This window comes from Elaeis guineensis, chromosome 4 (genome assembly GCF_000442705.2).
Source record: "Elaeis guineensis isolate ETL-2024a chromosome 4, EG11, whole genome shotgun sequence".
Lineage (NCBI taxonomy): Eukaryota > Viridiplantae > Streptophyta > Magnoliopsida > Arecales > Arecaceae > Elaeis > Elaeis guineensis.
The window spans coordinates 14456275-14521123 of record NC_025996.2 but is presented as its reverse complement, the minus strand read 5'-3'; the positions used below and the strand labels follow the sequence as shown (position 1 = coordinate 14521123).

The 64849-nt window shown below is 44.3% G+C and overlaps 2 protein-coding genes across 5 annotated transcripts; one reads left to right on the top strand and one right to left on the bottom strand.

Moving 5' to 3' along the window:
• Window positions 1-8846: 8846 nt before the first annotated feature.
• LOC105043764 (uncharacterized) lies at window positions 8847-23535 on the top strand. Of its 4 annotated transcripts, none has more exons than XM_029264160.2 (10): window positions 8847-9201; window positions 9290-9523; window positions 12342-12451; window positions 16398-16466; window positions 18651-18766; window positions 18847-18925; window positions 21361-21481; window positions 21556-21603; window positions 23073-23167; window positions 23254-23535. In XM_029264160.2, the coding sequence occupies exons 2-10, from the start codon at window positions 9451-9453 to the stop codon at window positions 23353-23355; spliced, it is 813 nt and encodes a 270-aa protein (XP_029119993.1). In that variant the 5' UTR covers window positions 8847-9201; window positions 9290-9450; the 3' UTR covers window positions 23356-23535. The 4 variants fall into 4 exon arrangements, with proteins under 4 accessions (XP_029119993.1, XP_073111726.1, XP_010919755.1 ...); XM_010921453.4 differs by having other exon boundaries at window positions 8848-9201; window positions 9357-9523; XM_073255625.1 differs by having other exon boundaries at window positions 8847-9523.
• Window positions 23536-24372: 837 nt separating this feature from the next.
• On the bottom strand, window positions 24373-28659 carry LOC105043765 (nucleoside diphosphate kinase B). The gene is made up of 4 exons (XM_010921456.3): window positions 28507-28659; window positions 28281-28329; window positions 27946-28177; window positions 24373-24740 (listed from the first exon to the last, which is right to left on the bottom strand). The coding sequence occupies exons 1-4, from the start codon at window positions 28555-28557 to the stop codon at window positions 24626-24628; spliced, it is 447 nt and encodes a 148-aa protein (XP_010919758.1). The 5' UTR covers window positions 28558-28659; the 3' UTR covers window positions 24373-24625.
• Between the last annotated feature and the right edge of the window lie 36190 nt (window positions 28660-64849).

The window sequence follows — 64849 nt, the reverse complement described above, 5'->3', positions numbered from 1 at the left end:
ATTTTTATAAATTTTTAATGATAAAAATATATTTTTTTTATTTTATAATTTTAAAAAATAAAATTATAACATTCTATTCTATAATTTGATAAAGTATCATAATAACATATCATAATTTTTTTAAATAAAAATATTTTTATTATTTAAAATTTTAAATAAAAAAATAAAATTATGGGCGTTAGATACGCGTTGAAAAGGGATAGTTAAGTGATCCAATCAGATAAGACGGTTGTATTTATCTGCACCGGAGGCGGTGTATAAAGAATTTCTCTTCCTATCCCACCGAGCTCATTCCATTGAAGACGCTGGGACCATCTACACCACGGGCGATGGATAAAGAAGATGAGGAATGAAACCAAGGGGGGAGGGCTTGGAGAGGGGGTCGGGGCGGGGAGGCGAGGAGGAGAGGCAGGGGGAGAGATTTGAGGGGTCGAAGGGGTGATGGGAGAGGAATTGCGAAAAGATTGCAGAGAGGAGATGGGCGGATGAGTGGGCGGCGCGGAGGGAGGAGATGGGAAAAAGATAAGGAAGAAAGCGATGAGGGAGGGCTTAGAGAGGAGGTCGGGACGGGAAGGGGAGGAGGGAGAGAGGTGGGGGAGGGGTTTGAGAGGGTCGAGGGGATGGTGGGAGAGGGTTTGGGATTTGGGAAAGATTGGGCAAGATGCGAGGAGTGGTGGGGTGGAGGGAGGAGATGGAAAAGATGACGAAAGGACGTGAGGATATATTTTATATTATACATTAAAAAAAAAAAAATATATATATATATATAGAGAGAGAGAGAGAGAGAGAGAGAGAGATCGGGCGTCGGATCAATGTAAATCCGAGTCTGGCTTGTTTAGTTTGCTGGCCCAATTTTCAGGGCCGACGTAATCGCTCAGGGTTAAACTTGGTCGAAGCCATTTTGGACGCGCCCGGCTTGGACGGGCTGCCCGACAATTGATTATGTCTAGCCTTAAGGCTGAATGCATGTCCATACGTTCGCAGACCCAATGCATGTCCGCACGTGACACGCATACACGCGTGAGAAATTGGGACAGTCTTCAATGTGATCTTCAAACTAGGATTTGCTACTGAAATAATCTAATAGTTGCCGGTTTCATGCACATGGAAGTTTATCAAATGTAAGTCTACCAATTTGACAGCTCCATAATCAACCTGCCTCGCTTATTTGGCAATAAATCATACAAGCTGCAACAATCCTCTCTTGCTACATAACGAGTAGATTGTTCGCTGCACATGATGGAGGCACTGTAGCATTACTCTATGCTACCTACTTCAAAGCATGGTTTTTATTAGATATCCTCTATATTATTTATTTAACAAATTTATTTATATTTTTGGGTGCTACAATTCTGTTGTTTGGAAAATGTTTGAGGATTCCCATCATGCGCACATGAAAGATTCATGAAGAATATAACTGCTAATTTGTCAATTTTGTAATCAATCAACTGCCATATTTGGCAACAAAACCTCACTGGTTGTACTGATTCCCAATTGCCACATGATAAAACAATTGTTCATGTGCATGTAAGGGGGAGCCTCGGTAGTATTTTTTCTAGGTACAACCGAGAAACTGAAGAAAATAAAATACCAACTAAATACAATTGACAGAACTATGGCTACTAGCAGTAGATTAATAAAACATTGTGGACCTTGGTAAAGTTTCCGACTGAAACCCATCCCTACCATATCATCTGTCAGAAGCTAGGTGCATTCAGGAGGAAGCACTTCTTTTGTGTGAACATAAACTCACCTTGGATAGCCCTTTTAGAAAGCCAATCAGCAGCCCTGTTTTCCTCTCTGTGAACATGAGAAACTATGCACCTTGCGCATTTGTTTCCAAACCAAAGTTATCTGTAAACACTGAAAGATTAGGAGACCTGCAAGAGAAGGTTTAGAAAGCCACTTGACAGTTGTTATAGAGTCGCCTTATAGAATAATTTCATGGCCCAGATAACAGTTTGCTACAGCAAAAAAAGCAAAAAAAAAAAAAAAAACCTTCCAAGTTATCAACTCAGCTATAGGTACAGATGATAAAGAAAAAGGCTTGCTCGCAGCATGTAGCATGTATGGTAGAGACAAGTGCAGTTGGTCTGGATCCAGGAATCTGCCCCAGTTTCAACCATATTCTGGTAAATGCTTTGACTGCAAGGTAACACTAATTGCAATCATAGCCATATAGGAGTCAAGATCATGTAGTGATTACAAGCGTAAGGCTAGAACAAAAATTTAACATGATGACCCTTGCAAGTATGTTTACTTTAGTAGACGTCAGTGTTTTAAAAAGAGGTCGTTAAGTAGGTTTGTAATGATGGAGTTTATGGAGTCCTGCCGCAGGTGACTTCATGTCTGGAAAATTTGGGAGACCACCGACCGTCATGATGGAGCACAGGCTTGCTTCTGTCTAATAGCTGCTAGTGCGCTACTTTTTACTTTTAGGGGTGCCTTTTATGTGGTCCAAAACATCAATCACACTCAACCATTTTCCTATAAGTAATCTCCAATTTTTGTTACCAGTTATACATTTCTATGAGCAGAACGATCAGGATTCCATTAACTCATGTTGAAATATATTGTGATAATAGTCGAGAAACCCTCCACAGCACTCAAACCGATTCCCTTCCGCCAGCATCAAAGGCTTTAAATTAGTTAGAGAGTGTGGATTTGATAATTGCCAGTAGCGAACCTCCTGTGGCATTTGCCAGTTTTATGATAGACAACATCAGGAGAATGTTCTGGTACAGAATAGAATTTATACCTTTACAGTCGGATTTTTCGTTCAATTCATGCAGTGGCATCGAAACCATTTGTTGCGTAAAGTAGAGATAAAGCTACTCGACATTGACCATTGGAGCCAACACTCGCACAAGTGCTGACACGACAAGCATCTTTAATTTGAAGTCATCCTTGTATGATATTGGATCAACAGAATAAAATTATTTCACATTCTTGTAATGCCAGCGATCGGTCGGACAATTACATGTAAATTGGTCATTTTATAAAGCTTGGGAATCAATGCATTCTTTCCTTTACATCGTTGTAATCACATTGGAAGTGTTATGGAGACATATGACTTCATTTATAACATGGCTACGGCTAGGATTGTCGTGCTCAAAAAATATAGGGAGAGAGTTTAGTTTTGCATGTGTTGTTTCTCAAAGATCAGAATCCTCTTACAGAAGGCTTGATCAAGGGAAGATACAATTCCTACGTTCAGAGATAGAATCTACGACTCGAGGACATTGGAACTTCCAGTTACCAAGTCTTAAAACAATTTCAGATGAGTAATTTCTCATCACAGCCCCTCCTTGTTCTCTGGGGCCCAAAGGCAGGTCAAAGGAAAAAGAGGCCGCCTTTCTAAAAAGGTAAAGTAGGATTCATCCATTCAAATGTCAAATCCTTATCCTTCCCACTCATCATTCCACATCTTGCAATTATTTTAGTGGAATACCAACCCCACACGCTTATCTCCACGCATGCCTGATTCCCATACCATCCCACCCCATTCCCAACCTGGGATGGATTTCTAGGAGCGTTGGAGAACGGTCTGCCCCTTAAAAAACTAGCAGTCTCGAACTTTAGGGATTTGGGGGTGTTATTATTGCAATTATCGATCTCCATGCCTCTGAGCAAATGGTGTGTGGCACATGGATCTAGCGTTATAAACTCCTGTCAATCAAATGAGAACGGGCTCGCTTTTGTTGATAGTCATCTGAATTTTCTAGTACATATTATGTCTCTTAACACATGTAGACTAATATTTTTAAGTAACAAATAATGGTCTGATCACAATCATCGAGGGCCATTCGACCTATATGCTGTCTCGAAGACCATGCAAGAATCTTTTGGAATGCTTGTTGGATCCTGTCTAATTTGGGTCCCCTTTCGAGAAGCCAACCGATGGTCAATTGGCCACCGGCAACATCAGAAGCCAACCAACGGTGTCCAAGCCACCGCCAAAAGAGTTTTCAAAAGGTGTGCTCGAGAAGTAACCGAGTTCATCGCAGACTCCAGAGAAATCGAGGAGCAAGCCGGCGTCAGCATTATCTGAAAGTGGAATAACAACCGTTCAAGCATTTTCTATGGCTATTAGTTCGCTGTTGGAATCTTTAGTTCAAGTACCGTGGGAGTCATAGTTCAAGTTTTCTATCCTTGGTGGCGGTGTGCTCATAGGCAGTAATTGGTGGATCTTTTGGTCTGTACTCCTTGGCTCTTAGATCTAGTTTTCCGAAGTCTTGTAGTTTTTAAAATCGGTTTCTTGCTTTTCAACTTGTAGATTTAGATCATATCCTCCTAAGAATAATTAGTTTCTTATTTGAACATTTGTAATTTTTCCTTGTTTGATTTAAGTTATATCAGACCATCCCTGCTAAAGTCACAGGCTTGCTTTGAGTCATTGAGATTATGACCTATTTACTTTATTAACTAATTTGTTATCATGAAAAGCTGATTCAAGATAGCATTATACTAATGAATGTTGTGCTAAAATGACATGGGTCCCAACTTCAAAGGGTATAAGAGCTTTCAGCCATATTTTGTGATTGTACAAATCGTAGCACTTATGAGGGATGAAAAAGTGATTTAAAATGGTATCAAACAAGTGGCCATGTGTCCTAGAAAGACTTTGGTTCCCCCAACTTCAGAGGATGCAAGAGCATTCAACTATTGATGTGTGGAACTCTTGGTCATGCCACTATCACCATATGCTGGGAAATGGCAAGGGTTCCTTCTAGTTGCACAATAATAATATCCCTAGTGGGCAAGCACATGCAATCCACATTAACTAAAGGAGAAGATCTCAAAAGAATATGGGGACTTGATCCAATCCCATTGAAGAAAAAGAATGGACGGAGTTGATGTAAGATCTCCATTTGGTGGATCAGGTAGAGATGGTAGGTCATGCGAGGGAAAAAAAAGAATGGTAGGTGAGCATATGTAGTCTCTATATGCATATACATATATCTATATTGTAACATAATATGGAGATGCTGTTTGTTCCCCAAGTGCAAAAAGGGATAGATCCAAGGTCACAACATCATGATGACAAGGATCATTATTAGTTTACTCATCTCAACACTGAAAACTACTAGCTCAAGCTTGTGAAGAGCTTTCTGTATCTTTGTCCTTGAAGGCTTGAACTGTGTCTACCATTCTAAAAGCATTGCTACATTTAGATTCTCTGCGTTGTCCATAATATTGTATTGTTTAGTGGATGGAGGAGTTGAGCATGTAGAAGGGCATTTTTTATGATGCTGAGTTGCATGTAAGGAGCACTTTTGCTTCTTACTTGAAGCATATTTATAAGCAGCTTATCCAAAAGTCATGGAAGCTTTAAGAAAAAAGAGCCTTTTTTGGAGTGATAAACTAAAATAAATAGACTACAATATTCTTTTTGCAATCCACTTCCAATAATGGATTCTTATCATTTTTTATTATACTATATCTTGAAGTACTATGTTGATCTTGATTGTGCATCCTTTTTTTAAAAAAAATTAGTATTTTTAATTTCTTTAACGAGTGTCCGAACATTTAGCAAATTTTAAACTAAATTTCCCACTATCATCAGAAATCTTTATTGTACAACTATATATTTTTCTGACATTAACTTTTAAACTTTCTTTGTTCAAACGATAAAAAAATTCACATGCATTACTAATTTAGCTTATATCACCTTGCCACCAAAAGCAAATAGAGATCTTGATTCCAGCCCACCGCCCTCTCAAACTTGTACGGCGATGTTAACAAAGAGCCACATGTGCCAATATGCAATCATGGACTTTATATACAGACACCATTCTTTTAATAGATGGCGATATTGGGATTGCATAATAACTCTAGCCAACACCATCATCTTAGTCTTTTAGCCATGTAGACTAAGTATTTGTTAACTTTAGTTAGTTTATAAACCACACCAAACCATGCTATTTATACATTATCATACCTTTTTGTTTTTTTAGGTAAAGATATGTTATCATACTTTAATCATGCTAAGTGATGCCGATATGACCTGATTCAGTGCACTCTTTTCTCTTTGCAAGATGCCTCATATCCCATCTTTGGGTGATGGCATATTATTATTATATTTTTGGAAAAATATCAGCACGGATTTCTCTGATTAGTATCCATCTTCAACCGGAATGCAGACGCTTGAGTACTGGATGGTGGCAGTTCCTCTTTATTTATCATTGCAAAAAAAAGAAAAAAGGGAAAAAAAAAATGTCATAAATAAGTATTCGAAAATTATATGGACCCCATCTTTCTGGAATCTGCACCTCCGGCTTCCAAGTAGTTGGTGCCAAACAATGAAACAAACTACCAAACGGTTGCCTGGGCCACAATAGCATCACAAATCCTCACCCGTCTGCTCCTGCTTAAGCTCATTCTCGGTGACCAGATCCCCTATCACATCAATCACTATCTAACCGGACGTTTTCTTCTCGAAGTCCCGTCACTGCCTCCACTCCACCTCAGCCGGCGTGCTCATCAAATACCGGAGAAAGCAACAGGCGATACGGTGGATGTTGGTGTATCGGAGCGGCAACGGTGGGCCCACCACCACCACCACCACCAGGAGGCCCACCGCTTAACCATGTGAGCTTTTCTCGCACCAGAAGCAATTTAGGCGAAGCCCCTCAGTTGCACGGAAAAGGGCAGAGACCCCACACTTAACCATTTATTTATCACTGGATCTGGACCTTCCAACCGGTGGACCACGTCGTCCTCCAACGTTCCTTCCTACGGCACGGAAGGATTAGGTCCCGTGCTGATCGAGATGGGCCCCGGTGATCGGACGGCCATGATTAGGGACCCAGTCGAGGTGGGAGCGCCCCTACGTGCCAGTCGCCTAAGCTGAGGGAGTCCATTCCCTCCTGGTTTGGTGGGATAAGAAGTCAACATGGCTCTTGCCAACCATTCCACAAGGTTCGGTAGCTTTTCTGCTCGCTAGCTGAAATGATTGCAACGTGACGCATGCCCCATTAGCCATTTGCCGGTTGCTCGGAGAACCGGTCCAATGGATGGACATGGAGCACACAGTAGCTTGCACTAGTGCCTTGGCTGCAGATGGTACCCTTGAGTTTAAAACCAGTATAAATATTTATAGAATTTTAAGGCTTGGCTAGAAAAGTTTTTACTGGATTGATGTTAAGTTGACGGCCAGTTGCAGTATCTACTTATGTTTTTCTATAGAAATTTCTTAGTTCACCATAATATTGCTTTGCCTCAAATTTTCATACATAAGCTTGGATAATGACGATGGTGATTATAATGATGATGATTTTGGAGTGTTGCTTCTTGGTTGCGTATCCTCTAGTATGTCTTTTTCACAAGATTTATGTTTCTTGACGGAAACAAAAGCGGAACATGATTATGACTTTAGAATTTTAATAAGGTTGTATTATAATGTCTTTGTCATAGCTACATATTTGCATCCTTATAACTTTACTTCATTAAAAACTCATTAATTATTAAATTATTATGTTGACTCCTGAAAACTTTAGTTTGGACATATGATAACTTGAATTTGTGATCTTGATACATTATGTTGGCCGGCACCTTGCGTACTTCCTTGACAAGAATAAGACATGACACACTAATTTCAAATTAGAAAGAATTCTTCAATTGTCCCTCATATAATTTATTAATTTAAAATTTTCAATGATATTAATTCAAAATAACTAATTGACATGGCAAATGTTAGATTTGAATCCAATAGAGGATCAAGAATAAATCCGATTAACAACACGAGTGGAATGATTTTGAAGTGGATATGCATGCTAAGACACCATCCACGCAAGCTCCGAGGAAGAGGTAGATTAATCTTCAAAATGCAAGTGTTGAACTATATTTTGATCCTATTTTCTTCTATTTGATAAACTATATTAGATTACAATGTTCCCATCAAATAAAGTAGCCTTGCTACATGCATTTATTCCAAGTTAATTAGGTTATGCTTCTTTTTACTTGTCCATGTGATAATGGAAGTCAAGCGTGTGTTTATATTTTATAACAAAAGAAAAAATTTCAAGGTACAAAAATTTTGAATTTTCAAAGGAAGGCAAGATGCAGTAGGTGTTCCTAACTAATATGATGTTGGATTTAGTTTTTAGGAGATCCACCATTTCCAAGGTTATTTTTGAATACTACGTTTCTCTATGTTTTAAATATCTTAAATATGAGAGGAAGATACCAAATGGTGCAGATTAATTAAGCAGATTTGCGGGAGGGATTTGAATGGGGATGTACTATTAAAAAAAAAAAAAAGGAAAGATATATGATCTTCTAAAAGTACAGATGATCTCTATTTTTTTTTTTTTTTAATTTTTTCAGGGGGTGGGGGGCTTGTTAGTGTCCTAACCCATCTAAAACACATCACTTTTGCATAAAATCCAAAGGGATATCTATAAAGGAGATTATGACATTGAGATATGACCTAATCAAGTTCCATCTTATCTAAACATCTGTACCCCACCTAGAAGAAAATTGATTTCAATGGGCATGATCCATTCATGATAAGGTTCCAAAATTAGTTCTTGTTTACCAATTCATCTCCTGCTTTCTCGAACTACAAAATTATTCAGATAAATATGCTACCTTTTTTGAAAGGTCACCATCATCCACCCTTGGACAGCGATGCGCCACCACATTCCATGCGATGCCACATCCCAGCTATTTTTAACCACTAAAACTTTTACAGTCTAACCGCCCATGGTGAAATCATGTTCTGAAGCGTGCCAACTTTGTTTCTGTTCCCGCCTCGCTGTAGTTTTAGTACATCGTAGAAACTTCTTATCTTCGTAATTAGTAAAATTCCTCAAACCCCAGGATAAAAAATTAAATAACTAAAGATCCGCCATCTCTCAAGAGCGGGGGAGGGAGGGAGAGAGAACGAAAGAACCAGAAACATAGCTATATCCGGAAAAGAGAAAGCCACCGCCAAACGGACCGACGGCGGACCTCCAACCTCTTCCCGTCTCTCTCTCCTTCTCTCGTGGAAACCCTACCTTTCCAAGAAATCCTATACCTCGCCTCCCTTGTCCCTGTCCCCGTCCGCTGTAGATCGGCGAACCCTTCGCTCGCTCCTCGATCGCTTCCCCGAACCCGAGACCGATCCGGTCGTGTTCTTTCCCCCGGATTTGGAGCCCTGGACCCTAGAGTTTCTTTTCGCGTGGTTTCTTTGGCAAACTGTTGGATTTTGAAGAGGTTTTGCTCGGTTTTCCTTACCTCGGTTTGGTTTGATCTATAGCGTGCAGCGGATGCCCTAGAATTTCATTTTCTTTGTGAATTTTAGGAGTTTATGTAATTCTGGGGTGTTGATTGGTTCTTGGTTTGGGATTATGGACATGTGCTTTCCCTAGTTTTGGTGGTTTATATGGGAGAATTGGCGAGGGTCCGGCTCCGGATGAGGGATTGCTTGGTCCGTTAGGGGAGGTGGGAGGTTGAGAGGGGGATATGGACGAGAGCAGCGGGTCGTTCGTTGCAGTGAGGAGGCTTGATCAAAGAGGAGGTTGCCATTCGTCGCCTGGTATGCAGCAAATTTCCTTTTCTCAATCTGTGAAATGATGTGGTCTATTGGTATGGGCATATGATTTACTGCATTGCGATGTTAGTGAATTTCCTGCTGTATTCTTGACTGAACGTTTGGAGATTACTATTTTGATTTCATGCTATGTGGTTAATTTGCAAGTTTAGGATGACCGGTCGCCTTCTTTCTTTCCATTTTTTTAAGAAAATATTTTTTAGCACTTATTTTTATTTGGCTCTGAACTTGTGACAATAATTTCAAGCACAGTATTGGCTTTTATTTCCATTATTTTGGTTGCGAGTTTCATCAAAGATGTCTTATGTTGCTAGAAAGCTGCTTTCTGTGCTTGATTTTATTATATTTTCTTCTAGACATGGAAAACCATGCAAATGGTAAAGTAGGGATGTAGATTCCGTTCAGTGCATATGAAGAATGAATTTATGGAAAGGTAGAGTGGATAGGCTTGAAAATTATTGGTTGAGGTATTCTAAGCACGTTGATCTTTGGAAGATTCATTTGAGGATTGATGAAAGCAGAGGAGTCTGTACCTTCTGAGTTTGTAGATGCAGGGGTGTCTTTTGAACTATATGAACACTATATTATAATGGAGCAAAATGGAATAGACTGGTTAACAAATTTATTCACTGAGATCTTGAGCGGTAGAGGGATTCTGGTTTTTGTTGGTTAATTTTCTAGAGAAAAAAAAAGATGTTTGACATTGCACTAATTATTCCAGGCCAAACTTGTGAGTGAAGATATGGAACTGTGGTAGAAGAAATGTGATGGATATTGAGAGAAGAAATAATGATTTCAAAAAACTAGTCATTGCTAGATATGGTTATTTGGTAAGACTTATGGTCAAGAATAAAAGGAGGTTGTTCAGTAAGCAAGGTGAATAGAAGGCATTGCAAACGGGCATGCTGACAATGTCAAAGGCATTTCTACATGAGGTGTTTGTGAAGATTTATAAATGAACGGGGGAAACCCCAATCATGGTAACTTTCACTATGCACTTGCCTTTATGGCCCTGATTTTTGTCATTAGATGTGCTAGTGCCTGTATCCAGTACAGCGGCCCTTTGTTGCAAGTTGTTTATTGATCGATGATGTTGGCAAAAGTTTAGTGGTATATGGGAATTAGAAAAGGAGATTTTTCTGAAAGCTAAGGTTAACAATATGGATTAAAATGAAACAAAGTACAGAAAATACAACATTAATGCCAAAATCTCAGTGATCTTGGTGGATGGCTGATACCTAGATGAACTGATATATAAGTTCTTGGCCAACATGGAAGGCTAGATAAATTCAAACAAGATCACGGCTGAGTATATTGACGGAGATATTAAAATAAGCTCATATATATATATATATATATATAGTAAAAGAAAAGATTAACAGGTTTTACAAGCCTTCATTTTAATGTTTAGTGATAATCCAATTTAATTTAGTAAAGTAAATTTGAAATGACTTTGGCTTATATCTCAATCTTGCACTGGTTGATATCTCAGCTGTGATTTTGGCCATGATGAAAACTTTGTTACAGTAGCAGCCAAAAATGGTATAAGTTGCATGAACTTTGCGTCTGTTCTCTAAAAGAATGAAGACATTGATGAGGATGTTTCCTATAGAAACCTGCTATATGGTAGATATTAATTCGCACTTCCCTGGATGGTGATAGCTCAGAAGGGCCCGTGAGCATGACAATCTGACGCTGTTTTGCTATTTTCCCATGTTAGCCCACATCCTTATACCTTGCTGATTCATGCTTACCACTGCATCCAATGCTAATCCCTGCTTCCTGAAATGGGCCCTTCTCATATAATTGGAACAACACAGTTTGGGATGAGAATTTTGTTATGCTGACACAATTCAGGCACAAACACAGTACTTCCCTCCTCGTTCAAGATGGCCCTTTTGTTGAAAGCTGTTCAACTTTCAATCATCCGTTATTTCCATAGCTTATATAAGAATTATTTTGATGGTTTCAACCAACCAGTAGAATTTACATATCTTGTGTACGTTTTGAGATATAATTTATTGCAGTAACTTTAAATCAGCATGCCTACCTTTAAATCGGGAGGCCACTTGGGACTGGAAATTGTAGATGATATTTGGGTTAGAAGAATTACAGGCAGATTCACTTACAGTAAAAACAATGAGGAATCCCCTTGCGAATTGTTCAACATGATTGATGATATCGAAGGCTTCTGTCACAGATTTACTGCAGTCAAAGTTTATTTTACCTATATAGAGCAAAACTGCATAGTAGATAAGCTCTCACTTGGAATTTGCAAGTGATGTATATAATGAACGATCACATAGGCTAGATAGTATCGATCTATTTCCAGCATGCATGAAACTCCTCCAACAGAGGAGGTTCAATTCTTATGTTCAAGAATGAATTCTTTCTAAGACAATAATCCTGTGTCCGGACTACTTGATCAAAAAATATGGAGGAAAAGGAACAGAAAGGGTTGCAGTCTCATAATTTCAGGCTTGTAATTTCTGTGTAACCTATCTTTACCTTTTACTGTTGCTTTTTGGTGGCTGTGCTTCACTGCATACTCATGATGAAAGCTTATCTGGAATTTTTGAATTGTTTGGTGTACTTTAACTGTTATTGGTTGCTAAGGAGCGATCGCTATTCATGTTGATGCCATGTTTTATTGCTAACCTTTGACATAAAAATGATGTTGTGTCTATGTAAACATGTATTGTTAGTTCAATAGGTAATAGAGGCACATGTTCATATTGAGTATGCCAAATTGGCTTTTTTATATTGTGAGAATCTTATATCCATTATCTTGCATCTTGTATAGCTGAGGTCGTCACAGGATCAACAGCATGGATTGGGAGAGGTCTTTCATGTGTTTGTGCTCAAAGAAGAGAAAGTGATGCTCGTCTATCATTTGACCTCACCCCTTCTCAGGTAATTATTGTTTGACAGCTCTTCCTTCTAGAATATATGGGCAATATAATAAAAATAACTAAACAGATATTATGTGTATATACATGCACACATTTTTCTCATTTAATTGGTGGGAGTCAGATCATTCGAGATTCGTTCATCGTGGTGCTGTTCTTATGCTGTAACCTTGTAGTGGAAGGACTTGTTATTCTCTAAGTTTAAGTATTTATTAATTAATATTCATCTTGTTATTGCTTGGAATGGATCATGAAGTAACTTGAAAGCATGAAATACTCAACCTGTTTAAAAACCACATAGGTCTTGCATACAATATGGGGAAAAGCTTCTCCAATTTGACCATTCCTCTGTAGTTGATTTGGATTAATTAGTCTTGATAGTGTCATTTAAGATGGTGTTGAATTACAATCGCACGAGCCTTATATCCCAGGTGTTGCAATTGATGTTGTTCACTTGTCTCAATGTTTGCAAGCTTTTGTTTTCCCCTACAACAAACTTTAAGCAATGCATTCAGATATATTGCCATAGATAATTCACTGAAGAGATGCTTAGACAGCCATCCATTAAGAATTTACAAACTGAAACTCGTATATTTAAAAGAAAGGATGTTATCACGGTAACTTAAGACTGAAGAGGCGGTTATGTGAAATTTTGTGAGATATTGTGAGTAGCAAGCCGAATGTTTTATATAATGTTGAATTAAAGAAAAATTTCCATGATGATAACTGTGACACTAGAAAATAATATCTAATATGGATGTGCTTAAAGAATTATAAGATACACATATTTAACATGGAGTATAGATTCTGCTATGGTATTGTCTTCTTATGTCACATGATTGTGCTTGGGAGTGATCTTGTGCAACAGTCAAAGGAATTTATGAGTAATCGACACAATCTTGCATAAAGCATTGAGGGGACATAAAACAAGCATTTTCCTGAGAATTGTTACAATAAATATTTACCAATTTAGGAACTCAACAGCTAAGCCGACCCTACTAGCTTCAGAGTTCTCAAGCAGAATATTTGCATTGCACTGAATATTTGGGTTGCATGGTTGTATTTTCATGGGATTTGGTCATAAGCCTGTGTAATTTGGATTATACTTAGGTTAGGTTGGGTAGTAAAGATATGCAGGCTGGATTTTAGGTAGGTTGGATCGGGACCTTTTTATAGAAATTCAAGTTAATTTTTGGTTGCCTAAGAATCTGAATTGACCTCAAGTTGAATTATAGTTATCAAACTCAAATTAACCCATTTTGGGTACTTACTTACCTAATCTAATCTATGGTTTGTGATGTCTTTGTTTTGGGTCAAGCTGTCCTAAGTTGCACCAAAACATACCTAGGTTGAGCACCACAAGGTTACGAGGAGAGCAAGGAATTCCAAGTCGCAAGGTAGGAAAAGTAGCTTTTCACAAGGTTATGAGGAGAGCAAGGAATTCCAAGTCGCAAGGTAGAAAAAGTAGTTTTGTTCCTTCATCCTAGACATACTTGAAGCAGGCGTCTATGGCTTTTGGGAAGGATGCCTGTAATAATCATTTAAGAATCAATGTGAAACCATTAATGGTTGCAAGTTTGTGAATAATGCATGTCACACTTTCTTCCCTCTTTGTATGAACTCTTACCAAGTCTCTATAGGAACATTTGGGGTTGTCCCCTGGTTGTGTGGGCTTAAATTGCATAACCAAATGATGGGCCTTTTGACTTGCCAAGAGGGGGGGGAGAGAGAGAGAGAGAGAGAGAGAGATAAGACTTTGCTCCTCTCAAGAGAAGAAGGTATCTGCTACTCTTGACATTAAAATCTATAATGGGCCATGCAAATTGAAGATCCAAATCATTGATCACGATCTGTACCATTGGAAATGACTAGAAACCAAAAATCAAAACCTATGCATCAAATGGATGTAAAAATTGAATGTTTAACATGATGCGATGATCTAAGCATTAAAATCTATTGATTATCATTCTATATGTGTTCTAACTTGCATAGATCATTATCAATAAGGTAGACTCTCAATTTAAATGCTTTATCTTGTATTTTATCATACTAGTACAGTGGAAATCATCCATTTTTTTCATCTCTACATGATACATATGTTAGAGAACACAAAAATACATGATATTTGGTTTCTAGGCATTCTTAGTGGTATAAATCATGATTAATGATTTGGATCTTCATTTCGAATGCCTCATTATTGATTTTGGATTTGAATTGCGTAGATATCCTTTCCTCTCGAGAGGAGCATAGTCCATCCATACATTCATGCATATATACATAGACATACATATGTGTGGATGGATGGATGGAATTTATATAAAAGAAGTATTAGCAGAAAGTTTTTATAAAAAACTCAGATATAAAATATTAAAAATGACAGAGAAAAGGACAATAATGTAATTTTGTATGCACATACATGCTAAATTAAGCATAGAGGAAGAGAAAAACAACAAGTGGGGCTACAAGGGGAGCATGAAAAACAATAGGTAACATCATTAATGTATACCATTTCATTAAATAGTCATGAATAACTTGTGGAAAAAAAAAAAAAAGAAGTTATAGATAATTTCTGTATTATTAGATTATTCAATAGTAGTTCTGAGAGCCATTTGACTGACATGATTTCTGAATAATTAAAGAAAATCTCAATAATTTGGAGAATATTGTCACTATACCATCAAGTTGCCTTTTGGGTTTAAAATGGACTATTGTAGGCAAGAATTCAGCCTGTTGGAATCTGGCACCAATTTATTGCGGGCTGATATTAGATTTAATTTGTTTGTAAAACATTTTTAAACTTAAATTAAACAGGCCTTAACTCATACAGTTGATTCCATGTTGATAGAAAGAGGCTTGTATATTGAACTTATTCTTGTATCTTGATTATGAAGATCTAAAAAACATGATCAATTGGATCAACAAGGATTAACAACGGAATTGGTGGCATTCATACCTCAAAGAATCATAATGTATCAGGGAAGGATAATGAATTTGTACTTACATTGAAACAATCAAATCAGAATGAAATTCTTCTTGATTTTGTGGGCCAATTCATTTTCCTTTGTGGGCACTTCTATACTTTATGTGAATCATGGACAAGAATAAAGACCTTTCAGCACATGAGATGCCCATCAAGAGGAGTAAATGACTTTTAGTCATTGTAATGCCTATCATCTTAGCTTAGGTGGAAGATTGTCAGTGTGTTGAATTAATCTGGATGTAGGAAGGTCCAGATTTTACTGCCACAAAAAGGGAGGGCACTAAGTGATTGTAAGCTTTAATAAAGAAGGAACAAAGGAAAGGCAAGACTGCTGGAGAAAGCAAAATGTGTACCTTAGAAAAGATCTTTTGAAAAAGATATATGCAGGTACTTAAATCAAGAAAAGAACCCTGGATAGCAATCTATTTACATATATATTGCATTATTATTGTGGCACGGATACTCTCTAAATCCCTGCCCCTCAGAATAAGTGAATATCTAAATTTTTATGTACATGAACCAGTTAGATGATGTTCTTGGCACATTGCCTAGCATTCTGCAAGATATCAGTTTGAAAGTGAGGGTCTCATATTGTGCTGAATATTTGCCACCACCATGGGAGGAGCAACAGCCCTAACATTCTACTTGCTGTAAAATTTATGAAATATACGATAGGTGATGCTGTTACCCTGATAAGTATTCTTTTTGACGATTCATATAATGAATTTACATGTTTTAAAAGTTAAAACCATCTGAATATGCATTTTTTTTTTTCAAAAAAGAATATTACTAAGGCACATTGTACTTGGAAAATCAAGAACTGATATCCAAAGTTATTACCGTCAAAAACATATGTTACAGAGAAAATAAAGTCATTTCCAGATTAGTTTTGAAGAAGTTATGTGCATACTCTATAAAACTTAATAGAAGTTGCTAACAAGGATGATGATTTCATGTGTTTGTGTTTCAGGAGGAATGCTTGCAGAGGCTACAAAGCCGCATAGAAGTTACTTATGATGGTTCAAAGAAAGAGCATCAGGTACTAGATTTAATATCAATGTTAGTTAAATTTATTTCGGGGTTCTATTTAGTTCCCTGGTAAAGGTAGTACATTGTGGCAATGAGCATGAGTTGTTGCAGTTGGTTTTTTCTTTCGGTCATGTTTCTTCAACTTTCCCAGATTGTTTACGCTTTATAATGCTTTCCTACCCAGAAGCATCTGTTAGGGCTGTGTATGGTTCATGTGACAGTGCAAACTTTATCTAATACAACATTGGGTTAAGTTGCTAGTGATGGATGTGCTTTGCAAACACAATCAGTAATTTTGCAGACATCGTATATAATTCTTTTTCCTTTTTTTTGTTTTTTTTTTCTTTGGTCCATTTTGTGAAGTGATAGAATATCAATGTCAAAATAAAAAAAGAGACCTAAGGAAAAGTATATTTGTCAGGAAACAGCTGAAAGAAAGCAAACAAATAATGTCCAAAAGTATAAGAACCTCTTTACCAAGAATTTCAAGGATAGTTCTCTGTTTAAACAAGAGTTTGCTTCTTGAGTCAAAATCAATTATTATATGTGACTAACTTGTGTAGATCCTTAAAGCATAGTTTGCCGAACTGTCCTAAACCGGACGTTTCGAAGCATGCCGAAGCATACCGGCGGCTAATCAGTGCGGTTTGGGCATTAGATTCGGAACACCTGCAAAAATGGAGTGAGGGAGAAGGAAAGAGAGGAGAGGAAGGAAAGAAAAAGAAAGATCGGTGATGGCCCGCTGAAGCTGCCGGAGGACCACCAAGGCCTTCGGGGCTCCGCAGTCCTCCACGAGATGCGAGAAGAGAGAGATAGAGAGGGAAAGGGAGAGAAGAGGAGGGAGGGGAAGGTGGTGGGGAGGCCACCAGGTGGCGGTCGGATGGCCCAAAATAGCCCGTGATGCTGTAGGTTCGAAACAGAAGCGAAGCCCCTATTTCGTTGGCTTCACTGTGTATCATGTTTTTTCAAAAACACGATGAAATAGGGCTTTTCTCCCGTTTCAAACCCACATTGGCCGCGGGGCTGTTTTCGGCCGTCTGGCAGCCATCCGATGGCCCTCCGGCAGCCTTCCCACCGTCTTCCCCTCCCTCATCTTCTTTCTCTTCCCCCTCCCTCTCTCTACTCTTATTTTTTCTCGTGGAGGATCGTGGAGCTCGAGAGGCTTTGGCGGTCCTTTGATGGCCACTGCAGATGTCTCCACAGATTTTCCTTTCGTTCCCTCCCCCTCTCTTTTTATTTTTTTTCTCAGTTCATCCCTCGTTTCAATGTTGGTTTGGGCTTGATACGAAGGCATACCGACCGTACCACTAGCTGGCCGGCATGAGGTCTGCTTCTACATCGACGATCCTTGCCTCAGAGTGCAGTTTTAGAAGATTCTTCTACCTTTGTCTGTTGCCTTACAACATAAGGGATATTGCTCCACGCTTCTTGTTACTTAGGGCTGAATAATGTATGTTTTGAAATCACAAGCATGTCCCTATTCATATAATTTAAAAATAGTGATGAAGCAAAAGATTAATAAAATCCCAGCTAGCTGAAAGCTTTTGGATGCTCTCTAGATTAAGGATATGTATATCCTTGTCCTATCAGATTGTGTTGTATTTCCACATATGTATGTCAAAAAAGATTTCCTTTTCACCAGACAGTTATATATTTGCTGTACAAGAGGAAGGAGGGAGGAAGCTGAGCTGTAACTTGTTTAATTTTTATTAGAGTGCAAGAAATTACTTTGGTTGCTGCATAGGAGTTTGCTCACCATAATTAAACCTCAGCATATCTTTGTCTACCTTTTCGGTTCCTGCTCTTCTCTCTGCCACGACACACACACACACACACACACATATGTATGTATATGTATATCCACACACACACACATGTTTTTAAAATTTTAGTATCATGAGGAAGAACTCATATTCTTAATTGCTGTGATGCGCCAATGCTGAATGGTCTGCATTATATGATGATACATACATAGCACAGCTATTCTGAAATTTTCTGCTGATTATGAATTGCAGTATTTCATCCTATAGAACTAAGAACAGTTCATATTGTATCCCATGCAAGAAACTGGAATTTATGACCATATACTGGGATGTGCTCTTGACATCCTGTGGTTAGTGCATACATGTAATTAATATTCGTCTAGAACTATTCCCTAATGTTTCATCACTTTCAATTACTGGTGTACTTGTAGGAAGCCTTAAGGGCCCTTTGGTATGCTGCTTATCCTGGAGTTGAACTCCGCGGATTGGTATCTGAACAATGGAAGGAAATGGGATGGCAAGGAAAAGATCCATCTACAGATTTCCGGTATTTATGTTACCTTTTCCTCCTTCATAAGTGTATATTAGAAGGAAATACCTACCTGAATTGGACTATGAGATTTACAGGGGGTCTTCTTTGCTGGATTGCAGGGGTGGTGGTTTTATATCCTTAGAGAACCTATTATTCTTTGCTAAGAACTATCCTGTAAGCTTTCATTATACCTTTCTTTGGTGTTGAAGTTGGTACAAGTTGTGCTGCCAAATGCTCATGGATTTAAAATTCTCAATCAAAAAAAGAAAATGATTTTAGATTTCTAAATTTTGTTGTAATTAATAATGTCAGCATAAACAAGAAGAGAAACCTAATGGACTCTGCTGAATTTACAAACAAGAGAACTGATATCTCTTTTGTTCTTGCATTTATTTTGCCCATAAAGTTGAATTTCAGACCTAAGAATTTTAGATAGAACAACTCAATTTGAAGGGATAATAAATCAAAAGACTCGTCACAAATTGAGAGGAACTTAGTCTTCTTGTGACTGTTCAGATTTTCTTCTCAAAGAAAATGTTTGCAGTGAAATTCTTGAATAAGGAAAATATGTATTGTTGTTTGAATCTTGAAGAATGTGACAAACTTAGATAACTAAGAATAATAATATCATTTAATGCTGTAGCCTAAAGAAATGAAAAGGCTTGATAACTTAAGTAGGTTGTGGTTCTTTGACAAATTTAAAGGTTTTATACTACTTTTATGTGAGTCAGTTAAAGAGTGGCATTGATGATTGTTTTGTCCAGTTTACTTGGGTTCAAGGAGAACTGTCCTGTTTGCTCTACATATAGTTGTAAATATTATTGAGTCATATTTCTCCTATGTAGTAGATAAGACGGTTATATTTTGGAATGTAGCAGAAGCTTTTGTTAAGGGTGAGAATTGTAAAGGACGCCAAGTGCTTTTGACAAATTTGACCCCAGAAATCTGTATGCACCCTAACCTTTTTTTTTTCTTTAATTGAAAGATGAGTAGAGTGGCTTTATCAATTAAATGATGTCATTACATCCTTTAGTAAAACATTGACTAGGAACATATGAGGCTCTTCCCTCAAAACCATCATGCATGCTTTGCCATGTTGTAAGCAGCTTCTTTCGCTTGTCTTCTAACATGGTTAAATTCACACTCTTTCTAATGTTTACTTAATATTCCAGTGTCCTTTACTATAAACTTGCCTTCAAGAGTACTTTCAGAATATAAGAGCTTTAATCAACTTAATAGAATGTCCTTCCAAATCATATCTCAGTCACAGTAGTTTTAAACTTGTAAAGAACGATATCAAAACTTGATTTTTTGATGAGTCTGTTGAGGCTTTACCAGCATTCCCAGCTTGTGAAGTTGAACATTACAAACTTGCTCAACAGTTTCCTGCATGCATAATGATCACTTTCCAAAGTCATATATACAGCTCTGAGTTTTTGATCTCTGTCTCAGAACTTTAGTTAGATTTTTGACCTTATTCTTTTAAATGGCATGATCAAACCTTGAAAAGGATATAAAAAACCTGTGATCTGCTTGATTCAACCATATATATCGGTCAGAATGGGCTTTCGGGATCAAGCCATGTTGCCAAGCATAGGCATAATTCATTGCCAACTGAGGAGCCAACTGTGATGTGCATGCCTTCCTAAATGGTGCTTATCTAGCTCAAAATATTAGCCATGCTGATATGGCTCTTAATCTATAAAGATTGAGTCCTCATTGTTCTATTCAATATTTCTCATAGTTAATTTTTCTTGCCTGCATATAATATGGTTATGGTGGAAGGTTACTCTCCTAATAATGATTTGAAAGGAAGCAAGAGCCCAGATTATTACTGAAAAGTTATTAGCCTGTCTAAAGACTAATTATATCAACTTTTCCTATGGAATTATGGGAATGACTTTCTAGCATACAGTTTCTGTGTTATTAGGAAACGATCTATTCTTCAGATTGTTACCTAAGCCAAGAAGCCTCAAGTAAATGTGTGGAGTTGGCTTGACAAGTTAAGCCATGACGTTAGAATTGTAGAATGTTTTATGACTGGCTTTAGTCACAACCTGATTTCAACCCTTTCATAATTCATGCATCTGATTGATATGATCATCAATTAATACACAGCTTAGCATAAACTTCTTCACACTAGTATATTTCTGTTGGAGCTGATAAACTATTTTGTCTTGTATGTTTCATCCAACTTGGAAGAGGATACCATGACACCTATTTTAAGCTTAATATCAGATTAAAATTACTCATAGAGGAAGACTTTGTGTGAAACCTATCATGATTCATGAGAAATGTGAATCATCATGTTTCAATGTACTACATGACAAGGGAGATTTATTATTTTGTCCAATCTTCATTCCATTTACATTTAAGCGTGTGTAAGATGACAACATTTTGGTTAAAGATATTATTTGTACTTTGAGGCCAAAGAATTTAAGGTCTATTGAGCATTTCTGCAACTTAACTTATTGGCATCTATGAGCACATTTTTCAGGTTAGGAGACTGATTTTATTTATTTTTAAAATACTCATATTTATAATAATATGCATCTCTTCTTGGCTTGTAATCTCCTTGTCATGAAAAGCTAACAAACCTTTCTGTGCAGAAATCTTTCCAGGATCTTCTCCAAAAGCAGGAAGGTGATCGAGCCATCTGGGAGTACCCTTTTGCTGTTGCTGGCGTGAACATAACATTCATGCTCATCCAGATGCTTGATCTTCAGGCTGGTTAGTGTCTTTTATTTGAGCTAGCATGTTGATTATCTACTGAACATCATTAACTAGCTACTTGATAACTGCAGCTAAGCCAAGGACATTGATGGGAGCAATTTTTTTAAAGCTACTCTTAGGTATGTGTCAAAACAGATTTAATTCTGGAACTGTTTATTTGCAGGTTAAAACTCAAATTATTTTACTATAATGAAAGTTGGGAGGGAGATATTGTGGCCGGGTAGATTAGTTCTTATACATGGAGTTCTGAGATATGAAGTAAAATTACCTGATCAACCAGACATGCATATTATTTGCTATTACCGTAGAGCCCCTGTTTCAAGTTAAATTGTTCAAGAAACACACGTCTGTGTTTATTAATCCCTCAATCCATATTAATGAAAGATTCTGAACCTGTGACATGATATCAGGTAGCCATAATTTAATAATTACCATTTTTTAAAATTGAAAAACTGCATGCTACCTTAATTACATCATATTAATCAGCTACTGCTAGCCTAAGGATATCCTGCATACTGGGAAGACCAGGATTCTGAAATTTTTCAGTAAGGTATATTCTATATCTTAATGATAAGGAGTGAGGAAAATGAAAAATGATAGTTTCTTAAGAACTCAATGTTTCTGCTCTGGTCTGGATATTATGACATCAGGATTCTCCTCATCTTTATCATTTTAAGGTATGATGTAGAAGAGAACCCTAATTGAGGCTAGTATCTGAGTTTCCATTGGTGCGTGGAAGGTTGTAGTGAAACAAAAAGAAAGAAGCCAATACTTGCCTAAAATGAGAATACTTCCTCCGAGGGATAATTCATGTTTCAGACATCAGATAATCTTGAGGCTGAGATTGTGGTACAATTTCCTTATATGTGCTTATTAGCTGATTCAGCAATTGTAACCTTTTGTGAACTTTTGTGACACGACTAATGGTAAGTTTGCCATGTAATTATACATATAAGTATAGGATCATGAAGTCTAGAAGGTTCTTTAATAATTTTCTTATAGGTCTTTTATTGTGTAATGGGTTGGTGGTGGTATGTTAGATGTTTCTCAGTTGATTTCCCTCTCTCTCTCTCTCTCTCTCTCATACACATACACAAGAGAGTTGTATTGGACAACTCAGGTTTTTACAAGGGGAGTTGTTGTAGGGTTGGTTTTTTTTTTTCCTTTCTAATTTATGTATTTAATTATCCATAATCATAAATCATAATCATCTAACTATTTAAGGCCGGCTCTATGTATGCTCATTTCCCATATTCATGAAATTATAATGAGTTTACGTTCACGAAATTATAATGATTTTGCATTCAAAAAATTATAAATGATTTAAGTTTACTCATGGAGCATCCATAATCATTTACATGGGGGCCTGAATCATCTGTCTTTTTCTTTTGTTCTTATGAACATAAAAGGAAACCCTCATTTTGTGCTATGATAAATGCCTAGCCATTTGTGGACGAGGAACTCACATTTCAAGATCATTCAATGAGTAGTGGTTTTGCACTGATTTCAAAATAAAAAATCTAAGCTGCCTTTTTAAATGTCCTCTTCCTCTAATAATGGTACAAAATTTTCTTCTGCTTTGATGCAGAAAATGAGCGAGCCTTTGACTTATTGTACTGCGTGACTTTCAAGCTGATGGATCAGCAATGGCTTGCTATGCATGCCTCCTACATGGACTTCAATGTACGTGGATGTCTCTCCTACAGGACTTTCTCCAAAGTTTTTTATATACTTTGTTCTAACTTGTTGTTCTCTGCTTCCCCATCCAGTCAGTTATGAAAGCGACGCGGCGACAGCTGGAACGAGAACTACTGCTAGAAGACATCCAACGCATTGAAGACATGCCCTCCTATAGGCTTCTTACCCGTTAGCCATCATCTGTATTAATGTTGGTTTTAGCAGCAGAAGACATGTTCCGTTGTTCATTTTGCATGTCCCACGATACTGTCCCTTCCCCACGTCATTGTGGAATGCAGTGATCATGTTGGTGATCCTATTTGAGCTTGCAAATGAGTCACAATCTTCAATCTCAATCCATTTAGACTGAGGAAGTGTTGCTCGCAAGCTAGCTAAACTAACGCATCTCTTTAAGCTTGCTGAAATTAGCTACTGACGTAGAAGAGCGAGAGTGATGGAGCTTTGGCCTCTCGCGGCAGTGAGCTTCCGAGTGGAAGCTGATGGCACACGAACCGCCAGCCATTATTCTTATCAAAATAGAAGTAGAAGCAAGATTTGACCAAAAAAAGGGGAACGTGGTTCGTTTATGCATCCAATTGGTACTATCGTATTTCTTTGGAATGTGTTGTTGAAGGAAAAACCATTCCTCGCAGGCAAATTTACGGCGGCGCATATACCTGAGGCATAACGGGGCAAAGCCTCCAATATCCGTCAACAAACCATCCACCGCCTACGTAGCGTGATTCATCTTGTTCGGTGGCCACACCAACATTCATCGACCCGCCATGCCTCCGCAAAATCAAAAAGTTTAAGCCTCCGACCGATAATTACATAATAATCAGATATTAACGGCTAAAATATCCTAGACCCATCGTATTGTTAAATTAGATAAATATCTAAAACCAAATACCTGGAAAATTGGCTGCTTTAAAAAAAAAAAAAAAAAAAAAAAAAAGAGTAAAGGTTATAAATTGCACATCTGCTTCACGCGATGAGGACAAATAGCCAGATGATTCATTGCTATCACTGCACGAAATCGCTCTCTAGCGCTCAAGATAGCACGACTGGCAGTCCCTGGTTTCATATTCTATACATGCAGGTAAACCAGTTTGGCAAATCGACAAATTGTTGACGTCCCTCAATTCCGTGCTTCCCATCCAGACAAAACTATCAAAGCCCCCTATTAGATGATGCATTCTTTTCGGTACCCATTTGCCGAACGCCACCAAATTCTTTAATAAAAAAGCTCAATGATAAACAAGCATAATAAAAATGTGATACAAGTCCAATAACATCTAGACTTTGAAATCCATCACCATCGCGCGTGCAACATGACCAAGCAACAAGCTCCGACCAGTAACTGAGTCTAACAAAAACTTAACGTCAAAATTTAAGTTCTATTCACTGTAAATTAATATAGACGACTCTCCTCTAAATTTTTGCAAGGAAAGCAGCAGAGGTCATCTACTCATAAATCCAGGGGTGGAGGTTGCTCTGCCAGTCTGCAATGCCTTCGGGGAACCATAGGGCAATCTCCTTCCTTGCACTCTCAATTGAGTCACTCCCATGAATAACATTCCTGTACCAAAATATAGGATTCCTATGTCAGATAATATTTATAGTCCAAGGAAAAAAAAAAAAAAAAAACGGTAAGAATGCAAATAATTAAGCATCTATGATTAAAAAGAAAACATTATATTAAGATCAAGAGTATTTGACAACAAGCATAGTTGATGGGAAACATCCTAGTTGGCATCTGACAACAAGCAATGTCACTGCTTCTAATAACATCCACGGGCAAGAAACTATTTCGAAGCTGCCTGACACATGAACCAGATGCCAATTGCAACCTATTTGCATATGCATTAATTAAACTATGAAGAGTTTCTCATACCGTCATATAGAGTTCACAACCTGCGGGCATGATTGTCAAGAATTTACAGACCCCAGAAGACTATATAAACAGCTGAAAGGTGCAGCACACACCAAATGTACCAGCAGAAAAACCAAAATGTACACCAAAACAAATAAATTTAAAAATGTGGTCAATAGCAGTGCATGGACTGTGCGGCAAAATGGATAAACACTGTAATAGCTACGCACCTAGCAGTTCAATATATCTAACATTTGGGGACTCCACTTATATTACAACTTCCACAGTCATGACTAATACGAAATGGGAAAGAAAATAAAAGACGTGGTCAGCAAATTTTGACACGTCAATCGAGATTCCTTCACTCTAGAAAATTCTGAATATAGGCATCATGAAAGCATACTTTAACACATGTTTTCTTTTTTTGAAATGAAAAATACTATAACACATTATATGTGAAGCACAGAATGGAGGAAAAGCAAGCAACTTCTCAACTGATCCAGAAACTACGATGTCCTTGTATACCATCTGTTCCTTTATTCCCTCGTTCAATCATCTAACTTCAAATCTACTGAGTACATAACAGGCTACCACGATACAGGAGGTCTAAGGGAGTGAGATCAGTAGATCACCAAAAGAGGGGATGAGAGGATCTAGATGTTCAGGGAAAAAACTTCCTACCTTCTTTTAAGCACAACTCTAGGCTTGAGAAAAAAAAGAAGCATGTTATTGGTCATTTGTATAACCAAATGCTTTAAGCAGTACCTATCAACCAACACCAACCTGGTGGTAGACAAGATGTTTAGGATACAAGATGATATGTCTGGTAAAGTCAAATGACCCTGTATATAAACAAAGAATAGATACGTGCTTCTATGACCATACAAGACAAATGGTACCACCCAGCCAAGGTAACCTGCATATGCAAATTGACTACCCACAAGCAACATGACATTTACTTGCCCAATAAAACTAACACCACAGCAATCCTAACATAGCATAACTACAAGCAAACCATCTCACAGATGAAAAGAGTAACTGGAACAGCATGGCTGCCTAACATATCAGATCAAAAATGCTTCATAAAATAAAATTAAATAATTCAAATTCATGAAATTTACAATAAATAAGCAATTGTTTAAACCAAGATGATCATATGGGCCACTTTGCCCGCTAAAGATAGAGCAATATAGGGTCCCGAAGACAAGTCTGCCACTGCAATTTTGGAAAACCATAACTTTTGATTCAGAAAAAAAAATTGGCAACATGGCAAGAGATGAAATTAAGGTTGGAGTCCAGATCTAATTTTTGCCAAAACTCAATTCTTTTAAAACAAGTATTTTTATTTTTTTTGTAATTTGTATTCTCTAGAATCCACCCCATAGCATAAAAGGAGGGAAGTTTCATCCACTTCTCGGACAGGAACTCAAACAAAAAGAGAGGACTTGAAAACATTTCTCCTTTTAGCTAGAAGAATAATCAGACTAAAATAAGGAGGACCTCACTAGTGCAACAAGCTATGCTTTTGAAGAATGGGAAGAGGAAAGAAAGAAAAGAGCATAACCATACATTTCACTTACTAGAACCCCAGCAGAGGGAGAGAAAGCAAGGATTAGGGGTGGCAATTTTCAACACGACATGCGACATGACACGAAATTTTCATGTTAGTGTTTGGCTTATACAGGTTTGTGTCGAAATCGTGTTGATCCGTTTATGACACGAAAAATTTCGTGTCGTATCATGTGTTAACCTGTGAACCTGTTTATGACGCGTTTAATCCATATATGAAAAAATATGTAATTGATAATTTTTTACAAAGTCAATGATTATTTTTGTCTTTTTATTAGAAATCTTAAAACAAAACTAAACAAACATATCAGCCCCACACACAACCACCAAACTCAACTCTCCCTCTCCTTTTAAAAATATATATTTTATATAAAATAGGTTATTCATGTTAAACATGTCATGTAAACGTGTTAACCTGACATGACACGTTTAATAATCATGTTAAACAGGTAACACGTTTAATAAACAAATTCGTGTACGTATTGGAGAATCCTGACACGTTTATTAATCATATCATGTTCGTGTTCTCCATAATCGTGTTCGTGATGAAATCGTGTCAACACAATTACGACACGCAAACACGAATGGCTACCCCTAGCAAAGATCATATACTCTACTTCCTATCCATGAAAATGTACAACAATTAGTGGATCATGAAAAATTAATGGAAAGAAAAAAAAGAGCTTACAGTTCAGCTTTCTAAGAAATTCTTATTATTTAGTATTTTACTTGAGACTTGAGAGATTTGAGTTCAATGGATCAAAGGCTCTCTGTCTGGATCGCTGTCACTACCCATCAAAAACATACACATCTACAACTACTAACTAGAAGAAAACAATACTTAGGGTTTGTTTGGATGTCTGGACCCAAAATCTCATAGGATTCATGGGTGGGGTCAAGACAACCAGCTAAATCAAGCTGAATTAGAACTCAAAGAACCATTGGAGTGGGAGTGGGCCGGCTTGAATCCCTGCAGGAAGAAAAAAAAAAAAATCTGCTGAGGTCCCCCCCCCCACCCCCACCTCTATAGGATTCAGGCCTGCCCACTCTTTGTTCTTTAGGTATTTATAAAGATAAGTCTAGCCCAGCCTGATTTAGCTGGTTGTGTTGGTCTAACTCATGAATCCCATGGGATTTTAGGCCCAGACATCCAAACAGGCCCTAAGAATCAAGAAACAACAGAGCTGTCAACTTATCAAAGCTCTAATGCCAGACCATGTTCATTACGGATAGAATTGCAGATAGAAAGAAAACTAGATAGTTCTCACGTAATTCTATTTTATAAACAGACCGTGATAGCCTTATAATTGATTGAAGTAGAAACAAAATAACAAACAGTCACCTGCCGATCTCGATGGCAAAATCGCCACGGATCGTGCCCGGGGCAGACTCTGCAGGGTTGGTGGCCCCTATAAGCTTGCGGCCGGTTACAACCACGTTCTTTCCCTCCCACACCATCGCGACCACAGGGCCGGAGATGATGTACTCCACCAGCCCAGCAAAGAAGGGCTTCGAGGAGAGATCAGCATAGTGCTTCTCAGCAAAGGCGCGTTCCACGGTGAGAAGCTTCAGGCCTGAATCGATCAACCCAGTGCATTATGATTCAGTCTTTCTTCTTTAGCAACCAAAACAAGAAATAAAATAGTAAAAAAAAAGAATCCCGCCCAAAAAAATTACCTTTCAGATAGAAACCCTTCTTCTCAAATCGGCTAATGATCTCGCCAACCTGATGTATGAATTAGGCAAAAAATTAACCAAGAAATGTTCTTCTCTATAAATATAATGAGGAAAGATCGATCCATTCCGACATCAAAATCGACTGGATAGATGGAACGACAAATCTACGTACGAGAAAAATTAACCAAAAAAAAAAAAAGAGAAGGGAACAGAAGGAAAGTAATACCAGCCCTCGCTGAACGCCATCGGGCTTGATCATGATGAAGGTCTGCTCCATATCTGAACCCTTGCGTTTGGTCTCCAACGGCGCTCGGAAAAACCCTAACCCTCGATGGTGAAGGGGAAAGCGGAGAGAGGCGCTTATATAGAGAGCGAGAAGTAGACCCCGAAACCCCAGCTGGCCGCACTGCAAGCGAATATCTTTGATAATATTCCTCTGACTTTCAATCCTGCGGTCGAACTCAGCCGTTGGATCAGTTTGATACGGTGGGCCGAGTTGGGCCTGGTCCTGGCCCGCTTGAACTGTAACTTGCTTTGGGCCTACAGTGTAGATTTGGATTTTAACTTATTTGCATGGTGGGTCAGGTGATCACGTCAGGTTGTGTCACTATTGATTTTTTTTTAAAAAAAAAAAAGAATTATACTTATCCTTAAATCCCTAAACTGGATAAAGTGGCTTAATTCCAAAATTTTCACTTCCAAAAATGATCAAGTTATATTATCTTATTGAAGAGTTGAAAATATTATTGTGAATCAAATTGAGTAAGGGATTCCAACGTTGATGTCTCAAAGAAACAGATTTCGCAAGCTGGGCTTGGATTTGATTCGAACTATTGTTGGGTAAACAATGTAGACCTAGGTTGGACCCGCTTGCTAGGTGGCCTGAAACTAGTAGGTTTTGTTTTCTGGGTAGGGTCTCAGTTTTAACGGGCTATATTTAACCATTCAGATTTTTCAATTGAACGTGGCAAGGCGCAATGAGTTCCATTAGGTTTAGAGATCAGAGAGGGTGCAGGCATTGTTCTAACGGAACCTAGCCAGAATCAGCCCTTGATTTGGGACATGCTTCATCGTGGGCATGAACATTGGTTATATATTGAATCTAGATCACATTAGTTGCTGGTTAGATCTAGTTTGTGGACTACTAGACTGATTGATATGCACTGCTGCCTGTTTGGTTGCCCATAACTGGGGCAATCCCATTTTAGTTCAAACCAAGAGGAGATCAGTTTGGACATAAGCCACTTAGGTTCATTTAGCCCTAAACCGAGTCACAGCAACAACTCAGTTCAGCTCCATTTCGGACCAACTAATAAATGCCAAACGAAGTGTGCACCATGCGCGGCGTATAAAATCCGGCATAGGGCGCAGTGAGTGATCCACATAGATATCATTTTTTAATATATATTTAATATTTATAATTTTATTTTTTATTTAAAAATTTTAAATGTCACAGGATGTCGTAATATAGTCTAATCATAATTTTGTGTAGCATATTATAATATCCTATGTATAAGAAATCATAATATGTCATAGAATGTTATAATTTTTTCTATAGAATATACATATTTTTGTTATACAAAATTTTTAAACGAAAAAGTAAAACTGTAGATATTAAATATATATTGAAAAATAATAACTACATAAATCTATCAAATAAAATAATATATTTTATATCAAATTTTTTATATCATCTACGGTTCATTGAGAATTTCTCTCCGATCTATATATTTTTAGTTGACTCCTAGTTGCTTCAGTCCAAAAGGAGCAGCTCGGTGGAGCGGGCTCTCACTCAGCCCATTTAAAAGTAATTCTTTGTGCACCGCACGTGGTGCAGAAAATCATGTTCCGTGCACGATGATTCGGTCATGCATAATCCCGGAGACATCACCGTGCGCGCGGTGCACAAAGAATTTCGTCATTTAAAAACCCAACCACACAGGCTCAGAAGAGCTCATAAAAAGATCAGAAACTTAGTTGTCTTTGCAGAATATTTATCATGCTGGTTCTTCTTTGTTCAGTTTCAGCATTCAAGTTTATTTGGCCAAACAATGGAACTTCTACCTAGCAAGTAGCAACTGGAACCTACACATAAGTTCCTTCCCAGCACATTCATAGCAAACTTTGTAGAGAAACCATTATCATTTAATAAATTACTAATCGTAGTCTGTAAGACCTCCCAAAGACTCCTAATCACCCTTATCGCAACGGCATGCAGCATATACTTAAAGAACGCGTAGGCCATCGATCCAAGCTCCTATAAAATAAATAATAGACAAAGGGATCCAATTCATGAATCAACATCACCAAATAGAATACTTGAATTTATGTATATCCCTTCCTTCCGTAGGAAAAAAGGACATCAATATGCACGGCCATATATACCACTTCATGTTTAAGCTAGTGGCAGGGCTCATCATGGGAGCAAGAGGGAGCAAATTGAGTAGTTTCTTCAGTATTAGAGGGAGCAGGCATAAAGAGAGAAGGGTTGCGGCTCCATTAACCCCCAAGGGGTACGTTCCAGTGTGCGTAGGCCTAGGTGATGAGTCCAAGCGGTTTATGATCCACATTACCATGCTCGGAGATGCAGACTTGTTAGAGCTCCTCTGCATATCAGCAGAGGAGTATGGATTCTCTAATCCAGGTGTGCTGAAAATTCCATATGATGCGAAGAGCTTCGAAGAACGGATGCGCATGAAGGACGTACTTCATGTAGATTTTGAAAGCTACGTATAGCTTGTGTAACTCCATTTATGTTTTGTCGAATTTTTTCATTAAGTGAATTTATGGTGAAGTTGCCGATCCTTTTACAGATGAAGAATTTCTCATTTTGTATAAACATAAACATGAATTTAGTTGATCCTTGTTAAATTTATCCGAATTGAGCCTTTTTTTTTTTTGGTGGTACAAAGGGATCAAAGATCACGGTCGACCAGGAGATTCAAACCTGTGGGGAAAATGATCCGAATTTAGTTCAAACCAAGAGGAGCTCACTTGGGGCTTTTAGTTGGCCCAAGGTGGAGCTAACCTTGGTTGGCATCGCGGCCCGGTTTAGAATCCACTTCGGATCCTTCTTCCCTGAACGGGCCATGGTAGCAACTCAGTTCAGCTTCTCTTGGGACCAACTAAATATTTCACCAAAGTAGACTTTTCCTGGTCTAAAGTGCGTTCGGAAGCTCAATGGAGAAATGACTCCAAGTTGCTTCAGTCCAGAAGGAGCTCTTCGGTGAAGCGGGCTCTCATTCAGCCTATTTAAAAACCCAACCAAACAGGCTTAGAAGAATTCACGAAAAGATCAGTAAATTAGTCGTCTTTGCACATATTTATCATGCTGGTTCTTTTTTATCCAGTTCCAGCATTCAAGTTTATTTGCCCAAACAATGCAACTTCTACTTGGCAACTGGAACTATTAAGAACAGAAACGAAGTCTTGTAGGGCTTAGAGGTCCCTGGGAGGGGCTTACCGCATGGGTGTTATGTCTTGCCTAGTGTTGCGGCCAATCCTCTCGTCGTCTGGTCGTCGGAAACGAGCGCCTGCAAAAGAAGTCCGCACTGACCGGAGGTGTCTCCGGCGGGGACCCTCCGACGGTCAAGTCAGAGAGGAGATTAGGCAACAGTAGAAAAGAATCAAGGAGCTCAACGAGAGAGAGAGAGTACACGCTCGAGGATTTCGGAGAGACTCCCTCAGCACTGTTGCCTTCTCCGTTTTATAGTAGCGCGCAGTATGGCGCCGTCATTAATGGCACCGACAATAAGAGAGTTGTCAAATCGTCGAGAACTGTCAAATCGCCGTGGGGCTGTCAAATCATTAGGGTTGACCCATGCCTTAGGTGGGATAACGCCCCAGGGCGGCTAAGCTGCACGCCGCTGTCAGGACAGACAGCCTCTAGTAGTCGTACGGCGTTTGAAGGAGTCGACTAACTGTATGTCGGGGCCTGATCGAGGAATGCCGGGTGACAGCCCAGGGACCCTCTGACGGATAGTCGGGGGTGCTGCAAGAGTCGGATATCAGGCTCCCCAGTCTGGCTAGTCGGGGGGAGGGGAGAGAGTCGGCCCGGCCGACATATATTCGGTCGGGCGGCGTCGGCAGTCGTCGATCGGCAGAGTCGGGCGCTGGTCAGGCGGGCCCGACGGTGAGTCGGCGTGAGAGGACCGGTTGGCATATCCCAACAGTTGCCTCCCTCCACTCCTGAGTCGGATGGTGTGCTGGCCAGCATCCTTGCGCGGGTGACAGCGTCAGGCGAAAGGAGTGGATATCCATCGTATTAAATTCTCACTCTGACGACAGTATCATTGGTTGGTCCAGTGTCAGGCGTCTTGTGAGTGTCAGACGCCTCATCCCGTCAGGGTCGGACATTCCGTCCCATCGGTGTCGGACGTCCCGTCTTATCGGTGTCAGACGTCCCGTCCCGTTGGGAATGGAAACCGTCGTTCCCGCCATCTCTTCGGGGACACGAAATGCCACGGCCTTTTCGCCGCATGGTAGGTGGCCATTGGGCCGGGTCCGTTCGAGCGGATAGGGGTGACGTGGCCCGATCCGAGGACAGGTGCGTCGAACCGTCGGGTCGAAGGAGGGCCCAGATGTCGCCACGTGCCGCGATCTGGGAAATCCTCGTTGGTCGTGCTTTCATCTCGACCGTCGGGGGGCGCTATATATACAGGGTCGCCTGCATCTGGATTTCCATTTTCCCCACTTGCTGTCGAAACTCTGACTGAGCGGTCCCTTGTTCCAGGTAACCGTCTCTGTTTTCCACCTTTATAAGTCTTTTTTCCTCTAGGAGCCTTCACCGTTGTCTTTCTTTTTCCTTGCTTCCTCACGGTTCTCCTCCCCCTTCTTCTTATTTTTCGACTTCTATTCTGGTTTATGGCTAGAACATCTCCAAGAGGAGGTTGGTCGGGGAACCCGACTGACGATCCTCGATCGACCCCGAAGGTGGAGATCTCTTCACTTTCGGGCCGAACGTTGATCGGCTTCGGGAGCAATATTGCATCCCGGAGCAATTTCAGCTGTTCGCCCCTGGAGCCAATGGTCGGGTTAACAGCCCGCCTGAGGGCCAGGTGGCCTTCTACGTCGAGGACCTCCGGGCCGGTCTTCGCTTCCCGATCCCAGAGTTCGTCCGAAACGTGCTGGATTATTACAGACTATGTCCGGCGCAACTTGCACCGAACTCGGTTCAGCTAATAGTCAGCTTCGCCCTGTTGTATCGGCTTTTGCCGACCGACCCTCGGATTTCACTTTTTCGAGCCTTTTTTGTTCTTCGACCCCACCTTAAAGTCCGAGGGTGGTGGTATTTCAATCCTCGGAAGGGACTCTCCTTCATTATCGGTCTTCCATCATCGATTCATGGATGGAAGAACCAGTTCTTCTTTGCCTCTTCTTCTATTCCTTGGGGGTTCCCTACCCGTTGGGGGGACCCCCGAACCCAACCAAACGAGAACAGTCGGGTGGAGGCCGGAGACCGGGAAGACTTCCACCGTCTGAAGGATATCTCGATGCTGAAGTAGCGGGAGCTCGTCACCGAGCAGGCCTTGTACGACGCCGGTCTCAGCTTGGTGCCCCGCCTAGGTCTGTTCTGTTTTGTTGTTGCATTTTTTTTAAAAAATTTAATGCTGATCCTCCGTCGTTGTTGTAGATATGCCGCTGAGGATGAGGTTGACGACAGCCGACATCCGACAGCACGCAGCGCGGAAGAGGCCGGCACAAGGGGCCGAACCATCGCAGCCTCCCAAGAGGCCTCAGGTAGCTCCGCCGAGCGAGCCGGCTGGGGCGGAGGCGGAGCCCGTCATTGCACTGTCGGCGCCGACGGTGCCTGTCAAAGTCCCGTCCGAGGGACCGTCGGTCGAGGGGGCAGCTTCGCCCGAGGGACGGGCGGCCGAGGGATCGGTCGAGGATGTGCCGGCTGCTCAGCCGGCAGAAGAGATTCGGGAAGAGGTGCGCGAGCCCGAGCAACCCGCGTCTGCTACTGTCGTGCCTTCGGGAGAGACCTAGTCGGGCTCAAGCATGCCATCCTTCTCTGACATCAGGGCCTGGTTATCCGCTCGAGGGAAGGCCCCGATGGCGTCCGGCGATGACAGGAGGTTGGCCGGTGGTGGGGCGTCGACCGACTCCCCACTTCTCGAAGGAGCGTCGGCCCTGGCCAACCACGATTTGGCCAGGAGACTGTGCCAGATGCTCATCCTCCCGACCGACGTTGAGGCCATGAAGAATCAGCGTGTCTCCGACATGCTGTCCTCGTTCTATCCGACTATGATTCGGGTAAATCTTCTTTCTTTCCATTCTCATCATCATTTTTTATAGGTTCGGTCTTCTGACGGTCGGCTTCATTTTGTGCAGCTGATTTATAACATATCCGAGCTGGAGGCCGGATATCGAAGATTCGGCGACATGCGCGCGGCCTGGAAGGATAAGGCCATGGCCGCTGAGGCCGATAAGGTCATACTGGTCGACCAGTTGCAGCAGTCGGTCGACCGGGAGGCCCAGCTTGAGGGGGAGATCTCCCATCTTATCGAGGAGGTCTCCCGACTAACAGGCGCCCTGGCTGCTTCGGGGACCGAGATGCAGTCGGTTCGGGAAGACGCCAAGCAGAAATCCCGCACCATTCGTCGGCTGCGTCACGAGAGGGACAGCTTCGCCAAGGAGCTCAAGGCCGAACGCGAGCAGCTCCGAGCAAGCCTCGGGAACCTCGCTAAGGCTGAAGAGAGTCTGTCCATCACTCAGGCCGACGTAGACATCGCAAGGGCGGAAGCAGAGTCGGCGAAGGAAGCCATGGATCGGGCTGTAGAAGACTTCCGCGACTCCGAAGAGTACCGGGAGGAACTTCTGGAGAGCGGCTTCCTCTCGTACCAAGTGAGGTACGAAGACGCTCGGGAGGCCGTCCGGAGCTTATATACGGAGCTCGACCTTGGCAGCATCGTTCCGACGGAGTCGGAGGCCCCAGTTGCGGAGGAGATGGCTGACCCATAGTCGGGAGGTCGCACCACCACAGCAGAAGCTGAAGCAGATGCGGACCAGGCCACCGAAGGTCAAGCGGCTCCGACTCCCGAAGCGGCACCGACCCCCGAAGCCCGAGTGGATTCGCCGACCGCCCCCAACCTTCGCCCGATGGAGGAAGCCGATTCTGAGGACTAGGCGGTCTTTTGTTTCTACTTTTATTCAGCATACTTGTAATCAGGCTTCGACTTAATTTTGTAAACTTAGCCCGAACTTTAATGAAATCTAAGTCTTTTTAACTTTGACTCTCTTCCTCTGTGTGTTTTTTGAGATATGTGTCTTGTATGATTCGCTGAAGTACTTTTTGAACGCATAAGTCGTAAGCCCAATGCACTAGTTAGGATGTTCGGTAGGATCTCAGATAATGATCCGAGGTAGTCGGTAACGCGCGCCGCGGCAAAGGCAGAGCGAATTTCGACTTTAGATCAGCCTCCTGATTGTCGTAACCCGACGGTCGAGGGCTTAAGTCGAACGCCTATCGCCCGGACGTAAGTCGGGCATGTTCGTCGAGTCGAAGGTCGACCGACCACTGGGCATAACTCGATGGCTGGGTCATTTCATAGGATCCGATAGTCAGATGTCGTCCGATGCATACAGCCGAATGGCGTCCGACGCGTTTAGTCGGGGGAACGATGACAAGTCGAGTTCCCATTATTCTGACCTTGGTCGGATACATACGTCGCGTCGCGTGCGATAAATGGTGGCAAGCTGAATATCGTTCGATCGGTCGTGACCTGGTCGGTAAGTTGCCGACGCAACATTGGTCGCATTGGCGCTTTGCCTTTCTTGGTCGTGGCCGAGTCGGCAAGTCAGCCGATCGTTTTGCTCGAGAGTTTTAACTGTAGAAGGAGTGTAACTCCTGTTGTCGTGGATGTATCGGTCTTTTCAAGCATCCGATGCATCGTGGACGATCGGGCCGTTGGTCCCCAGTGGAACGTTAGGCTCAAGTCGGGACGTCGGGGCTCGTACTTCTGGCGAGCGCCGACCCACAGTCGAAGAGTCAAGATTTCACAGTCGAAGAGTCGAGATTTCAGACTCCGAAGTTTTGAAACTGAATTTGTATTTCGAGTGAGGGGATACAAAGTTCATTGGTAGTACAACTTTAGGTTGTCGGCATTTCAGGTCTGGAGAATGGCGTCCCCTTCTAGAGTCTCCAGTCGGTAGGCTCTCGGCCCGTAGGTGTCCGCCAATTTGTAGGGTCCTTCCCAATTCGGAGATAACTTTCCCTGGTCTAGGGGCTTCGAGACTTCTGCCTTTCTCAGGACTAGGTCCCCAGGCCTAAAAAGCTTCGGTTTGACCTTGGTGTTGTAATATCGGGCTACTCTTTATCGATAAAAAGCCATGCGAAGTTGAGCCTCGTATCGAAGTTTGAGGAGGAGGTCCAGGTGGGCCCTCCGTCACTCAGAGTTGTCCGGCTCTTGATACTGCTCGACTCTAATCGATGGTAGTCCGATCTCGAGCGGTATCATCGCCTCCGTCCCATAGGCCAAGCTGAAGGGTGATTTCCCGGTTGGGACATGGGGTGTCATTCGATACGCCCATAGGACGAAATTCAACTCCTCGACCCAAAGGCCTTTGGCTTCATTCAGTCGGGTTTTAAGTCAATGCAGAATGGTCCGGTTGGTTATCTCGACTTCACCGTTGGACTGTGGGTGTCCAATTGAGGTCAGTCGGTGATGGATATGAAATCTCGCACAGAAGTCTCTGAAGTCCTGGCTGTCGAATTGTCATCTATTGTCGGTGATAATGGTGTGCGGCAATCCGAACCTGAAGAGGATAGACTTCTGGACGAAGTCCTCCATCTTTCATTCAGTGATTTGCGCCAGAGGCTCGGCTTCCATCCACTTAGTGAAGTTGTCGATGGCGACGGTTATAAACTTTCTTTGGCCAGATGTCGGAGGAAAGGGGCCGAGTATGTCGATTCCCCACTGGGCGAAAGGCCACGGGGCGACAATAGGGGTAATTTGGCTGGCTGGTCGGTGCTATATGTTGGCGTACCTCTGGCATGGCTCACACTTTCGAACCAACTTAGCCGCATCCTTCCTCATGGTAGGCCAGTAGTAACCCTGCTGTAGGACTTTGTAGGCCAAGGATTTGCCCCCCAAGTGGTTTTCGCAGATCCCTTCGTGTACTTCTCTGAGCGCGTAGTCCATGTCGGTCGGTCCCAAGCATTTGAGCAAGGAGAGGGAGAACGACCTTTTGTAGAGTCGGCCATCCATCATCACGTATTGGGAGGCCGACCATTGGAGCTGTTTGGCCTCCGCGGGGTCTTCAGGGCTAGTTCCGTCGGTCAGGTACTGAACGATCGGATCCATCTAGCTTGGCTCGACCGCCAGTTGTAGCACCTCCTCGGTCCTGTCGATGGTTGGCCGCTCAAGACTCTCCACGAACGTCCGACCCAAGGCATCATAAGCTGAAGTCGCAAACCTGGAGAGCACGTCGGCCCGAGCGTTCTTCGACCTAGGGATGTGGGAGATCTCGAAATATCCGAAGTGTGCCACGAGATCTTTCGCTTTCAGGAGATACTTTGCCATAGTCGGGTCTCGTACCTCGAATTCGCCCTTGACTTGCCCCACAATCAGCTGGGAGTCGGAGAAGACTCGGAGGCTGTCGATCTTAAGCTCTTTCGCCATCTTCAAGTCGACGAGGAGTGCCTCATACTCGGCTTGATTGTTGGAGGCTTTAAAGTCGAATCGGAGGGCGTACTCAGTGACTACCCCCTCCGAGTTGGTGAGCAGGAACTCGGCCCCGCTCCCCTGAGCATTGGAAGCTCCGTCGATGTGCAACACCCAGGTAGTCCTGGGGTCAGGCTCCGAGATTGCAACTTCTCTAGAGCTCCCATCTTTCGGTCCTTGGTCGGCTGTCGAGCATTCCGCGATAAAGTCGGCCAGGACCTGGGCCTTCAAGGCAGGTCGCGGTCGGTACTGGATGTCGAACTCGCTGAGCCTCATTGCCCATTTCGTCAGTCATCCCGATGTGTCGGGGTGGCGCAATATCGCCCTCAGGGGTTGGTCGGTGAGGACCACAATGGTGTGCGCTTGAAAATACGGATGGAGTCGTTGCGTAGACACAATCAGGATGAATATCATCTTCTCCGTCTTTGAATACCGAGCTTCAGCACCGTGGAGCACTTTGCTGGTGTAGTATATAGGTTGGTGGATTCGATTCTCGTTCTCTCAGACGAGCACCGAGCTAACCACCTCAGTGGAAGTGGCCAGATAGAGGTACGACGTCTCTCCGACTTCTGACTTTACAAGCAACGGTGGAGAGGCCAGGTACCTTTTCAGGTCCTCAAAGGCCCACCGGCACTCATCCGACCAAGAGAAGTCCTTCACCTGTCTCAAAATTTTGAAGAACGGGAGGCATCTTTCAGCCGACCGAGAGACGAATCGGCTGAGTGCGATGATCCTTCTGTTAAGTTGCTGCAGCTCTCTTTTGTTGTCCGGATGTCGCATATCGACAATTGCTTTGATCTTCTCGGGATTGACCTCGATTTCTGGTTGCGAAATGAGGAACCCGAGGAATTTCTCCGAAGTCACTCCAAAGGCACATTTAGTTGGGTTTAGCTTCATTCGATGTCATCGTAGAGTGTGGAAGGTTTCCTTGAGATCTTGTATGTGATCCGAAGTTTGCGCACTCTTTACCAGCATGTCATCCACATATACCTCCATGTTGCGCCCGATTTGGTCTTTGAAGACCTTATTGACAAGTTGTTGGTAGGTAGCCCCGGCGTTCTTCAGACCGAAGGATATTACTCTGTAGCAGTAAAGGCCCTTGGCGGTCACGAAAGCCGTGTGCTCTTCGTCCTCCGGCACCATCCGGATCTGATTGTACCCGACAAAGGTATCCATGAAGCTGAGCAGTCGGTAGCCGGACGTCGCATCTACCAGCTGATCAATTTTCGAGAGTGGAAAGCTATCCTTCGGACAGGCCCGATTCAAGTCGGCGTAGTCGATGCAGATCCTCCACTTCCCATTGATTTTCTTCACCATGACCACATTGGCGAGCCAATCGGGATACGTAGTCTCTCTGATGAAGCCCATCTCGAGTAGCTTGTCCACTTCTTCGTCGATGGCCTTCTGCCTTTCAGGAGCAAAAGATCATTTCTTCTGCCTCACTGGCCTCATTGCTGGATCGATGTTGAGTCGGTGAGTCATCATCTCCGGAGGGATGCCCGACATATCCGCTGTCGACCAAGCGAATACGTCGGCATTGGCCTTCAGCAGCTTCACTAGCTGCCGTCGCCCGGGGTCGGGTAATTGAGACCAGACCCATACCATTCATTCGGGATTCTCCGTTATCGAGATGGGGACAAGCTATTCGGCCCGCTCACCCCGTTCTTTCGCTTCCCGTTGGTCCAACTTGTCGATCGTCAGGGAGCCCTTCAATTCATCGCTTTGAGCAGAGATCTGAAAGCATCGCCGAGCGAGTTGCTGATCCCCGCACATCTTTCGGACTCCATTTTTGGTCGAAAACCGAACCAGCAGATGATACGTCGAGACTATCGCTTGGAGGGCGTTCAGTCCGGGCCTTCCAAGTATGGCATTGTAGGCCGAAGGTACTTGGATGACCGCAAAGGTCAAGTGGACTGTGCTTTGTCGTGGTCCGATTCCAGCCATCACGGGCAAAGTAATTTCCCCTTCCACAGTGACGGCATCCCCAGCGAAGCCTATCAAGGGTGTAGAGACTCTCTTGAGCCGGTCAGCCGACAGTCGCATCCGGGAGAAGGTCGAGTAAAACAAAATATTCGTCGAACTTCCATTATCTACAAAGATCTTTCTTACATCATAATTTGCTATTGTTGCCGAGACAATAACAGCATCGTCATGGAGAGTTTGGACACCCCAAATATCTTCATCCGTAAAAATAATTACATTGTCTTTGCGCAATTTCTTCGTCAGCTCCCCTCCAGCAGTCATCCCCGGGCCCAGTCATTTGGAGATCATGTTGATGACCCCGGCCGTAGGCTGGTTAGTCGTTGCTTCTTCAGTCGGCTGGGGTCGCCGGTCGGTGACGGACCGAGTCGGCGGGTTCCTCCGAAACTTGTCGAGATACCCTCGACGTATGAGGGCCTCGATCTCATCCTTAAGTTGGATGCACTGCTCGGTGTTGTGGCCATGGCCTCGATGGAATCGACAGTACTTTCATCGGTTGAGGCCTTTTGCCTTCAAAAGTGGAGGTCGTCGCAGATATTCCTCCCCTTCGATCTCCATCAAAATCTGCGCACGAGGAGCAGAGAGAGGAGTATAGGAGTCATACCTGGGATGCGTCGGCCTCGGACTCCGCTGTCGAGGCGACCTCTGGTTCCGTCGCTGGGGTGAGACCTGTTTGCCGGTCGGGGGCCTACTAGGCTCGGCAGGGTCTCGGCCCTTCCTTCATTTCTCCTTCGGGCCCTTGGCCTCAGTCAGGCGCCGATCGGAAGCTCCTTCATCCGCGCGCATGTACTTGTACGCATGCTCCAGCAGTTTGGTGCATGTCCGGGGGAGGGTCTTATCCAAAGAGTAGGTAAATCGGGACCCCCTTAATCCCCTCTTCATGGCTGAGATGCCCATGTCTTCATTGAGGTCTCGGACCTCGAGCGTGGCCTCGTTGAATCGTGTCACGAAATGTTGGAGCGTCTCATTTTCTCCCTGTTTGAGAGAAAAAAAGGCTATCCGAAGTTCGTGGCGGCTTCTGGCTGGTACTAAAGTGGGCCACAAAAGAATGCTCAAGCTGTCCAAAGGAGTGAACACTTCCTGGACGAAGGCCGAAGTACCAGGCCCTGGCCGCTTTGCGGAGTGTGGCAGGGAAGCCGATGCAAAGGAGGGCATCGATCGCCCCTTGGATCATCATGAGAGCCTTGTAACTCTCCAGGTGGTCAATTGGGTCGGTGGAGCCGTCGTAAGGCTCCACGTGGGGCATCTTGAACCGACTAGGAATCGACTCGTCGAGGATGAGTCAGGAGAGAGGTTGGGCGGTCTGGAAGTCGACGTTATTCGAGGACTTCTGTCCGTCCACCTGCAGCTGGACAAGCCGACGGTCGATTTCTTCAAACCTGTGTTTGTAGTCGTCGGCCCGTCGGTGCTGAGAGACCCCGGGGGTGGAGTCTCCCGATGACTCTGAGAGGGAGGCAGATGATGTTCGCGGCCGCTTCTCCTTCCTTACCCATTCCAGCTGGGAAGGAGTCGATCGTCGAGACCGATGGGTATCAAGCCGCGGCCGCCTCTCCTCCTCTCGATGGGAGTGCTGCAACAGCTACTCCCGAGGAAGAGACGGAGACCGATGCGGACGCCGGCGCTACTCCTGGAGGGCATCGGGTGTGCCGTCGGTTGCTCCACTGGCTAGTGCGGTAACCAGGTTGGTTGCTGTTGAAGGCTCTTGACCGCATCCGTCAGCACGGTCATCTGCCGCACAATCGTCGCGATCTGCGCCTCCGTGGTCACCACAGGACGTGGAGAGTTTGGTTCCGCCATGGAGGGTGGGGGAGAGGCTTCTTCTCGACGGGAAGAGTGCCTCGCCGATCCGGTGACCCTCGACCGCTGAGTTCTGATTCTTGTCATCTCGAAAGGATGTCTCGAGTTCTGTGGGGGTTGCAATCCCTGTTCCTTAGCCTACCCCCCTTCCTGACGCGCCAAACCTGTTGCAGCCAATCCCCTCGTCGCTTGGTCGTCGAAAACGAGCCCCTGCAAAAGAAGTCCGCACTGACCAGAGGTGTCTCCGACGGAGACCCTCCGACGGTCAAGTCAGAGAGGAGATTAGGCAACAGTAGAAAAGAATCAAGGAGCTCAGCGAGAGAGAGAGAGAGAGTACACGCTTGAGGGTTTCGGAGAGACCCCCTCAGCACTGTTGCCTTTTCCGTTTTATAGTAGGGCGCAGCATGGCGCCGTCATTAATGACGCCGACAATAGGAGAGTTGTCAAATCGTCGAGGACTGTCAAATCATCGTGGGACTGTCAAATCACTAGGGTTGACCCATGCTTTAGGTGGGATAACGCCCCAAGGCGGCTAAGCCGCACGCCGCTGTCAGGACGGACAGCTTCTAGTAGTCGTACAGCATTTGAAGGAGTTGACCGACTGTATGTCGGGACCTGGTCGAGGAATATCGGGTGACAGCCCAGGGACCCTCCGACGGATAGTCGGGGGTGCTGCGAGAGTCGGATATCAGGCTCCCCAGTCTGGCTTGTCGGGGGGAGGGGAGAGAGTCGGCCCGGCCGACATATATTCGATTGGATGGCGTTGGCAGTCGTCGGTCGGCAGAGTCGAACGCTGGTCAGGCGGGTCCGACGGTGAGTCGGCGTGAGAGGATCAGTCGGCATATCCCAACACCTAGACTCCTGGATTCAACGAGGAGTTTTTGTCGCAAACGTCTCATGATTTATACTGGACTACACCTAGGGCGACATGTCACCTATGATCTTAAACATTCAAGAGATTGCTGGTCATTTAAACGTTCAGTAAGTTGGAGTTTTGATTTGGCCCTTGAGAACTTGAATATAGCTGATTCATCGAGATGCATCTACTCAAGAATTCAATTAAAATCATCGTTACTGTTTCATAAAGAAATATAATGCGAATGCCACCTTCTACGTTTTAATTTGGTAAACTGTTTGCCTCATCACTAGCGGCGAGCGAGGCAGTCCTGTGAACAGTGGCTGCATAGCGAGCGCGTGATCCCTACTCCACCAATGGCAAAGTAAACCAGCTTTTTAAATTAAGATCCTCTCCCTAAAGCCTGCAAGTAAAATGGGTGCAAATCAATACATCTTAGGCCTGTTATCATAAACTGGACCCCCTTTTTTTTTATTATTATTTATGTGAACATCTTGTTTGATAGCATGCTAATAATTAGTCTCTTCTACAGCCTTTTAGCTTGAGTAACTGCCAAGCCTACAACAGAAAAAATTTCATCAGCTTGTTTGGGAATATAACAGCAAGGCATGATATGCCCCTTTTTTTCTCAGTGAATGCTCAAAAAATAATACAAAGAACCTCATTAGAGGGGAACAAGATAAAAAAAAAAAAAAAAAAGACAAATAGAAAGATAGGGGATGCAGGAGAGAAGGGTTGTGTTGGGATATACTGACTGGCCTCTGTACGCCGACTTACCCTCGGACCGGTCTGACCGACGTCTGACTCTACCGACCGGACCGATGGACGACTCCGACGGTGGCTCCGGCGATGACTGCCGAGAATGACTGCCGATGATATCAGGCCGAAGATATGTCGGCCGAACAGACTCATACTGTTCCCGACCTGCCAAGCGGCCGACTCCAAATCACCGACTCACTGTCGGAAGTGGTAGCCGATGTTTGACCTCCGCGAGGTATCAGACCAGCCGACGGTGTCTTCGGATCATCACCCGACGTCCCGATAGCCGATTATCGACATATAGTCGGCCAGCCCATCCAAACGCCGTACGACCGCTATGAGCAGTTGTCCTGTCAAGGACATGCGATATGGCCATCCTGGAGCATTGTCCTGCCAAGGATATGGATTAATCTCAATGACTTGACAATCCACGACGATTTGACAGTCTCCGACAATTTGACAACTCTCCAGTTGTCTGCACCATTAATGATGGGACCATACCGCATTCTACTATAAAATGGGGTAAGGCAACAGTCTTGGTAAGTTTTTGGGGGAGCAAGCTTTCTCAAGCTCTCTGAGGCGCCCCTAAGCTCTTGAGCTCTCCCGCTCTCTCTCTCCCACTGAGCCCCTGATTTTCCACTGTTACCTAGTCTCCTCTCTGACTTGACCGTCGGAGGGTCCCCACCGGAGGCATCTCCGGTCTGTAAGGACTTCTCTTGCAGGTGCGCGACACCGACGATCGGGTTACGGGGGGATTGGCTGCAACAGATTTTGGTGCGCCAGGTAGGGGTATTCGACAGAGGTAAGACAGCGAGCTCCATAAAGCTTTAAAAAAAAATCTCTCAAGATGACGAAAATCAGAGCTCAGCGATCGAGAGCTACCGGGTCGATGAGGTGCTCTTCCCGTCAGGAAGAGGCCCCTCCTTCGCCTTCCATGGCGGAGCCCAGCTCTCTGCATCCGGTGATAACTACGGAGGTGCAAATCACGGCGATCGTGCGGTAAATGACTGTTCTGACGGACGCGGTCAAAAACCTCCAACAGCAACCAACTCAGTTGCCGCAACCACTGACAGAACAACTGACGACGCACCCCATGCCGTCCAGAAACAGCCGCCGACATCCGCGTCAACTTTCGTCTCCTCCTCAAAAGCAACCATCTCAGCACTCCCACCGAGAAGGGACGAGACAGCCACGGCACGACACCCCCCAGTCTCGATGTCCTTCTCCTTCCCAGCTGGAGCGGGCAAGGAAGGAGAAGTGGCCACGGACACCGTCCGCCTCACTCTCAAGTTCGTCGGGAGGATCGACCCCTGGGATTTCACAACACCGACGGTTGGACGACTACGAATGTAAGTTCGAAGAAATTGACCGTCGGCTTACCCAACTCTAGGTGGATGGTCAGAAGTCTTCGAACGATGTTGACTTTCGGACCATCCAACCTCTCTCCCAATTTATCCTCGACGAACCGATCCCTAGTCAATTCAAGATGCCCCACGTGGAGCCTTACGATGGCTCCACCAACCTAGTTGACCATCTGGAGAGTTACAAGGCTCTTATGACGATTCAAGGGGCAATCGATACCCTCCTCTGCATCAGCTTCCCCGCCACGCTCCATAAAGCTGCCAGGACCTGGTATTCCGGCCTCTGCTCAGGGAGTATCCACTCCTTCGGACAGCTCGAGCATTCTTTCGTGGCCCATTTCAGCACCAGTCGGAAACCACCATGAACCTCGGACAGCCTTTTCTCCCTCAAACAGGGAGAAAACGAGACGCTCCGATACTTCGTGGCCCGATTCAATACGACCACACTTGAGGTCCGAGACCTCAACGAAGACATGGCTATCTCGACTATGAAGAGGGGGCTAAGGGGGACCCGATTCACGTATTTCTTGGACAAGACCCTCCTCCAGACATATGCTGAATTGCTGGAGCGTGCGTACAAATACATGCGCGCAGATGAAGGAGCTTCCGACCGATGCCTAACCGAAGGCGCGGGCCAGAAGGAGAAGCCAAAGAAAAATTGGGCTGCTGCTGAACCCAGCAGGCCCCCGACCGATAAACGGATCTCGCCCCGACGACGGAGTCCGAGATCGCCCCGATGTCGGAGTCCGAGACCGATGCATCGCAGGTATGACTCCTACACTTCTCTCTCTGCCTCTCGTGCGCAGATCCTGATGGAGATCGAAGGAGCGGAATATCTGCGACGGCCTCCGCCTCTGAAGGCAAAAGATCTCGATCGAAGAAGGTACTGTCGGTTCCATCGGGGCCACGGTCACACCACCGAGCAATGCATCCAACTCAAGGATGAGATAGAGACCCTCATACGACAAGGGTATCTCGAAAAGTACCGAAGGGACCCGCCGGCTCGGCCCCTTCCCGACCAACAGCCCCAACCAACTGAGGAGGCAGCGAATAACCAACCTACTGCTGGAGTCATCAACATGATCTCCAGATGACTGGATCGAGGAACGACTGCTGAAGGGGAGTCGACGAAGAGGCCGCACCAGGACAATATAATCATCTTCATAGATGAGGATGCTCGGGGAATCCAAACTCTCCATGATGACGCTGTTGTTGTTTCGACGATAATAGCGAACTATGATGTAAAAAAGATTCTTGTTGATAATGGAAACTCCACTAATATTTTATTTTACTCGATCTTTTTTCGAATGCGACTGTCGACCGACCGACTCAGGAGAGTCTCTACGCCCCTAGTGGGTTTCACCGGGGAAGCCATTGCGGTGGAAGGAGAAATTACTCTTTCCGTGACAGCTGGGACCGAACCATGACAAAGCACCGTCCACATGATATTCACGGTCATCCAAGTACCTTCGGCCTACAACGTCATACTTGAAAGATCCGAACTAAATGCCCTCAGAGCGATAGTCTCGACATACCCTTGCTGGTCCGGTTCTCGACTAAAAATGGAGCCGGAGAAATGCACGGGGATCAACAGCTCGCCCGACGATGCTTCCAAATCTCTACTCAAAGCAATGAATCTAAGGACTCCCTGACGGTCGACAAACTAGACCAATGGGAAGAGGAGGAGCGGGGTGAGCCGGCTGAATAGCTGATTCCCATCCCGATGACTAAGAATCTTGAATAGGTCATCTGGGTCGGGTCGCAGCTGTCCAACCTGAAGTGACAGCAGTTGATAAAGCTGTTGAAAGCTCGACATATTCGCTTGGTCGGCAGCGGATATGTCCGGCATACCATCGAAAATAATGACTCACTAACTCAACATCGCCCCTGGCACGAAGCCGGTGAGACAGAAGAAACGGGCTTTCGCCTTCGAAAGACAGAAGGCCATCGACGAGGAAGTGGACAAGCTACTCGAGGCGGGCTTCATCAGAGAAATCACATATCCCGACTGGCTCGCAAATGTCGTCATGGTGAAGAAAGCCAATGGAAAGAGGAGGATCTATATCGACTACACCGACTTGAATCGGGCCTGCCCGAAAGACAGCTTTCCACTGCTGAAGATCGATCAACTGGTGGATGTGACATCCGATTATCGATTGCTCAGCTTCATGGATGCCTTCGTCGGATATAACCAAATCCGGATGGCACCCGAGGACAAAGAGCATACGGCCTTCGTGACCGCCAAGGGCCTTTACTGCTACAGAGTGATGCCCTTCGGTCTGAAGAATGTCAGAGCCACCTACCAATGCCTCGTTAATAAGGTCTTCAAAGATCAAATCGGGTGCAACATGGAGGTGTACGTGGACGACATGCTGGTGAATAGCGCACAGGCTTTTGATCATGTCCAAGATTTGGAAGAAACCTTTTGCACTCTTCGACGACATCAGATGAAGCTAAATCCGACTAAGTGCGCCTTCGGGGTAGCTTCGGGGAAGTTCCTTGGGTTCCTCATCTCCCAGTATGGAATCGAGGTCAACCCCGAGAAGATAAAGGCGATCATTGACATGCGGCACCCGAACACCAAAAAAGAGGTGCAGCAGCTCAATGGAAAGATCATCGCGCTCAGCCAATTCATCTCTCGGTCGGCTGAGAGATGCCTCCATTCTTCAAAACCCTGAGGCAGACGAAGGACTTCTCATGGCTGAATGAGTGCCGGCAAGCTTTTGAAGATTTGAAGAAGTACCTGGCTTCTCCGCCCCTGCTGTAAAGCCAGAGGTCGAAGAAACATTGTACCTTTATTTGGTCACTGCCTCAGAGACTGTTAGTTCGGTACTCGTCCAAAAGAATGAGAACCGAACTCACCAGTCCGTATATTATACCAGCAAAGTGCTCCATGGGGTTGAAACTCGATACTCAAGGGCTGAGAAGATGATATTTGCCTTGGTCATATCCGCGCAACGACTCCATCCGTATTTTCAAGCACACGCCATCGTGGTTCTCACCGACCAGCCCCTGAGGGTGATCCTCCACCACCCCGACACATCAGGACGACTGGCGAAATGGGTGGTAAGATTGAGCGAGTTCGACATCCAGTACCGACCATGACCAGCTTTGAAAGCTCAAGTCCTGGCCAACTTTATTGCGGAATGCCCGACAGCCAATCAAATGTCAGAAGACGGGAGCTCCAAAGAAGCTGTGACTTCTGAATATGACCCCGGGTCAACTTGGATGTTACACATAGATGGAGCTTCCAATGTCCAAGGGAGCGGGGCCGGATTCCTGCTCACCAACTCGAAAGAAGTGGTTATCGAGTATGCCCTCCGATTCAACTTCAAAGCTTCCAATAATCAAGCCGAGTATGAAGTGCTTCTCGCTGGCTTGAGAGTGGTGAAGGAGCTTGGGATCGACAGCCTCTGAGTCTTCTCCGATTTCGAGCTGATTGTGGGGCAAGTCAAAGACGAATTTGAAGCGTGGGACCCGACCATGGCGAAGTATCTCCAGAAGGTGAGAGATCTCGTGGCACACCTCAAGTATTTCGAGATCTCCCATATTTTCAGGTCGGAGAATGCTCAGGCCGATGCGCTCTCCAAGCTTGCGACGTCCGCCTACGGCACCTTGGGTCGGACTCTCGTGGAGAGTCTCGAGCAATCGAGCATCGACAGGGCTGAGGAGGTACTCCAACTAACGATCGAGCCAAGCTGGATGGACCCGATCATTCAGTACCTGACTGATGGAACCAGCCCCGAAGATCCCACGAAAGCCAAGCGACTCCAGTGGGCGGCCTCCCAGTATGTGACGATGGATGAGCAACTCTACAAAAGGTCGTTCTCCCTTCCTTTGCTACGGTGCCTGGGACCGACGGATGCGGACTACGCACTCAAAGAGGTGCATGAAGGGATCTGCGGGAGTCACCTGGGGGGCAAATCCTTGGCCTACAAAGTACTACGGCAAGGTTACTACTAGCCCACCATGAAGAAAGATGTGGCTGACTTGGTTCGGAGGTGTGAGCCGTGTCAGAAGTACGTCAACTTATAATACCGATCCGCCAACCAACTGACTTTCATTGTCGCCCCATGGCCCTTCGCCCAATGGGGGATCGACATACTCGACCCTTTCTATCCAGCATCTGGCCAAAGAAAGTTTATAGTCATCGCAATCGATTATTTCACCAAGTGGGTGGAGGCCGAACACTTGGCGCAAATTATCGAGCACAAGATGGAAGACTTTATCCAAAAATCCATCATCTCTAGGTTTGGACTACCGCACACCATCATCACCGACAATGGACGACAGTTCGACAACAATGATTTCAGAGAGTTCTGTGCGAGATTTCATATCACGCACCGGCTGACCTCGATCGGCCATCCACAGTCCAACGGAGAAGTTGAAGTAACCAACCGAACCATCCTGCATGGGTTAAAGACTCGACTGAATGAAGCCAGAGGCCTCTGGGTCGAAGAGTTGCCCTCGATCCTGTGGGCATACCGAACGACACCTTGGATCCTGACTGGGGAATCTCCTTTCAACCTGACCTATGGGACGGAGGCAATGATCCCACTAAAGATCGGGCTACCATCGACTAGAGTTGAGCAATACTGTGAACCAGACAACTCTGACTGTCGGAGAGCCGACTTGGACCTCCTACCCGAGCTCCGACGTGAGGCTCAACTCCGCATGGCTTCCTACCGATAAAGAGTGGCCCGATACTACAACGCTAAAGTTAGACCAAAGTCTTTCAGACCCGGAGACCTGGTTTTAAGGAAGGCAGAAGTCTCGAAGCCTCAGGATCAAGGAAAACTGTCTCCAAACTGGAAAAGATCCTACGAGATTGCAGACACTTGCAGGTCGGGCGCCTACCGACTTGAAACCCTGGAAGGGAGGGCCATTCCCCAGACTTAGAATGCTGACAATCTGAAATTGTATTATCAATGAATTCTGTATGCCCCTCTTTCTCGGAATACAATACAATTTCGAAACTCCAGAGTCTATAAAGTTTGGCTCTCCGTCGAGGGTCGACCCTCGCCAGAAGTACGAGCCTCGATGTCCTGAGTTGGGCCCGACATTTCATTGGGAATCGCTGAATCTACGACTCTACGTCAAATCTACGATCCGATCGCCGACTCTACGTCGAGTCTACGACTCTACGCCGAATCTACGGCTCGATCGCTGATGATACATGATTCTTACGAGAACCGTTCTGTCTACACCAATGGAAGGCCAGCGCTGGTGATAAAACCTCTCTAAGTTGAAGCCGCGCTCCTTCCACAGTCGACTCTCGAGCAATGCGGCTGGCTAACTTGCTGACTTAGCTTCGACTAAAAAGGGTAAAATGCCAAGACAACCGCGATGTACCCGCACGACCAAGGTCCGAACAATGGGTATTCGACTTACGACATGCCGACTCGGTTATGATCGATCGAAGGATATTCGGCTTGCCACCGTTTATCATACACCCCAACGTACCCGTCCGACCAAGGTCTGGGTGACGGATATTCGACTTACGATATGTCGACTCGATTACGATCGATCGAAGGATATTCAGCTTGCCACCATTTATCATACACCGCGACGTACCCATCCGACCAAGGTCTGGGCGACGGATATTCGACTTGCGACAAATCGACTTGGTCACGACCTATCGAAGGATATTCGGCTTGCCACCGTTTATCATGCATCCTGACGTGCATGCCCGACCAAGGACCGGACAACGGATATTCGACTTGTCATCGTTATCCTATTCGACGAGCTACGTTCGATGATCGACCGACACCCGGCCTGACGTACACGCCCGACCAAGTTTCAAGCGACGGACACTCGACCTACAATCAGTACTGCTCTCGACCATCAAATCCTACGCTATCTGTATGACGGTCGGGATGCCAGCCTGCGATCGGGGCTTGCGTTGCCCTTGGCACGGCGCACGCTACTGACTACTTTGATCGGCTACACTAGACCCTACCGAACGTCCTAACGAGATATGTCGGAGCTACGACGTATGCACTCGAAGATGGCTCGGCAAATTAAACACATTCAACTGCACGTGGGAAAAAGTATGAAAAGTCTTTGATTTTATTCAGTTGAAATGACTTACAAAATTGAGCTGAAGTCCGGTTACAAAATTGAGATGAAGTCCGATTACAAATATCAAAGACAAAGTAGAAAAAAAAGAATACAGAGATAATGGAGCAGGTACTCCGACTATTCATCAGAGTCGGCTTCTTCCATCGGGTAGAGTTCGGGAGCAACCGACGTACCCGCTCGGGTCGGGGAGGGACCGGGGGTTGGAGCCGCCTCATCTTCGGCAACTTGTTCCGTGGCAGTGGGTCGGCCCCTTCCTCTACGGCTTGTGGGTCGGCCTCTTCCTCTGCGGCTCAGTTCTCCGACCCTGGAGGGATGATGCCGCTCAGGTCGAGCTCCGGGTGCAGACTCTGAATTGCATCCCAGGCATCCTCGTATCCTACTCGATAGGAGGCAAAGCCGCTCTCGAGGAGCTCCTCCTGGTACTCGTTCGAGCCACGGAAGTCCTCCACCGCCCGACTCAGTGCCTCCTTGGCCGACTCCGCCTTCGCCTTCGCTATGTCGGCATCGGCTTGGGCGGAGGACAAGTTCTCCTCGGCCTTGGCCAGGCTCTCCAGGCTAATGCGAAGCTGTTCGCGCTCGACCTCGAGCTCCCTGACGCAGCCGTCCCGCTCCCACCGCAGTCGGTGAATGGAGCGGGTCTTGCGCTGGATCTGCTCGTGAGCCGACTGATGTACGGCCTCCGATGCGGCTAGGCCGTTGGTGAGCCGGGAGATCTCCTCCTCGAGCCTAGCCTCATGGTCGACCGACAACTTCAGCTGGTCCACCAGCATTGCCTTCTCCACTTCGGCAGTTTCAACCCGATTCTTCCAGGCCGCCCGGACGTCGTCGAACCTTCGGTACCTGACCTCTAGCTCGGACGTGCTGTAGATCAGCTGCAAATAGAAGGCCGATCGTCAGAAGAATGAAATGATAGAAATAATAATGAAGGGGAAAGGAAAAGAAGAGGAACTCACCTGGATCATGGTCGGGTGAAAAGCAGAAAGCATGTCGGACACCGGTCGACCCTTCAGGAGCTCCCGGTCGGTCGGGAGGATGGTCGCCTGACACAACCTCCTAGCCAAATTGTGGTTGGCCAGGGTCGATGCTCCCTCGAGAACCTGGACGTCAGACGATGCGACGCGTCACACCGACCTTGTGTCATCCGCTGGCACCATCGGTGCCTTCCCCCGATCGGTCGCCCAGGCCCGGAGGTTGGAGAGAGACGGGAAGCTCGAGCTCGACTGGGTCCCTCTCGAGGGGGCGACGGGCGCTGCCGCAGGTCGTTTGGGCTCACGTGCTTCAACCCGAACCTCTTCCATGAGTGGGGGAGCCGACACTCCTTCGGTTGCCCCCTCAACTGCCCCTTCCTCGGATGGTGCCTCAGGTGGCGCCGTCGGTGCCGACAGAGCGATGATCGACTCATAGCCCGACGCATGTTCGATGTCAGGCTGTGCTGCCATCGTCGCAATGTCGGTCGGCGATGATATCTGAGGCCTCTTAGGAGGCCGCGAAGGTCCGACCTCAGGTGCCGGTCTCTTCCTCGCCGCATGTTGTCGAATGTTGGCGTCTGTCAGCCTCACTCTCGGCAGCATCCCTGTAATTTCAATAAAGAATCAGCACAAGTCCAAAGATGGATAAAAAGATAAGAAACGACTGACAGATCGAGCTGTACCTAAATGGAGAACCGAACTCAGGCCGGCATCGTACAGAGCTTGCTCGGTGATGAGCTCTCTCTACTTCGGCACCGACACATCCTTCAGTCGGTGAAAGTCCTCTTGGTCTCCAGCCTCCACCCGACTGTTTTCGTTCGACAGAGTCCGAGGATCGCCCCAGCGAGAAGGGAACCCCCAAGGAAGCGGAGAAGAAGCAAAGAAAAATTGGTTCTTCCACCCATGGATCGATGATGGAAGATCGGTGATGAACAAAAGATCCTTCTGAGGATTGAAGAACCACCACCCTCGGGTTTTCGGGTGGGGTTGGAGGACGAAGAATGCCCGGAAGAGAGAAATGCGGAGAAAGATCGGCAAAAGCCGACACAACAGAGCAAAATTGATTATTACCGGACTGAGTTCGACGCCAGTTGCGCCGGACAAAGTCCGTAATAATCCAAAACATTCCAGACAAACTCTGAAATCGAGAAGCGAAGACCGGAACGAAGGTCCTTGACATAAAAGGCCACCTGGCCCGGAGGCAGATTGTTAACCCGACCCTCAGCCCCAGGGGCGAAGAGTTCGAACTGCTCCGGGATGTTGTACTGCTTCCTGAGCCGTTCGATGTTCTATCCCGAAAGTGAAAAGCCTCCACCTCCGGAGTCGATCGAGAATCGTCGGTCGGGTTCTCCGACTGACTTCCTCGAGGAGAGGTCCTAGCCATGACGCTAGCTCCAGAAAGGAGAACGAAGAGAAAAATGGCAAAGGAGAAAGAATGCAAGAAAATAGGCACGGAGAAGAAAACTTCGAGAGGAGCTTTCAGAGGAAGAGGACGGAGATAACTACCTAAGACTGGGGGACAACTGAACAAGGCCTCAGCGTCAGGAATGGATTTGCAGCAAAAAGTGAAGTTTTGGATGTAAGTGGCCACATATATATAAGGCCCTTCGACAGTCGAGATGCAAGCACGCCGAACGAGGGTTTTTCGAATGCCGACACGTGGCAGCACCTGGGCCCTTCCTCGGTCTGATGGTTCGACGCACCTGCCCTCAAATCGAGCCACATCGCCTCCATCCGCATGAACAGTTCCGGCCCAATAGCCTCCTGACACATGGCGTAAAAACCGTCGGCGGTTCGTGTTCCCAAGGTAACGGCGGTTTGCATTCCCAAGGGGACGGCGGATCATGTTCTCGAGGAGACGGTGGTTTGTGTTCCCAAGGAGACGGCGGTTCGCGTTCCCAATGGGACGTCTGACACCAGATCGTTCGTTGGTACGGTCGCTAGAGTCAGAGCATTACGTGACGGAAAACCACTCCTTTCGCTCGACGTCGTCGCCCACATGGAAACGCTGGCCAACACGACATCCGACTCAGGAGTGGGGGGGCAACTATTGGGATATATCGATTGACCTCTGTATGCCGACTTACCCTCGGATAGGTCCGACCGACGCCTGACTCTACCAACCGAACCGATGGACGACTCCGACGGTGGCTTCGGCGATGACTGCCGACGATATCCGACCGAAGATATATCGGCCGAACAGACTCATACTGTTCCCGACCTGCCAAACGACCGACCCCAAATCACCGACTCACTGTCGGAGGTGGTAGCCGACGTCCGACCTTCGCGAGGCACCAGACCAGCCGACGATGTCTCTGGGTCATCACCCGACATCCCGACAGCCGATTACCGACATATAGTCGGCCAGCCCATCCAAATGCCGTACGATCGCTATGAGCAGTTGTCCTGTCAGGGACATACGGTATGGCCGTCCTGGGGCATTGTCCTGTCAAGGATATGGATTAATCCCAATGACTTGACAACCCACGACGATTTGACAACCCCCGATGATTTGACAACTCCCTAGTTGTTTGCACCATTAATGATGGGACCATACTGCATTCTACTATAAAATGGGATAAGGCAACAGTCTTGATAAATTTTTGGGGGAGCAAGCTTTCTCAAGCTCTCTGAGGCGCCCCTAAGCTCTTGAGCTCTCCCGCTCTCTCTCTCTCTCCCGCTGAGCCCCTGATTTTTCACTGTTGCCTAGTCTCCCCTCTGACTTGACCGTCGGAGGATCTCCGCCAGAGGCATCTCCGATCTGTGAGGACTTCTCTTGCAGGTGTGCGACACTGGTGATCGGGCGATGGGGGGATTGGCCACAACAGGTTGTAAAGTGCTGCCACGGGTGTGGCCTGAATCACCAGACACTTCTTCATAACAAGTTAAATCAATGAAGTTTGTTTTTTGATCGCTCACAGACAAACTGTTGGGTGGATGTCTGACCTGGACATCACCTTCCAAGACCTTTTCAGTACCATGCGATGCAGCAGAAAGAAAGAAGAAACAAAACAAAAAGAAAAACAATCAAAATACGTAGATCAGCCACAAAAGGGCTCGCCTCCACGGGGCATGCAAACTTCACTATGAAAAAAGAATTTTTATAAGAGGAGACCTCACCCTCAATTTTTGTACACCCAATTCTCTCTCACTAGAAGTTTTTCTCACAAAAACTCTCTCTCTCTTGGAAGACCCCCTGAACCTCTGAAGTGCCTGGCGACCGCTGTCCAGGAGCCTCCTGCTCTTTGTCTCTCAGCACTTCCGCCTCTCTCTTCTCTCTTCTTGAGTTCTGCGCGGCTGAGAAAATGAACCACCCCTCTCTCTATTCGTCACAGGCCTTTTTAAAGGCTTAAACTGGGTTTAAACCTAATTAGATTAGGTTTAGGTCTCCTAAACAAGCCAAATCACGCTCCTGAATCGTCGGATCGTCATCGAAAACTCACTGGGCCGTTCGATCACGATCGGTCTACGAAATAGTATCGTGGACCGCGTGAAATGCGTGGAAAACGCCCACGTGGTCCACCGGCCCAGCCGTGGACTGCCCGATCCACGGTGGACCGATGTAAAGGGCCAGGTAGGCCGCTTGGGCCTGGGCCGGCCCGTGCGCGCGGGCCTGGGCCGCGCCTGCGTGCGGGCCCGTGCACGGGCTGGGCCACGCGCCCGCCTGGGTTGCGCATCCCGCGCGCCGCCGCCTGCGGCCGCACCGCTGCTGCTCACTGTCGGTGGTCCTCCGCCGCCTCGAGTCTCGTACCGACTTCAAAAGCTAGTATCTCCTTCATCTGAGCTCCGTTTCGGATGATCTTGGTCTCGTTGGACTTCGTTTTTTGCCGCGAACCTCGCTGTGGGCTCAATATGGGCTGAATCTCGAGGTATCAAATCCTAACAATCTCTACCTCGACTCGATATTCGGTCTCCTCCAAACTCTGAGAGCTTCTGGATCTCCTCGCCCCCATGCCCTGGGACAATCGCCTGCTGATCATGGATGGACAAACATGGGAGTCGAGCTAGGCTGCTCGATCCCATCTCCATCGTATGCTGTGCTCCTCCTGACCTGAGACCTGCTCGGGGCATCGTCTTGCGGCAATAGGAATCTCACCTTGCGACGTCGCCTCTCGTCCTCCCGAGTCTCCTGTCTCGTGCCCGATCCGCCTCCTGGAGCTCCACCTCACTCTGGGCTCTACCTGGCTCCCGAAGCTCCATCTCGCACTGGGCTCCCTGTCAGGTAATAATGTCCTCTGCTCCCCTTCTTCCCCTCCAGCACAATCCTATCGCTGCGTAACACCCTCAGGATTCCTCCACCAGCTACCATCCTGTAGTCTCTTGAATCCAGTCTGCTAAGTGAGATAAGATTTTGTCTGAAATCGGGTATGTATCGGACCTCCCCCAATCTCCTCACTGCACCGTCATATGTCCTCCAGCTGACCGTCCCAATGCCTCTGATCGCACAGCTCGATCCATCTGGCAGATATACAGTGCCCTCACTATTCTCCAGGGAGTTAAACTGCTCCTCTTTGCAACATACATGATAGGGGCATGCAGAATCTAATATCCACTGCTGGGAAGAAGTAGATACCTCGTCAAATATCTCAAAGACATCTCCATTTGAATTGCTGTTGGCCGTCGCTATAGCAGCCACCGTCCGATTTTTGAGTTGAGGGCAATCTCTGGCTAGATGCCCTAACTCCTCACATCGGTAACACCTAATTTTGCTCAAGTCCCTCCTGGACTTAGACCGCCCTCGTTGCGATCTCCTGTCACTCCGTCTACCGCCTCCTGCTCCTCCAAAAGCCACCAAAGCTGAGCTATCGCCACCTGAGCTCGAAGCTGGGTTCTCCCTCCTGAGAACCTCGTTCTGGAGTATCGCCGCGGTGACCTCGTTCATCTTGATAGTGCTCTTCCCCACTAGAAGAGCAGTCACTAAGGACTCGTACGAAGGGGAAAGCGACGCCAGCAAAATCAGCGCCCTGATCTTCTCCTCAATGTTCTCGCCAATGCTGAGGAGATCGGTGAGGATCTTCTGGAAGTGGCTCAAATACTCCTGCACGCTCTGTCCCTCAGTCATCCGCAGTTGGTAAAACTGCCTCCAGAGGAAAAGTGTGTTGGTGAGAGACTTCACCATGTACAACTCCTCGAGCTTTGACTACAGCACCGTCGGAGAAGTCTCGCTCAGCACATAGATCACCACCTCATCCGCTAGGTACATGCGGATGGTACTCACCGCCTGCATCTGTAGCCGTTTCCAATCCCGCACCTCCATGGTGGTTGGCTTCTCATCGCACAAGAGAGCATCGATCAACCCCTGTTGGATGAGCACGTCCTTCACCCTTGCCTGCCACAAGGAGAAATTGCTCTTACCATCGAACTTATTGATCTCCATCTTGATTGTTCCTGTCTTCTCCATCTTCAGTCTTGCTCACCACCACTGCAATCTGTGTCCTTATACCATCTTGCTCTGATACCACTTGTTGGATGGATGTTTGACCTGGACACCATCTTCCAAGACCTTTTCAGTACCATGCGATGCAGCAGGAAGAAAGAAGAAACAAAACAAAAAGAAAAAATAATCAAAATACGTGGATCAGCCACAAAAGGGCTCGCCTCCATAGGGCATACAAACTTCACTATGAAAAAGAAATTTTTATAAGAGGAGATCTCACCCTCAACCCTTGTACACCCAATTCTCTCTCACTAGAGGTTCCCCTCACAAAAGCTCTCTCTCTTGGAAGACCCCCTGAACCCCTGAAGTGCCGGGCGACCGCTGTCCAGGAGCCTCCTGCTCCTTGTCTCTCAGCGCTTCCGCCTCTCCCTTCTCTCTTCTTGAGTTCTGCGCGGCTGAGAAAATGAACCACCCCTCTCTCTGTTCATCACAGGCCTTTTTAAAGGCTTAAACTGGGTTTAAACCTAATTAGATTAGGTTTAGGTCTCCTAAACAAGCCAAATCACGCTCTTGAACCATCGGATCGTCATCAAAAACTCACTGGGCCGTTCGATCGCGATCGGTCTACAGAATAGTGCCGTCGACTGCGTGAAACGCGTGGGAAATGCCCACGCGGTCCACAGGCCCAGCCGTGGACCGCCCGATCCACGGTGGACCGGTGTAAAGGGCTTGGGCCGCGCCTGCGCGCGGGCCCGCGCAAGGGCTAGGCCATGCGCCCGCCTGAGTTGCGCGTCCCGCGCGCCGCTGCTGCCCGCCGCCGGCCGCCGGCGGTCCTCCACCGCCTCGAGTCTCGTGCCGACTTCAAAAGCTCGTATCTTCTTCATCCGAGCTCCGTTTCGGGTGATCTTGGTCTCGTTGGACTCTGTTTTTCGCCACGAACCTCGCTGTGGGCTCAATGTGGGCTGAATCTCGAGGCATCAAATCCTAACACAAACCACTGTTTTTTTCAAACTTGCATTTTACTCTACAATGTCCATCTTAAATAAAGGTTTTGGTAGACCACAATTTTGTAAAGGACTTTGATTCTCAAAATAATTTTATTACCTCATGTCGCATGAACTAATGAGTTTATGCTTACTGATGAAAGTATGGCAATTTTTGCAAGGATGAGGCCGATATCCGTTATATGCTTTTGCCGAGAAGTTTTTGTTAGTTCTCAATATGTCAGGTTGGACAACTGGTTAATAGATTTTATGATAGATAAGTAGAGAAATAATTAGGAATCAGGGCTTATCCAATTCCAATTGATGCAACACCTTGGTCAGTCTCAATGAAAGTGGGTGAAATACAGAAAGAGAGGTCATCTATCATGGATTTTTTCTATGATTAGTTTTCTAATGTGACTGAAGGTGAATTGTATGCGATGATTTATCCCTACCAGGTTCACAATTAAAAATATCTTCCAACATTGTATCTAAGATTAGCCATCTAATATTGCTGAAAATGAATTGTATATGATGGTTGATTTCAAATGGATTCACAATTAATATATTGAAGATACTGGCATTTTTATTAGTGTCGTAGTCCACTTGTTCTACATGCAGTTTTCCCCCAGGTTTTGTGGTGAATTAGAAGATCCAGCAATGATTTATATATGATCAACAAATGGATATCCAGGTCCCATCTTCTTTACATCTTCCAGGTCATGTTAGTAGGCATCATCCACTTTCCAATGAAGCTTTCCTGCTGTCTCATGAAGTTTTGTACATAGCCTATGCCAGGAAAGCTGAAACTAGGGTGATGATCTATTAAGGTTTTAGAGAAGCAGAACTGAAACTAAGGTGATCTGTCAACTCAGGATGGCTTAGCAGTAAAACTGAAGTTTAAAGAATGTTCTGCTTTAAAAAGAATAATCTGCAAAGCCAGTTAAAGATGATAGTGGTCTGATGCAAAGTATATAGGACTCAACCTTTGCTGTCCAGATGAAAAAAACTAGGCAGATGATAGTAACTGGCAAGACCCTACATTTGTTCTTCTGATTTTAAAGGAGACTAAACTACTACCAGACCAAGTAAAAGGCTCATCACCAGATTTTAAACTCAATTGAGCTGTTTCGATACATAGCATCTGGAAACTCACCAAGGCTATTATGGCTAGTGATAAGAAGGACGTCTCTGTAGTTCTGAGTTCCTCTTAAGCGGTTCCGTATTGGCCAAAATACCACACCATCATAGCCTATTTCATAGAGTTGTCTGCATAATTGACAAATCAATATGTGCTTGTCAAATAATATCAGTAGTCATCATGAGTAGTTTGGCTAGACAAGTGTACTAGCTAGGTAAAAAGGAAGGACTGTGACTCTCCTCAGTGGTCCATTATTATGTTGACACAAAGCTTGCTATGAGCTCCAAATCCTAACCATCGAGACTTTGGGCTATTTAGACACATACTTTAAGAAATGGTTCATACATATCTGTCAGCCAGCGCAACAAGATCGAGTTGGTAAGGAAAAAAAATATCGTTTCATATATATTTGTATAGATCTCTATGATCTATGATCATAGGGGAGCCCTCTTTACCATTCTATATAAATGGACTGTTCTATTTGTATGCATATGGTAGAGGGGTGTATCCAATTCTTTTTTCTTCCATTGATTCCCAGTTCTTCAGCACCGAGTAGAGCAGTTTGGTAGCTCGCATAGTGGAAATGATTAATATAAAGATCTTTGACAAGATTAACTTATGGAAGGGCTTTAAACAGTGCTAACAACAAAAGTCATTTCATACTATCACCAGAAAACTCTTGGCAATCCTCTATATAGTTCCCACATCTTCTAATATCCCTGCAAGATACATTCTAAAACATGTGCTCTGAAGAATTCACCAATGAGCATAAATCTCCCTTCTTTGGTCATTTTCATCAGTTTATCCATCAGAACTGATGGACTTCCACCTGCAAGCACCATCTAAAGTTATGCAGTCTTAACTTTTGATCGTTCGACATTGCCAACGAAGCTCGAAAGTCTACATTACCAATCTCTCACTCCTTTTCGAAAAAAAAAAAGGGGAATAAAAAAACATTTCCAATCTCTCACAACATCCATGTAGGAACCTTTTATCAAAAGAAAAAGAATCCATATAGGAATAGAATTCCTCTTGCAGTTACGGTGCCTTGAAAACCTTTTTCCCTACCCATTTCTTTCAATTTCTCCACAAGCTTCCCCATACGTTTCTCTCTAGTGAAATTGCCTGGTTGGGAGAAGTGAGTGGAAGAGGGGGAAACATTGAATTTGTTAGGAAGGACAAACTTGTCACACTAGTCATCAGGTGCTGCATGGTGAGGTTCTCAAATTTGACAAACTAGTGTTGGGTGGAAACTGCGTATAGACTAATAACCCCCTATTAAAGGCCCAGAAAGTTGGAGCTATAATTTTTTACATAGGCAACCATTACTTAAGCATGAGAATTGCTGCTTCAATTTTTGTGAAGCCATTCCATTCTCCCAGTGCATAGTTCTGCACCTGTATTAATAGTTTTCTTCCATGGGTCCCGATAAAAATTAAAAAAAAAAAAAAAAAGAAAGGCTGTAATAGGCCTTTCCCAGATTTGAAAGGAAAATGAAAGGATGTAACAGGCCTTTCGCAGATGTGACCTAACTTATTCTCTTATGTGACACTTGGTCTAACTTGCAATCACTGAAGCATACCCAACATCTTGCATAATTCCTTCCACTATCCTCATGCTACCTTTTTCAAATACATCTAAAAGGAAAATGCCAGTGTGCCATGGAATTTTCGTGTGAATATGATCCTAATTAGATGCTTTCAGAAAGGGATCGCAAACTCAAACATGCTCATTTTACAAGAATAGATACAAACTATAGACAACTGATATCCATTTTCCGACTCTAGGGGAACATAATTTACCATAGATTTTACTTGGCCTACTTTTCTTTTGAGAAAATGCCTATTATACTTCTACCTAGATCCCACTTCAATGACGAAATTGTGTCCCCTAACAATGAAAGCCGCATGAATTCTTGAACAATGTATTCTCCGAAAGTCTCACATATTAAAATCTGTCGAATTCTGCAACATAGCATCCAAGTTTTGGGTAAATGATCAGAAACTGACACATTAAAAAATATCCAAGTAATTATTATCACCTCAAGCTACGGCCACAGTTGTTGTGGCATGTCCAAGTTAGGCTGCTCCGGACTTAATCTTCATCCTCTACCTTCTTAGCAAGGCTTAACAACGTCGATAAATGTGACAGGTACTCAATGCTCAAAAATCGGAATGTCTTTAGAAAAAGGGTATTCCAAGCAAGGTAGCATCCATCAACTAGAATAGATGGATCGAGTTTGTACTGGATCTTATGTAAATTGTAAATGATGAAGATGGAGTTTTCCAGAGAGAGGACTTGAGATGAAACATAGACCACATCTAACACAAAGGTAGCGTGAGATATTTTGAGCAAACCATAGACTGAATGATGGATATTTGGGTCTCATAGTGGATCAAAAACCAACGAAAAACCAAACAGAAAGAAATAATAATTTTCACAAAAAGGTAGAAGCCAAATACAGAGACTGTTATTCGTTAAATTAATCAAAATTCCATCGATAAGTGTTAATGTTTCCCCTTCAAAAAAAGACACTGAAAGAAGGGGTCATTAAGAAATGAATAAAGAAAGGGAGACCAGCATTTTACTCCATGGCAGATTCCTGTGGTTGAAAAGCTGATCCACCGTAGCCGACACCACCATTCGACGCACCATCCCCACCGCCGGCTTTTCCAGGTTTCCTGTGGAGAATAGCCGTTGGGACTTGAGAGCTTGCTGGTAGTGGATGACTGGCTGGTTTCCATCGGAAATAAACATTGCTGTAATATTTACACCATAGGAGGACTTTGCCGGAAATGGCCCGACCGTGCAAATTTGAACTACTCTCGGCGAGCCAAGTGCAGTGACTCGTTCACAATTAGCAAAAGGAAGTATCGCATATAGCTCCCCATAGGACATGAGTATTGCACGAGTTTCGTATGTCGTGTTCGGTGTCGCAATTGCCGGAAATAGCTGGACCCGAACATGAGCACTCATGATGGTAGGGTGTGATTGGTGAAGATGGTAGGGGGACCAGGGCAAATCTATCAGAAGTGAAAGACTCGAGTGTAAAATTGGCACCCTGCAGGGAGTTGTATGAATAATATCTTTGTGCAGATCTTAACGAGTCCGGTCGCTAGGGTTGCCGGGGCTAGTTGGAGAAGGGAGTACCACAAAAAACCACCTATTAAAAATAATATTATACATAAGTTACTTTACATCAAGCTCTAGCTAATTTCAAGGTTACTAGCAAAATTTGTAATGTTGAATAACATGACTACTGTATTAAAAAATTAAAAATTTAAAAAAATATATGAATATCATTTTCAAAGCTTCTAATACTCCTTAATATAATTAAAATATCATAATATTTGATAAATATTATATAATATAATGAAATTATGTTCAAATATTGACAATTTAGCTCAAGCTCGAGAATAAACGCATGTGTCAGCCCAGCTTAAGCTTGAACATTATTTTTCAGATCTTGCCCCACCACCATCACTTCCATAGTCGTAGGTAGTTGGTGGCATGGGCACCATGTTCCCCGAGGTGGGTAGAGGGGGCCATACCCTCTAGTAGTTTTGGGTTAGTACATTTGAAAAAAAAGGTTTCAGTGACCTTAGGTCTCACTTGCAACAGTGAATATGGTGTTGATAAAATAGAGAGCCTTTGGCCTAGAAGCATGTTTGAAAAAGAAAAAAGAAAACATATTTTGAGAATTATGCTATAACTTTTATCAAAAAGAGAATGATGATCTAACTTGATATGTTTAATATTGGCTGCCAAGACCCATGGAATGCAGAGAATTTAATTGGTAGTCCGAAGAGACTGACAGGCCGATAAATTTTTGGATTCTGCTATATTTGCTTATCAGAATTAAATTATAAGCAACCACAATATTCCTGCAAATTCCTTCATACTCCTCATAGTTTTCTTGGATTTTTCTTTTTTTTTTGTGGGGGTGGGGTGTTTAATGGTAATTATTCTTCAAAAAAAAAAAAGTTAATAAGGCCTCCAGAGCCATGATTCCGGTGGTTCAAACCAACTGTATTGGAAGGGGACAACCTAAGGAAGGTGAAGATGTTGTTTTGGCTTCTGGTTATCAAGCAATTATGACAATATTAGTTAGAGATGCAAGTGCCAACTGGGTTAGATCGATCAAAGCTGAATAAATGTCAAGCTAACTTGACTCTATTTTCCTTATCCAGACCTTAACCTAACATGTGACCCCACAACTATTTCTTGAGAAGATTAGAAGATATCCAACATTGTACCCTTCATCCTTTGCCATGGATCATATGCCATCTCATCGCCATTGGTCAGTGTTATTGGAAGTCATTGGTCACTGTTCTTGGAAGGAGAGAGTTGAAAAAGTAAGGCCACGAGAAGGACAGGATGAGAATGAGATATGGAGATAGGTTAGACGTCAACACCTACACCCAACCCAATAATACTTGCTCTTCTTAAATTATCTGTATAACCGAGAATTCTTTCCATCATCTACCCCATATACCAAGCAAATAAAGATAACCATGCCGACATAAATATATGACAACTGTTTGAAACTTAAGAAAATATTCCCCATCAAATGGCCATGATGGAGTGGTCAAAATATAGGCTGCTGACGTACGTACGTCCTAATTGATCTTTCTTTTTTGGCAGGGAAAAAAAATCTTAGAAAATATATGTATTTTATGGGGTCGAAATGGAACCATTAAACTCTTGCTGAGCTTCCAACTTGCTCCATTTTTTTGGATTACCGTTTTCACTGATCTTGTCTGGTGCCTGTGGTTTGGATGACAAGGATGATGGTGAATAGTTGTGTTCGTTGTAGTTAATGTAATAAAAAAATATAGGAGCTGATTTGATTAGCAATCAAATCATGTTTGGAATAATTAAGTACGGATCAGATGTTACGATCTCAATAGTCAATAATTGAAGATGCTTTGAAAGATGTCTTAGAAGGGACGTGAAGGTAATCCAATGGATTAACTCTTACGTAAGACTAGTGTACTGGGATGTCCACGTAATTTTTGTTGGATTGAGATATTGATTGGATTATTTTATATACAAAGGAATTGTTTACGTTTATTGCAGGATAAACTTTTGAAACGATTTCAGGTAAACTAATAGATTGATTTATGTCCATGTTTTGGACCAGCATTCAGCTCCTCAGACTTATTTTGGCTAGGTTGAATGGAATTTTGTTGAACTTGATTTGGACAAAGCATGTAATTTCTAGATATATTAAATCTCCTCTAATTTTCTGGACCTTCTTGGATGGGTAGTGCTGAGATAATAGTAATAATCCTTGGATCAAAAAGAGATCTTCATGGTGCTTATATACTCATAGGCTCATCCATCTACAAACTTCAATTTTTAAGTTGAAATTTAAAGTAGGCAGTACCAAAGCACACAAACCTTTTTGCTCGCGGATCCTTCACATAATCTCGCTTCCAATCCACATATCATTCTTCTTTGGTTTGTATTACATGGGGTGCTTACAAACTTATGAACCCATCTATTGGTTAGTTTAAATTTTTAGATTGGATTTTAACATGTATAACAATTTCTATCAACTTTAATCTTATGTTATTGGAAATAGAACTTGATATACAT

Excerpts from the sequence above, each read along its gene's own strand:
- LOC105043764 (XM_029264160.2), top strand. The coding sequence starts at position 9,451 with ATGGACGAGAGCAGCGGGTCGTTCGTTGCAGTGAGGAGGCTTGATCAA. Across the intron at positions 21,482-21,555 it reads GATGCTTGATCTTCAGGCTG|CTAAGCCAAGGACATTGATG; the intron begins GTTAGTGTCTTT and ends TGATAACTGCAG. Across the intron at positions 23,168-23,253 it reads CCTCCTACATGGACTTCAAT|TCAGTTATGAAAGCGACGCG; the intron begins GTACGTGGATGT and ends TTCCCCATCCAG.
- LOC105043765 (XM_010921456.3), bottom strand. The coding sequence starts at position 28,557 with ATGGAGCAGACCTTCATCATGATCAAGCCCGATGGCGTTCAGCGAGGG. Across the intron at positions 28,330-28,506 it reads ATGGCGTTCAGCGAGGGCTG|GTTGGCGAGATCATTAGCCG; the intron begins GTATTACTTTCC and ends TTCATACATCAG. Across the intron at positions 24,741-27,945 it reads TTTGCCATCGAGATCGGCAG|GAATGTTATTCATGGGAGTG; the intron begins GTGACTGTTTGT and ends ATTTTGGTACAG.